Raw genomic sequence first — 71,722 nt, 5'->3', positions numbered from 1 at the left:
GAAAGGGCTTTCTATCAAGGAGTAATTGGGTATCAAAAAAGCATCCCAGTTCAGTCCAAATCAAGTCCATAAGTCTGATACTGTACCAGTTGGTAAATATCTCTTCACCCTCAGGCAGCTACGTGCACTGATGCAGAGTGCAGGAAGATCGCAGGTCAGTGGGTGCAGAGCCTTGTGGATCCGATCGTAGTGGAAGCATCTCCAGGGCTCTGGCAAGTCTCAGCACAGGTCTCAGCAAGTCTCTGTGTGGCTTGTCAACAGGAAGGTGAAGGCAGAAGTGTGTGGCCCACCTCCAGGGAGAAAGACAGGAAGTTCCCAGAATCCTCATGAGAAGGCCACACCCACAAGGGGGCATCATCAGGCTGTGACCTGATTTTTGTTTTTCCCCCAAGCTGTGACCTTTTTGAATGTCTAAACTCCACCCCTCCATTTATTTAATAAGTTGACATGAAATTATGTAACTACCACAGGCTGCTAACCTGGAGGTCAACAGTTAGAAACTACCAGCCACTCTGTGGGAGAAAGATGGAGCTTTCTACTCCCCTCTAGAGCTATAGTCTTGGAAACCCACAGAGGCAGTTCTACCCTGCCCTGTGGGGCTGTCATGAGTCAGAATGGACTCGAAGGCAGTGAGTTGGGTTGTTTGCTTCGGGAGCTGTAAAGCTAAGATGTGTGAGAGCAGCATGCCAGCCTTCGCCGACAGATGGACGGGTGGTGCTCGGGAGGTGTCGGCCAGGATTGAATCTGGGTCTTCTTGAGAGTGAAGTATTTATCACTGAACCCACACATCTTGCCTTTGATGGTCATGAGGCTTTCTACTCCCATAAAGAGCTATCGTCTTGGAAACCCACAGGGGGAGTTCTACCCTGGGCCACAGAGTCACTATGAGTCGGCGTTGGCTTGATGACAGTGAGTTTGGTGTTTGGAGAGGACTGGCAAATTGAAATTTCCCTTCAGGTTTGGCAACATGGAAGCCAGTAAGAGCCTTGATATCATCAGAGTCCATGCAGTGATGTACAGAATCCAGAATCAAGTGTCCCTGTAGAACAGCGGCTATCAACCTGTGGGGTCACGACCCCTTTGAGGGTCAAAGAACCCTTTAACAGGCATTGCGTGATTCATCACAGTAGCAAAATGACAGTGATGAAGTCGCAATGAAAATAATTTTATGGTTGGGGGTCACCACAACATGAGGCACTGTCTTAAAGTTTCGCGGCATTAGGAAGGTTGAGAACCACTGCAGTAGAATATCCTCCATGCAAATACATGATCAAGGCATGGCTAATTAACAAAACATGGTCGAAAGAGCCCTAGACTGAAAGCCAGGAGATCTGCACTCAGATGCAGCTCCGTCACAAACCAGCTGTGCAAGTTGGGCAGATACTCACTTAACCTCGTGGGGCTGAACAGTTCCCTCAGCTAGCAAGAAACTGTGCCTGCCTGACACCCATGGTGCCTGTAGCTATAAAACCCTCAGAATTCCCAGGAGAAACCCACAAGAGCAGTTCTGTCCTACAGCGACCCTATGAGTTGGAATCAATGCAATGCAGTGGGTTTTTTATTTTGGAATCTATCCAGAAACATTTCACCAACCATTTGGTTCTCTAAAGGAGAAAGATCTTTACAGGTTGGCTGTTGGTGAGTTACCCGCTGGGCTGCCAATGCCAAGGTCAGCTGTTCTAGATCACCAGTGATTCCTGGGGAGAAAAAGTAGGCTTTCTACTCCTGGCCTGGGAAACCCTCCGGGGCCATTTTTCCCTGTCCTGTGGGCTTGCTAGGAGTTGCAGTCCTCTCCGTGCCAGTGACTTGAATGACTTCTACCACTTCTACTCCTGTCGTGTCTGTCTTCGTTTACTGATACACGCTCTGGGTCCCAAGGAAATCTACCCCAAAAATGTTTCATAGACTTTTTGGTTCTCTAAAGGGAAAAAGATCTTTACTGATCCACTGGTGATGTGGTGGGTTACATGTTGAATTGCTAGCTGCAAGGTCAGCAGTTCAAAACCACCAGTTGCTCCCCAGGAGAAAAATGAGGCTTTCTACTTCTGTGAGGAGTTACCATCTGAGAAATCCACAAGGGTGGTTTCACCCTCTCCTACAGGGTAAGTTTGAGTCGGAGTCGACTGTAGCGTTTGAGCTTTTCTCATCCCCAGTAGAGTCTTTCCTGAAGAGTAGTGGCTGTCCACGGACTTTACTTCACACCAGCGCCCCCAGGAGGTGCAAATATTCACATCCTCTGCTCCCCACTGGAGGTCCAAGTCCACCCGCAAGTGCCTTGGAAGAAAGGCAAAAAGAGCATTTGCTAGCGAGAAGCCCAATGGGGCACCGCTCTAGTCTGATGCTCCTGAGCAGCCATGAGCAGGTGCCCACCTGTGCCGACAGGTACTTCGACCTTCACCTCATGGGCTTGTCCACTGAGAACTCAGCACTGGCCAGGGAGCCGCCTGAGCACAGAACTTCCGTGACCACTGAGGTGGCCAACCCCCTCATCTGCCGCCCCCAGAAGCAGGACGGAGAGGTTAGCCCTTCCCCAGGAGAGCATACGGTCTGTGTCAGCACTAACAATGAGACGTTATTTCCCTGAGTCAGCTTTTAAAATAATGTTGACTTTTATGGTCGATACATTATAGATCACCATATTTATGTCAGAATCTATTGGCATGAAAATAAATCAGTGGAAATATGAATACGCGAGCCTGGCATTTAAACGAATCTCCTTGCACCTCCACGTGTCCCCGTCAGATTTCACGGGCTTCCAGAGACATCACCTCTGAGATGTTTTACCGAACATGACATCAAGGACTGGCCCCGTTCTCCACTAGGCCTGTGTTTAATCTGCCTCGCAGATAATGAGGCGCAGAAGTATCCGCTTTGTTCTTCTACCACAAACATACTGGACTGCATTCCATCGTGAAGAGGGCTCTCAGTTCGAAGCTAAGGTTTGTGTGAACAACATATCTCAGCGCCAAAGCTGGCTGGTACGCTGCTAATAAAGGAGCGCTCTGTATGGGAGATGCGCCTCAAATATCGTACCTGCTGTCCGTATTGGCTGGGACGCCATTTAGACCCAGGAAAACCATCTGTTACAAGTATGTGTTTTGGAAAGCAAGTTCATTGTGTCGACATCATTAGAGAACAATGGTGTTTGGCTAAAATGCAAAGAACATGCCTTCTCCCAAGCGTGGCTTCTCCTGGATGCTCTCCTATGCTTATAGGAGCACACGGGCACCAGCTGCTCACAGCGCCCCCCCTTCCCCCCCACCCCGGGGAACTGTCCTAGTCCAGCCCTGCGGAAAGCACAGCCCGGATTGTCTAACCCTGGAGGGTGGGCCTGCTCCAGCTCTGGGGGCCCCATCCCATCAGCCCCTAGCCCTTCTGAGGCCAAGACGTGTGCTCAGCCACAGCACGTGAGTCCTAGCTGTGGCCGTCCTGCCCAGCCAGGAGTAATGGGGAGGACGTGGACCAGTCAGAGCCTCTTAGGAACATGGCTTTGGTCCCTCGGGCAGGGTTTGCATCTGCCACCATAGAAGAAGCCAGTGTGGACTAAGAGCGGGCAGAGTGGGAAGAAGAAAGGAGGAAGCCAGCTGTAACTGACTCGTGAGGAACAACCCATGGCCATCAGGCGAATTCTAACTCACGGAGACCCCAGGTGTCGGCACACCGTGGGGTCTGTGTCGATCATCACAGCTTCCGCTCCTTTCGTTCTGCTGGGGGAACTCAAGCCTCCAGCATGTTGTCTGGCAGGTGAGGATGTGAGCCGTCCCAGAGGCTCTGCAGAAAGATCAGCAATAAAGCAACAGCCATGTGTAGAACGGAAACGTTTGTGGGTCATGTCAGAGAAACCAATCACCAGGTGGTCTTTAGTCCCTCCTCTACTCCACTGTATTAATCACAAAGGCATACCATTCACCTACTCTCTACTGTAGCCACCTCTTCTTTCCACTGTCACCCTTGTCACTCAACGCGAAGCCTCCACCAGGTGTGGCCTAAAAGGGCACAAGAGCCTCCTCTCAGCGCACAACCACCTACTCTCCGAGCAGCAAACAAGATGTCTTTCAAAATGCTAATTTGATCATGCTTCGCAGTGTTTCTCACACGCACACACACACACACACACTATGTGCATGCGTGTGAGAGTGAGAGGGGGCAGGGGAGGGAGGGAGGGAGGAACTCACACAAACTTTAAACCCTTTGCTGGGTCAAAAATCAGTCAAACCAACAAGGACGATCTTTCTGATGAATCCAGGGTAGAGAAAAGTTCTGAAAACAGACATTACCCACAAAAGAAAAGTGGATCATTTGAATGACTTTCAAGTTAGGAACTTATTTTTTAAAAAAACAAATAGGACAAGAAGCATCAAGCTGGGAAAGATATTGAACATTCACAAATGAGAAGATTTTAATCCAGAAGATGTACAAACTTCTAGAAATCAATATCAATATGACAGACAACACACAACAAAAGGAGAGCCAGGAGAGGCTGTAAGAGTCACTTCCCACAGAAGGACCTGGGCCGTGTGCAGCAGAAGCCCCTTGCCCTCCATGAGCTGAGGGGTGGGTTTCACATCTCAATCGGCAAAGCTCTGTCCAGGCAGAGAGGAGCTGGTGGACAATGTCTCCCTGTTTCCGGCCCCAGAAAGACTTTGCTCCAAGGCAATGGATTCCACTTCTCAAAAGACCGGTGGGGGGGGGGGGGGTTGACAATTCAGTTGCCCTCGGTGAGGGGCTGGCTCAGTAACACATCCTCAAGTCCTCATCCTGGTGCTCCCTTCTTTGGGGGAACACTGCCCTTGCCCCCCACTCCTGCTCCCGGGCTTGCTCGCAAGTCTTTCGCTGAGCTCTGCTCTCAGCATAACTGCTAACTCCATTCTCCCTGCTCCCTAACTCACTGGGTGGCCAGCATCACTGAATTCTCCCTCCCCCCTCCCTCCTTCCCACCCCACAACATGGGTCCCCACAAATGGCTCTGATGAAGGACATCACCTCTGTGCGTTCGCTCTCTAGGAAGTATTTTAGGACCCAGCAGTGAAGGGGCTTTGCTGCCTGAGCCTGTGATAGGATCCAGGGAGGGGTCCTGCTGTGATAGCCTTTAGTCCAGTGGTTCTCAACCTGTGGGTCACGACCCCTTTGGGGGTGGAAGGACCCTTTCACAGGGGTCACCCCATTCATCACAGTAGCAAAATTACAGTTAGGAAGTAGCAACAAAAATAATTTTGGGCTTGGGGGGTCACCACCACATGAGGAACTGTATGAAAGGGTCACAGCATGAGGAAGGTTGAGAACCACTGCTTTAGTCCCATGTTGTCCTGGGCAAATCTGCCATTATCCCAGAGCTTCAGGCTCTGCCACAGAACGCCCTCCTTCCCCAAAGCAAACCAGTGGGCTACATCTCCACACATTGTGCAGGGGAAACGGTTGTGATGCATTTTTTTAAAATATTTGTCTGAAGATAAATAGAAGGTAAATCATATTTAAAAGATATGCTCCCTTCAGGGTCGTGAACCCAAAGGCAATGAGGGGCTGCCACAATCTAGCTACAGTTACTAGCATTGCATCATTAGTTAGAATGAGACATTTTCAGTGAAAAGTCAGATTGGGGTGTCACACATTTGTACAGATGGATGAAGAAGCGCAGAGTAGCGATTTTGTTTCCCAAACAGAGCAACATCAGGTTGGCGGCTGCCAGCGTCTCTCTGTTAGGGCAATATATCGTCAGTGCAGGGCTTCCCAATCACTCCCGTGTTTACGCCCATTCAAAGCTGCCAATTATGTCAGATGCTTGTCAACAGAAAACAAAAATGTGCAAGCTGCTCTATAAATTAATTATTGAAATTAAGTATTCACTGTCTCTAGACTGCCTTCTAAATTATGTAAAGGATCCCAATTTGCTTTCATCACAGAAAAACAAGACTTCGTGAGGGGAGAGTGGGGTTAGCATTTCAATCGGTGGGAGAGAGGAACTGGTGGACCAACGCCTCCCTGTTGCTGCCCCAGGAAGACTGTCCTCAGATGCAATGATGTTCGGAACAATTTGGAACATTTTGCCACAATTCAAACATGGAAAGGGATCCAGGTACACAGCAGACATAGGCCTAGACTCCGAGTCTTCACGTAGCGACCGACTACCACCTCACCCAACAGTTTGCATTGACGACAATGTCGAAAACATTCTAAGGAAGTGCCTCCAATAACCCAGGACCCATATTGGGTGGCCCTCTGAAGATCACCCTAAAAGATATGCTAGAGAGCCCAGGGCCACCCAGCTTACTTGAAGGATGGCCAACTAAACAGCACATCTCCCCTTCGTCCCTAATGTCTCTGCAGCCAGGGAGGCACAGTCGGTGAGGTTATGGACAGGCAGGGGGAGACCAGGAGAGGGCCTGAAGGTGCCACACAGACTGAGGAGGGAGACAGAGAGAGACAGCAAGGAAGGGGGATTGTGCAGAGCCGGGGGTCAGATGGCAACACCTAACCGCCATCAGCCCTAGCTGCTCCTGCACGCTCTATGGCTGTAGGGAAGCATGGGGGGGAGGGGGCACTGTGTCACACACATCCCACACTCTGGTTGTAGGGAAGCATGATGGTGGGGGGGGAGGGCACTGTGTCACACACATCCCGAGAGGCTGGGGGCCCAGTGGGCAGTGAATAGGGGACACCTGTAAGACCGCATGTGACCTCATTTACATAATACCAATTTCACATAACCACCTGTGAAGCCTAATCATGCCCATGAGTGAGGAGAAGTGGGTGTACTATAAAAATATCATACACAATCATTTAAAAGCTAAGGTCAGTGCCTTTTATCATAAGACTCAAAGATATAACTATTTTGCCTCTGCTGCTTTCTCCCCCTTGCAAACCTAGTGATTTCAAGGATCATCTGCTCTTTTACAAAGTTCCTGGAAAATGCTCGCTCTCTCTCTCTCTCTCTCTCTCTCTCTCTCTCTCTCTCTCTCTCTCTCTCTCTCTCTCTCTCTCTCTCTCTCTCACACACACACACACACACACACACACACACGGGTAGTGGCAGGGTTTGAAGAGTAAGAAAATAGTCCCTAGAATTATTGCAATGTGCTGCACCTTCTTTATAAACCAAGGTCGGCCCACCCCACACCATGACAGACACAACATCCCCTCATCTTCTCTACACTTCTGTCTCTTCTGCAGAATGAACCCAGTAACGGGCAGCTCTCACCTGACCCTTAACTCCATTTCACTGCAGAAAGGCCACATAGCAACTATGGACAGCAGGCCGGCAGGGAATGGGAGAGTTGTAGGAGTGTCCTCCTTGAATTGCATCTCACCCACAGCTGCTCCGTGTGGACACAGCCCAAATCTCAATCTGCTCCACGTGGGGCTAGAGAACAATTGGAACCTGTCTGTCGGTCTTCATCGCCACCCAGTGGTCAGTTGGCCAAATAACATCAAATTATCTAGTTGAGTTGAAACGCCTTTTTTTAAAAATTGTGATTTAGGTGAAGGTTTACAGGACAGATGATCAATTTTACAATCAACAATTCATATAGATTTTCTTTAAACTCATCCATTGCAATATCTTAAATGTATGACTACTTTCTCCCTGTGTTTCCATTCCTCGGTGTTTCCTAACTCTGTCCGGGGATAAATGCTCCCTTTTGATCTGAAATGGTTGATTATTCCAGTAGTGGGGCAAGATCAGTTCTACACCTGCAGGGGTAACTGAGGCCCATGGTCCTTGGGGTACCATCAGCCTCTACCTCTTGTGATTTTGAGTTCTGGTTCACATTTTTTCTCCCACTTTATCCTGGGCCTTCTAACATGATCACTTTCCGAGTGGCGAGTAGTGTGGCCGGGCACCCTCTAGTCCTTCTGGTCTCAGGGTCATGGAGTCTGGTGTTCGCACGGTCCGTTAGCCCACTAGTCTAATTGCCTCCGCGTGTCTGTAGATTCCCATTACTTTTCTTTCCTCTAGATGGGGAGAGACCAACATGTTTGTTACTTCAATGGCTGTTCATGCGCAATTAAGGTCCCAGTCGGTATTCACCAAAGTAGATGTGGAACATTGTCTTTGTGAACTATATGATGCCAATTGTCCCCAGATGATGGCCCGAGCCCTTAGGCCTGGCCATTCATTCCCTCAAGGTATGTGGTTACATCCAAGAAATGTTCATAACTTTGTCCCTTTTAAGCTCCATCACATTCATGGCTGTACCTGCAGCAAAGGTAAATACACATCTACAATATCCTCCGTCAAATCTATGTCCTGGTGGGCATTCTCCCTCACCCATTCATCCCTTGTGCCTATCCAAACACCTAGTCATAGATTACTGATGTTGCTGGGTTGTCTAGATACCAGTATTTGCCTCTGCTGCTTTCTCCCCTTGCAAACCTCCCAGTGCCTTCCCCACCTCCACTGCGGTTTCTTCCTGTCCGCCCTCTTTGTTCATTTTGCCCGTGTCTGCCCTCTAGCCCATAACTTCCTCTTCCTCCTCTCCCCCACCCCCTGCCCTTGGCAACTTTCAGAGCGTTTCCTGTACGGTGAAATGGTCTCGCACAGGATCTGTCCTTTTGTGATTGATGAATGTCCTTCAGCAAAATGTCCCTGGACTCCTGCATGTTAGGAGGTGCTTTGAGGTGACTCAGCATGGAGCAGTGAGGGTCCGTCCCACTGTGTGTCTGTGCCAAATTTAGTTTTCCCGTCGTCCCAGCTGGCCCTTTGGGAAGTTTGCATCCTTTTGCTAATGCACTGTCAGTGGTGCTGTGATGCACCTGGTGTGCATCTACCTATTCGTGTGGCAGCTCGAGCATCCTCGCTGTGTATACCAACTAGAGGGAGGGCTGGATCATCTGACAGGTCTAGCACCAGCGCTTTGAGGAAGCAGCCTGTCACTCTCTCGGTAGCGGCACCGTTGTCCCAGCCTCGGCACCCTCGCCACTACCTGTTGTTTCTGGGTTTGTTCCTCACTTGGTTCTACTGCTGGCACATAGTGACGTTTCACAGTGACCGCGAGCACGTCTTCATGTTTCTTGGCCGCCTCCATATCTTCTGTGCTGAAGTGCTTATTCCTGCCCCTGCCTGTTTGTTGCTTGTTAGGTTATTTGTCTTTTTCTTGTTGGGGTGTTAGGGTTTTCCATAAATTTTAGAGATCAGTCTGATATGTCATTGCCAAACGTTTTCCCTATCCGTGGGTTCTCTTTTTATTCGTTTGGCAAAACTTTCGTCGAAAGACAAAGAAATTATCGTGTTTAATATTTAGGAGGGCCTTATTATCTAGTTTGCCTTCTGTTTTTAGAACATCTTTTGATAAAAGTAACCCAAAGGAAATCATTGCCTAACTTTAAATTGCTAGGATGCCTGATCTTTGAACTAGGAATCCTATTCAATTCCAACACACAAATCATACACTAATTCCAACTCCAAGCTTGCTGGGTTTTGTTTCCATCCCTCTCTATAATATATGAGGCTCACAGACTACTTCTTTATGAGCTAGGCAGTTCCAGGTGCTATTTTTTGTTACCAGTGGACTGTGTTCCCCAAGTGTAAATTTACTGAAGCATAAGGAACATTCCATTTAAAATTAGTATATGCAATGTCTTCTTTATATAATCTTACTTAATGTGATCTAATTTAAAATAAAAGCCTCCCTGGTGGCATAAACAGTTCTGTTTGGGTTGCTAACTATAAGGTCAGCAGTTCAAACCCTCCAGCTGCTCCCTGGGAAAAGAATGAGGCTCTCTGCTCCTATAAAGATTCACAGCCTCAAAAACCCTATCCAGCTGAGTCAGAATCGACCTGGTGGCAAAAGGTTAGGTATTTTTTGTTTGCTTGGAATTTAAAGTAAAAATTTAAGCATGTAATTTTACCTCACACACTACTAAAGAGAGGGAAGAAATTGAGGGATATATTCCAAATAAAATCATATTTTTTCAATTCCTTATAAAAAGTAAATATAATATTTGGCTAAACCTCGTTTTAAGAAACATAATTGGAAATGTGAAAATAATGGTGCTATAATGTGTGGAAAACAAGTTTTTCCACTAAAATATTAATTCAGAGATTGTTCCTCTTACTTTGCTTTCCAAGACACGGTCAGTCCAGCAACTATTACCAAACTTCACTGTCTCCACGCCCCCACCTGCCACTCCGGTGCGTCTTCTCCCCCTCCTCAAGTCCGCTCCCCGCGCCCAGTCCACGCGTGTGCACACCCATTCTCCAACACTCACAGCCTGTCTCCTCTTTCTGAGAAACAGATCCAATTAGTAAAATAACGTGGAAGTGTACCTGAAGGCCCCATTTAAACAAACCTGCCAAAATATCAAATAATGGTGTTGTGATAAGAAAGCCAACTCTCTAATTCATCTTTGAAAATGTGTGTATTAACTTGCCATTTTTTCAGAATAAGTTTTGGAGGCGGATTGCTAAAGCCATTTGTGAATTGAACTGAATGATTTCATTTGCTTAAGAAAGGTCTCCAGATTCAAGTAAAGTATTAGAAGCAATCAAATGTTTTAAATCTGTTAACAATAACAATAGTGGTATTTCCTAATGGAAATAAGCAATGCCTGCTCCTTTGGTCCTAAAATCTTTCTTAAAGGAGACACTACTTCCTTGCTCAAGAGTCCTGGTAGCATAATGGGTTACACCTAGGACTGTTAACCACAAGGTCAGTAGTTCAAATCCACCAGTCACTCCACAGAAGAACCACAGAGCTTTCTACTCCCATCGCGTTACAGTCTCCAAAACCCACAGGGGCAGTTCTACCCTGTCCTGGAGGTTGCCTGTGAGTTGAAATTGGCTCGATGGTAGTGAGTGAGTGATTTCCTTAATCAACAACTACTTCTCTATATTGAAAAAGCAATATCATTTAGTGGTTGTTCAAACTGTAACTTTTTCCTTCTCAGAACTCTTGATATATGTATCTTATAAATGCTTATTTGGGGGGGTGGGGGGATAACAACAGAGCTTCTTTTTCATCCTAATAATGTCATGTTCTTGGGTGGTAATATGTATTTCAACCATTACAATTATGAAGGCTTCCTTATCCCATCTGGAAAATGCCCCCCCTTCCACTCCATGGTACTAAGAGTTCACCCCCAGTCCCAGGACCTCTGGCTGAACATGCCCAGATTCTCCAATACAGAGTGGGAAGAACAGAGCGCCTGGTCCCCTCATGCCTTCCCCAAGGACCATGTCCTCAACTGAGTTTTTAAAAGAAAAAACTTGCAACTCCGATCGTGTAGGCCTTGCTGAAGGTTAATGGAGCCAAAGAGAGAACATTGCTTTATATAGTGCACATCTTTCTTCCTTAGACTCTCACCCATCATGGAGCTGTCCCCCAAATTCTTTCAACTCTAAAACTGCCTCTCTCTCTCTCACTTGCCTCTCTCTTCTCTGGCCTTCTCCTTTATTCTGTGGACAGCACCATTGTGGTTCCTGTTAGGTGTCCACGATTTGGTTCCATTCAGTTCCAGTTCTTAGCAGCCCTGGAAAATAGAACAAAACAAGGCCATCCTCACAATGTCCGCTTAGTTTGAGCCCCTGGCTGCAGTCAATAGCTCATTTCACTGAGGGTCTTGTTTTGTCATTGGCCTTCTACTTCAGTAAGCATGATATCCTTCTCCAGGTACCGGTCAACTCCTGATAGCACGTCCAGCGTATAGGAGATGATATCTCCCCGCCCTCCCCCGGTCCACCTTGTTTCTAAAGAACGGTCTGGCTATACTGCCTCCAAGGTAAAGGGGTTTGTTCTTCTGCAAATCCATGTGCATATTCAATGTTCTTTGCCAACCACAATGCAGAGGCATCGGTTCTCCTTAGGTCTTTGTCCCACTGCCACAAGCAATTTCTCCAGGGAAAGACTTTCCCCGTGTTACAGCAGAGGAACCATGGCTCGGTGAGACGAGGTAGCTTGCTTCGGGCTGTCTTAGTGGTCCCTGGTTACCAGTTGCCTCCATGTCAATGCTGATTCATTGGGACCCCGTGTGTGCCAGAGTGAACATGTGCTCCAAAAGGATTTCCAATGGCTGCCTCTGCGGGGGCCTTGACCAGGCCTTTCTTCCGAGGTGCCTCTGGGTGGACTTGACCGGCCCACATTTCTACTCGCTGCAGAGTGCACGGACCACTTGCATCACCCAAGACTCCTACCGGGGATTTGAGAATCCGTCACTACATCCAAGCAGCCCTGGGAGACCCTACCTGAGATTGGGGGCACTCCCGACATCATGAGCCGTAAAGGATTACCTCTGACTCGTGAATTCCCTCATCGGGACATGGGAGCGCTCACGCTGCATGTGCAAGGTTGGCTGGAGGATTCAATCAAGTCATGAATGCAGAAACACTGCAGGCTGAACCCCAACAACCAAACCCACTGTCATTGTGTCCATTCTGACTCATGGTAACTCTACAGCACAGGGTAGGACGGCCCGGTGGGCTTCTGAGACTGGAACTCCATGGGAGTAGAAAGCCTCATCTTTCTCCTGCATGCTGGGCCAAAGCCAGTGCGACATCAAGGCTGGTTTCCCGCCTTGGCTTCTCTCTGAGAGCCCACACTGAGCTGGGAAGGTAGCAAAGCCTTGACTAAGCCCCGGCATAAAAGATTGCCTGGAACAAAAGAAAACTCTCTTTCCTCACCCAGCCAGACAGCAGCTTTGCTTGGCTGGTCAGGCAGATGCTAAGGAAACGAGCCCCCGGCAGGCTGAGGCACAGAAAGCCCATGCCCTTAGGACGCCAGTCCTCACTCTGGTCCTCACCCTCCTCCGAGCTCAGGAGCTCAGGGACACCTCAGCTCCTCCCTTTGGCTTGTGCCCGGCCCCTTGTCCAGTAGACCCAGGGCTCCCACCTCAGGCCTCTGTCAGGCCCCTCCCTTTCAAGCACCCCTCTGTCAGGCCCCTCCCTTTCAAGCCTCGGTGGGTGCTGATCTGCCCTCACCCGCACACCCTGACAGGCATCTGCTGGCTCCCAGAGGCCCAGTCCATGCCACTTCTCCTGTCTTCCGCAGATTACCAACCTTGCTTTGTACCACATCCCTGCCTTGCTTAAAACACATGCTTTATTGTGTTATCTGTGATGGGCCTCCACTCTCAGACCCCATCCCATTGGGGGATAGTCCCTGACCCAAAATGTCCCTTTCTCCTAGGGAGGCTGGTTTGTCCTTCCCTCAACTCACTCAGCTGCCACCTATCCTAAGGGATCTTCACTCAGCTCCCTGATAGGACTGGTTGCCTGCTATTGGCTTTCAGTGTTTCATGGATTCTTGTTAATAGTCTGAGATCCTGGAGAGTGACGGCTATTTGTTTGTTTGTTTGTTTGTTTCCCTCTCTGTGTGCCTAGCGCCTGGCTCAATAGATCTTAGTAAATATTTGTCAGTTAACAGAGTGAGTGAATTCTCTGTTCCTTTTGTTGTGATTAAAGCTTTCTGTATTACAGAGTCTACAGTCGTTATTCAATTTAATACAAAATTACCTATCTTAAACTTTTCTCTCCTCCCCCAAATTCACTTGCCTTTCTGGATTTTTTGTTATTAAATGCCTTTATTGGGAGCTCTTACCTCTCATCACAACCCATACCTTCCTCCAGTGTGGCAAGCACATTTGCACGTCGGCTGTCATCATCATTTTCAAAGCATTCTCTTCCTACTTGAGCCCCTGATATCAGCTCCCATTTCTTCCCCACCCTCCCCTGCAAGTCCTTCATGTTAGGTCAATTCCCACACAGGGCCCAGGACAGAATAAAACATATCCCGGAGGTCCGTTGTCGACTGGCAGATGGGCCCACTGACATCCCTACTGACGCGGGTTCCGGGCACATCATGCCTAACCACTCGGTCCCAGCTCTCAGATCTGCTTTGTCTGCCCGCCTGGGATGAAGAGGGAAGCTGCACCTGGCTTCGTGGCTCAGATTTGTTTTCTTGGATGTTCGGGATGCTGAAATGGTTAATAAGCAAATCAGTCTCCACATTCAAATATGCAGTTAATAAATCCTGAAAGAGATACAAATCAAAATCTTCCAGCAAAGCCTGTAGGCAAAACCTGCGCTTTCCCTAATCCTCCCGAAAGCCCAAAGATCAGTTTCCTTTCCACCATGGTCTGTGTGGCTAAAGCCACAGCGCGGGCAGCCTTGGCCCCAGAACACACCAGCTACCGGGGGCTGCGGAAGCCCCCATTGGAAATCTCCTGACTGGGCAAAGGGTTCCGGCAAAGGGCGGAGGCGTGAAGCTGCAGATGCTGTGTGCCCTGCTTAAGTGGCAGGTCTCCAGGGCTGTGTGAAGGTGACTTAAAGCAGGGAGCAATTGAACCCCCTGGTAAGTCTCCAAGCCCTGCCTCTGAAGACCGCGGTGCTAACAGAAAGCATGGGGGAAGGGAAACCGTGGCTTGAGGTCAGTTTGAGATATGAAAATAATAGCAATGTACAAGCTATCAAGGAGTTATGGAGGGGGAAGGGGGAGTTAGTAACAAGGGCTCACTAGAAAGTAAATGTCTAGAAAAGAATGACGGCAACATATGTACAAATTGCCTGATGCAGACGCATGGATTGTGAGCAGTTGTAAGAGTTTAAAAAAAAACCTGCAGTGCTCCTGAATGTACCCCTCTTTTCCTGGGGCTCTCTCTCAAACCTGGTGGTTGGTCAGACTTGGGCACAGAGGCACTCTGTGGAAGGCCAGCACCCTGCTAAGATCTCATGGCAGTCTGTCTGTTTTGTTTCTTCCCAGGAACCAGGAACCGGGGCAGGAGAGTGGGGGTCCTGGAGGGAGAGAGGCAGAGCCTGGAGATGAACACCTCCCAGGAGGAAGGTCTCTGCTTCTCCGAGGCCTACAAGCAGGTCTATCTCCCTCTGACCTACAGCGTCATCTTCGTGCTGGCGCTCCCCCTGAACACCACTGTCTTGTGGCTCTCTTGGCGCCAAAGCAAGCGCTGGAGCTGTGCCACCATCTACCTGGTGAACCTCATGGTGGCCGACCTGCTCTATGTCTTCACCCTGCCCTTCCTCATCGTCACCTACTCCCTGGGTGACTGGTGGCCCTTCGGGGGGCTGCTCTGCCGGCTGGTGCGCTTCCTGTTCTACACCAACCTGTATGGCAGCATCCTGCTGCTGACCTGCATCTCGGTGCACCGCTTCCTGGGCGTGTGCCACCCGCTGCGCTCGCTGCCCTACCGGACCCGGCAGCACGCCCTGCTGGGCGCGGCCACCACGTGGGCGCTGGTGGTCGTGCAGCTGCTGCCCACCCTGGTCTTCTCCCACACGGACTACGTGGACGGCCAGATAGTCTGCTACGACATGACCAGCCCGGCTTATTTCGATAGCTTTTTTGTGTATGGGATGGTGCTGACGGTGTCCGGTTTTGTCCTTCCGTCCGTGGTCATCCTGCTCTGCTACTGGAGGATGTTCAGGAGCCTCAGCAAGCCCCAGGAGACCCTGTCGAGGACGGGCAGCGGGGCCCGGGCCAAGTCCGTCCGCACCATCTTGCTGGTGTGCACCCTCTTCACGCTCTGCTTCGTGCCCTTCCACGTGGCTCGCTCCATCTACCTGGTCGTGCGGTTCCTGCCCTCGCAGGACTGCCGGCTCCTGATGAGCGCCAGCCTGGCCTACAAGCTGTGGAGGCCCCTGGTGAGCGCCAACAGCTGCGTCAACCCGGTCCTGTACTTCTTGTACCGCGGGACCAACCGAGGCAGGCTTTTCCAGGAGCTCAGAAATAACAAGGTGGGTGAGCCCCGGGTGGGAGCCACAGGGGCCACGGCCATGGCCGGGCGGCTCTGGGTGGTGCCCCCTTGAAGCTGGAGAGAGCGCGGAGCAAAGACACTGACCATGACCCCTAAGTGCCCAGCCCTGTTCTCGGGGAGAGCGTCTCACGACCTCCGGAAGCGCCCTGCTGTGTAGGCTTCTTCATTGATGGGCAGCGATTTTCCACCAAGAATGTGGAGACAGACATTGGCCGACACAAAGGGACACTATGATAGAGGAGCTGGCCTGTAGTGCTGGTCATGAGGGTCTCAGTTGAAAATTCACCTCCGAGGCTATGTGGGCCCACCCCAGCTAATGTCCTCTCTGCCCAGAACACAGGCACCTTCTACAGGCCTTGCCTCTGGGCTTCCTTCTCCCGTGTTGGATCTGGAGTTGGTGGTTTATGCACAGCTGCCCATGAGGATAGGTCCTCCTCTTTCTTACTGCTCCGGCTTCATCGCAACCTCCCCGCAGCTCTGGGCACGTCAACCATGAAAGCGTGATCGAGACCTGGCTGGGTAAGGGCACTCCACACGCACTCACAGCACCTTAAGGCAAAGGAAGCGCCCTGAAGTTGGCAACGTCCCCAGTTGGCAAATGCCCAATTCGGGATTGGGTGGAGGCTTCAAACCCAGCAGACTTAGAAGTACCCTGCCTATGGCCCCATCTACCTGTCAGTCAAGGGCGAGCCCTGGTCCTCTTTGGCAGCACCAGCCTGTCTCGTGTTGACTCAGTTGCTGTTTTCTGCACACCGTAGGGTGCACGGCATGGGCTCTCTGTCCATCCCTCTCCAGCAGTGTTCTTGCTAGAAAAACTCTTACTAGATCAACTGGGAGGCCTTGAATAGACAGACCGTGTGAACTGCAAATCGCCTTGCTTTCACTTGAATATGGTGTCTCATTTTATGGTGGAAAAGTCTTTCTAGTATCTTAAGCCATAATTATATGTATATCCTCCTTTAAAATGTTATTCTTTTTATCTCCCTTTTGGCCCACTGTACAGTTGTTATAATTTTTAATATGTTCTGCTTTCTTTTCAATTGAAGTTTGACTCTGTTTTATTTTGTTATTGTGGTTAGTTCTTTGTTTCTTGTTTTTGTATGATTTCGGGTATTTGAAATCCGGGATGGGTGAATCTATAGAGACAGTAAACCTAGATTGGTGATTCCTTGGGGGTATGGTAGGGCAGGTCGGGAGACATAGGGAGCTGACAGCAAGGAGTACAAGAAGGAAGGGAGAAAATGTTCTGAAATTGATTGTGGTGATGATTGTACAACTCTTCTTGATACGTTTGAACTGTTGCATTAATAATGTGTGTATCATGTGCCATTAAAACTGTTTTTTAATTATTTAAGATCCAAACGCAGTAAAATAAGCCCACTGTCATCGAGTTGAACCAAACTCATAGCTACCCCACAGTGCAGAGTGGAACCGGCCCACATGGTTTCCCAGGCTGTTTTCTTTAAGGAAACAGACTGCCACCGCTCTCCTAGAGAGCAACTGCTGGGTTCGAACCACCAATCTCTTGGTTAGGTAAGTGCTTTAACCACTGAATTACTAGGACTCCTTAAAATCCAAGGTAACCCAAAAAGGAAATCTTGTTTTTTAAAAAAAGCTCTCCTATTTAAATAATGATCTCCAGAATTAAATTGAAAGTCTCAAGGCAGAGAGGTCAGCTCGGGAGATTGTTATTGTTTGTTGATATTGTTGGGTGCCGTAGAGTCAGTCGTGACTCCTAGGAACCCTACCCTGTGCCATCCTCACAACTGTTCCTGTGCTTGAGCCTATGGTTCCAGCTACTGTATCAATCCATTCCATTGAAGGCCTGTCTCTTTCTAGCTGCCCTTAGCTTTACCAAGCATGATGTCCTTCTCCAGGGACTGGCCTCTCCTGACAACATGTCCAAAATCAGTCAGAGAAGTCTCACCATCCTTGCCTCTAAGAGGGCTACTCTGGCTTCTTCCAAGACAGGTTTGTTTGTCCTTTTGGCAGTCCATGATACTTTTACATATTCTTCACCAGCACCACAATTCTGACGCCTCGGCTCTTCCTCTGTCTTTCTTACTCCATGTCCAGCTTTTACATACATAAGAGATTGTGCAGACGTTATGGAGACTGTTTATAGGATTCCTAAGGGATAATCTTGACAGATCTTGTCAGAAGACCCAGGACAGACTCTCTCTCTCTCTCTCTCACTCTCTCTCTCTCTCACTCACTCACTCACTCACTCTCACTCACTCACTCACCCTCTCACCCACTCACTCACTCACTCACTCTCTCACTCACTCACCCTCTCACCCACTTACTCACTCACTCACTCACTCACACACTCTCATTCACTCACTCATCCTCTCACCCACTCACTCACTCACTCTTTCACTCACCCTCTCATTCACTCACTCTTTCACCCACTTACTCACTCACTCTCTAACTCACTCACTCACTCACTCTCATTCACTCACTCACCCTCTCACCCACTCACTCTCTTACTCACTCACTCACTCTGATTCACTCAGAAAAAAAAATAATGATCTCCAAAGAGCTCTCAGATCTAAGCATAGATTATTTAATAATTCATTGTAATCCACCTTACGTTATGAAGAGAAGGATAAACCTTTTTATATAAAAACAAATTGTAGCCCCCATTACTATCCCACTCTAATTACATGAAATGTCTGCGGAACCATGTCTGTCTGAATTATAAGATTCTATTCCAAAAGTGCAGTTGATTGCTTTCCAGGATACACAATAATTAGAACCAGACTTCGTGTTATGCAGCGGAATGCCTTAAGATAATTGGTTTAATGAATAGGAAAGAATGTTTTCTAATTAGCAGGTCAGCTGTGTCTCCATAAACACAGTAGCTGAGAGACCTTCCGCCCTTTTGTCCTTTGAATGTTCTCTCTCAGCTCTGGTCCTTAGATTAGTCATTGTTGTCCCTTTCTTTGCCTAACCCCAAGGAAGTTTCAGCCAACTGACAGCTCCAATTAACATCCCTGGCAAGTTACTGAAGTTTAACCTCAAGGAAGAACTGGCACACCAGGCCCCAGTGAGAGCTTCCAGCCCTCCTAGTCTTACTAAGGCACTAACCGCCAACACAGCAGTTCTCAACCTTCCTAACGCCACAACCCTTTCATACAGTTCATGTATGGGGCCCTCCCAACCATAGAATTATTTTAGTTGCTACTTCATAACTGTCATTTTGCTACTATTATGAAAGGGTCCTTCGACCCCCAAAGGGATCGAGACCCACAGATTGAGAACATCTGCTCTAATACTTCCCAGCTAGTCAGCCTTGAGGTCGAACAATCTACTCCAGAATCTTTAAGACACTTCTTCTTGAAAGTCATCCTATGTACACTGGTACAGATAGGAACTGGAAACACAGGGAATCCAGGGCAGATGATGCCTTCAGGACCAGTGTTGAGAGTGGCGATACCGGGAGGGTGGAGGGAAGGTATGGGGGAATGGGGAACCGATTATAAGGACCTTCATATAACCTCCTCCCTGGGGGATGGACAACAGAAAAGTGGGTGAAGGGAGACATCGAACAGTGTAAGACATGACAAAATACTAACAATTTATAAATTAGCAAGGGTTCATGGGGGGGAGGGGAAAATGAGCTGCTACCAAGGGCTCAAGTAGAAAGCAAGTGTTGAGAATGATGATGGCAACAAATGTACAAATCTTATTGACACACAATGGATATATGTATGGATCGTGGTAAGAGTTGTACAAGCCCCCAATAAAATGAGTTTTAAAATAAATAAACAAAAGGGAAGTCATCCTATACATCCAAAGCGCCTAAAGGAGCCCTGGTGGCATAGTGGGTTACACACTGGACTGCAAAGCACAAGAGCAGCAGTTTGAATCCACCAATGACTCCCAGGGAGAAAGATGAGGCTCTGCTACAGAATAAATAATTACAGTCTCTGAAACTCACAGGGGCAGTTCCACTCTGTCCTATTGGGTCACTGAGTCGGAATTAACTCAAGGGTGGTGCGTTTGATCAGGTTTAGTTTGACACTGTTGACTAAAGTTTTCTAGCCTTTAGGCTTTGGTAGCCTATATGCTTGCAATTATTTCTTGGATCCATGTAAGGCTAATTTTCCTTCAGCAGAGTCTTTTGATCTACTTACCAGCAAAATATGTTCATCCATTTTAAACTTACTTCTGGAAAATGTGGACTTTATAAACTTTTATTTAGTTGACATTATACCCTGGGTTCCAAGGAGAGTTATCTCAAAACAGACATAAACTAGATTCTTCCCTTTGGGGGGAAATGGGCCCATTGTAAGGGATGCACCATCCAGAATATGTCACAGCATATTCCCCCACTTCATTTTTATTTTTTAATAAATCATTTTATTGGGGCTCTTACAGCTCTTATAATAATCCATACATCAATTGTATCAAGAACGTTTGTGCATGTTTCCATCAACATTTTCTTTCTACTTGAGCTCTTGGTATCAGTTCCTATTTTTCCCCTCCCTCCCCTACCCTCCCACTCTCCTGAACCCTTGATAATTTATAAATTGTTTTTATTTTTATGTTACACTATCTGCTGTCTCCCTTCACCCATGTTTCTGTTGCTTGTCCCCCTGGGGTGTGGGGGTGTACATCGATCATTGCAATCAGTTCCCCCTTTCTCCCCCTACCTTCCCAATACCCTCATATTGCTACTCCCATTTTTGTTCCTGAAGGGGTTATCTGTCCTAGATTCTTTCCATGCGTCTGTAGCAGTGTACATGCTCCAGTCTAGCCAGATTTGTAAGACAGAACTTGGGTCATGATAGTGGCGGGAAGGAAGCATTAAAGAACTAGAGGAATGTTGTGTGTTTCATCAGAGCTATCTTGCACCCTGGCTGGCATGTCCCTTCCTTATGACCCTCTGTGAGGGGATGTCCAATTGCTTACTGATGGGCTGAGTTCTTCACTCTGACCACCCTCGTTCCCATCAAAATGGCTGTTTGTTTTGGGTTTTCTGAAACCTGATTCCATCGACACTCTGTGATCACACAGGCAGGTGTGCTTCTTACATGTGGGTTTTGTTGCTTCCCTGCTAGATGGCCGCATGTTTAACTTCAAACCTTTAAGACCCAAGACACCATCAGCTTTCTTCGCCACATTAGCTTATACATACATCCATTTTGTCTTCAGCAGTCGCGTCAGAAAGATGAGCATCACAGAATGCCAGGTTATTAGAATACAGTGTTTGTCTGCTACCGAATACTTAACCTATAAATATATGTACATACACCTATATTCCTAACATTATATATTAATATAGTTACATATGTACATACCTGTATGTATGCCTCTATGTCTTTTGCCTCCTGGTTCTTTTCTCTATTTCCATTTACTTTTGTCCCACTATCATGTTCCACCTCCATTTGGCTCTCTGCACTTCCTCTTGGCTACAATACACTTGATCAAACCCTACCAGGCACTCAATGCCCTCCTCACCACTGGTTTTAGGTCTCTTGTTGTTCCCTTGTCCTTGTCCCTTGGTTTGCTGCCCCCCTTTCCACCCCTCCCCCTGTTCCCCTGTTCCATTGTTTTTTCCTCAGGATTGTTTATCCTGCCTATTTTATATAGCTAGACATGAAAAAGAAGGGGGAAATAGCCTCTGACTAGTTCCAGGTCTGTCTGCTGACCCTTATGAATGTTTTCCTATCTTGTCTGATGCAGTACCAAGCCCTGCCCCCCAGCTCAAAATCTATTTTCAGAATTCCTCGGGGACTTTGTTGCCTTGTTCCCCTTGCTGCTCTGTTGCGCTCCCTTCATGTTACGCCATGGGGGAATGGCGGGGGATGGGACATGGGTTAATCAGACCAAGTACAATTCCTGCACTGTCTCTGGTGCTGCCCCCCTTAGTGCTGTGGGTCAGTAAGGATATGCCATCCCCACTTCCTTTAATGGCTAATGAAAGTGAGGGTACAAAAAGAAGAAAAAGTTCTTCCTGAATTTGTCTGTTCAACCCCACCACCTGGTGAGCTGGCACCCTTGGGTGTGTGATCCTCCAGTCTCGCACAGCTCCCATAACCAGCCAGTCTGTTCGGACAGATCAGCACAGGAGCTCAACAAATACTGATTCTAATGTTAAGAATACTGCCATCATACGCATTTCTCCCGCTAGGAAAGCATCCAGCAATTCACTCTGCTTCAGTGCATCCAGTGGTGTCACCTGGAAAGGTTCTTTCTGGTCACAATTTTTTCATCAAAGCGGTTTTACTCAAACCTCATTTTTTCTGGTGGCCAATTTAAGAGAAAATCATGAGGCTGTGAAATTTTGTTTCCTGCTCAGGAAAAATGCCACAGAAACTGTTGTGATGTTGAACACAGCTTAAAAGGATGGCGCTATGGGAAAAACTCAAGTGTACGAATGGTTTTCTCATTTCAAAAAAGGTGAAATGTCAGTTGATGACAAACCTCATGCCGATGCCCATCAACTTCCGGAACAGATGAAAATACCGACAAAAGTGTGCACTTGTGCTTGTCTCAAAGACTGATGACAGACCACTGAAGAGATGGGGAGTTATCTGGACTATCTCGGAGCTCTCGGTTCAGTGAATTTTAAGGGAAGATTTGGGAATGAGAAGGGTTGCTGAAAAATTTGCGCCTTGGGTTCTGACTGAGCAGGGAAAAAAGCCTCAAGTGGAAACTGGCTGTGATTTCAAAGAACAGCTCCGAAGCTACCCAGACTTTTTCCCAAGGTCATTACTGGTGAGACACATGGTGCTATTCTTACGACCCCAAAAGCAAACAGCAATCAAGCCTGTGGAAGATGCCATCATCAAGTGAAATCAGAGATCAAGATGATACTCATTTGTTCTTTTGACGTGAAGGGGATAGTGCATTCAGAGTTCATTCCACCAGGTCAGACTGTTAATCAAGCTTTCTAGAGGTTCTGAAAAGATTGCATAACAGGGTGTGACAAAAAAAAAGGCCTGATTTGTGGCAGACAGGGGACTGGTTTTGCCACCACGACAATGTAACTGCTCACACAGACATCTCAATGTCCCAGTTTGGGGCAAAAAAGAACATACCTCTCTTGGCCCACACACCTTCCTCACCTGACCTCTTTGCGTGTGACTTCTTTTTGCTTCCATGAATGCAGAGGGACATGAAAGGACAGTGATTTTACGACTTAGAAGAGATGAAGAAAAAACAAGGTGGATGCTATCAGCCATCCAAACAGATGAGTTTCAAAAATGTTTCCAAGAATGGAATCACAGATTTGACAAATGTATTAAGTGTAATGGAGAGTACTATGAAAGTGATAGGTTTTGTTTAAAATAATTTAAATACATAGCTTTGAAAAAAGTCTGGTTTGGGTTGGGGGTACCCCCTTGTAGACCCATCTCAGTCCAGTCCTAGCTGCCCTTCTGCCTAATTTCAGGGGGATTTCCACTTACCACGCCTTTACCATGGGACCACCGCTTACCTCAACCTTCTCCCCAAACCTCCTCCAAATGCCTACGCACTCATCTCCAAGACCTCTAATCTCACCCTCAGTAGCTGACTCTCCCTGGGCTTGTCACTCTGGAGTTGATGGTCGACGCCTCGATCGAGTCAGGTCTGCTTTGGCACCACCACCCGACTCGAGGTTTTCATCTGTGGAAAAGGCATGCCAGCAACTTCTGAACAGTGGCACACTCGTGTCAGCAATGATGATGTTGGGCCTGAGGAGTAGGATTTAGATCTAGAAGAGAGGGAAGACTGGTGCCATGATCCAAGCACATGAACCGTGGGATGAACTAAGGTGGCATGATTGAACCAAAAAGATTCGAAAGATGACAGAAAAGGAAGGCACACAGTGTTATTTAGAGATGAGTGCTAAGCTCAATGTCTCTTAGAAGTCTCTACGACTCTAAGCTTGAATATTCAAAAGAAGAACAGGACAGTCCCCAAGGTGGGTGGGAACGGAAAGGCAGCAGGAAGGTGAGAGTGCATGAGATGTGGGAGGGAGGGAGGGAGGGAGCAGAGGAGGTGCACACTGTGGGGAAGTATCCAGACTTAGATACGTTCCTGTGAACTGCTCCTGAGACCTCAAGTTAGAAATACAGGATGGAGTTACAAAAAGGGCTTCCGCTCTCTTTAGTTATTTGTGTCGGCAAATACTCAAAACTGTAGACGAAACTGATGTATCAGCGCCCATGCAGGGAATTACTTGTATATGGTCCTTCTAACCACGGCTTTACAATACCTGCAAAATGATCAGGTGGGGTTGTATAAATAAGGTGCATAACCCATCAAGCAATTAGACAGTTTTGCTAATGCAAATAAGATGCATGAAACCCTTATAGGGGATTGGTCAATTTTGCCATCCCACTAGGCTTAACGGGAGCCAATCCCAGAGGTTTGACTACCATCAAGAAGAGCTGAGAGCAGAGTCTTTGGGGCCCAGGGTCCTTGCACTAAGAACCTCCTAGACCCAGAAGTTGTAACACTGAAGATGGCACAAAACAGGAGTATAGGCCCAGCAGGCTGGGCTCACCAGCCCACCAACTGGCAAGAGCAGAGCACCATCAGGCAGGGGCTTCCTGGCAGAATGGGCTGCCTTTGGGCACTTATTGGTGGAGCTAGAGAGCTTAATAACACTTGCCAGAGCAGGACAGGGGCTGGGGACTGAGGAAGAGTCCTGCTTGTGGGCATAGCTAAGAAGCTGTTGTGAGAAACTGTATCCCGAGTTGTTTCTCTTCGCACCATGTTGATCCTCATCCTGAACTGTAGCCTGTTACATTCCTAATGAACCCCATGACTGTGAGTGTGGTCTGTGAGTTCTGTGTAGCAAATGAATTCTCGAAAGAGGAGAGAAACAGAGAGGGCCCTGGAAGGGCCAGCTGGTGTCACCATTGATTCCCTGAGGTAGAAGTGCATCTGACCTCCACCTCATAAGGGTCATCAACCCTGGGGTGATGCTGCTGATGGGGCATGGCTCACATCCTCGTGAAGTTGAAGGCTCTCAGGTGCCATACCTGTTTGATGCTGAGGGAGAAGAGAAAGGGTTTGAGGGCTTAGGAGGTACAGGAACTATTAAAAGTCCAACCAGGAACCACAGGGGCTAGCGTGGGTGCTGGATAATAGTGTCAGAAAATCAAATGAGGAAACAGTTTCAAGAGAGTCAAGTATGTCACATGTGACAGGCTCAGTCAACTAACTTCGTCACCTCCTCCAAGAAGCCTCTTCTGCTCACCCACCTGCAGCCCTCTCTTTCCTATGAACTTTCGTCCTTGGTTCGTAAGGGGCATATCGCCCTCTACACATGACAGGCAGACAAAGCACCTCCTGCAGCCTCCAGGCAAGGCTTGAGCACATGGGTCCTCACGAAAGCTTTGTGGAATCGATGCATTTGCAGCAAGTGATTCTCCTGTGTGTGCTTTCCTGAACTTACTGCCAAATCCAATTTATGAATGTGTGCCTATAAAACCAAATCACACGGTGTTTGGGGTTTAGCTGTTCTAATACTCACAAAACTCCACTACAGAGCCATTCCAGGACAGGCAACACCTGCAAGTAGTCTCACTTTTTCTGTTAGCTGATATGTCAAAAACAATAGAGAGGAAACCTTTCACAAAAGCATTTGCGATCAAGCATGAGCTAAATTTATAAAGTTGTGCATCCTTGTTATGTTTTGTTTTCCTGGAATTTCTTCAGCGTTTGGATTTTCCTGCTTCCTTCCTTGCCTTCTGTTCTTAATCCAACAGCTTCAAAGGTAACGGCTTCAAGAAGAATTCCATGAGAAGAAGTAGAATGTTGGTTCCTGCAGCAGCCTACAGCGGGGTACTTTCACCGTGGCTAAATGAAAGAGGGGCGGGGGCCCAAAAAGTGTCACTTCAGGAACTTTACACAACCGCAGGCTCTGAGAATGTTCTACTCCACACGCAGAAAAACGCATGAACAAAGGGATCCTGATGAAGCATTAACCCAACGGCTAAAAGAGCAGCCATTGAAGACTCCAAATGCTCTCTTCTTTCACAGCCTAGTTGCTTGCAAGGGTAGGTGACACTTTTTACCGTGACTTGTACCTTGCATGAGCACTCCAAATCACGGCAACTTGGTTTGTGCCAGCCCTTCGTCGGTCATCCATTCCACGAGGCTAGCTTTCAGCAGTGGAAAGTTACTGAGCGGCAGTTATTGAGCTAAATGGACACTCACCCCCAAGCCTGACAGCCTGTTGAGCATCTGTCAAGGTCACCTGCTCCCTTCTTACATGCCTTTATCTTTGCTTCCAGTGTGTGCATTCCCTCCTCCTTCGCCTCCCCCTTTTTCCGCCTTGTAGCTCTGGGAGTGCCTGGGGCCCCTCACCTGGGTACTGTTCTCATTCTCTCTTCCTGGGGATTCACGCCAACTCCTTGATGGCTCCCAAACGTCTCTGCAGAAAGTCCTCGCTCACATTTCAAATAACCTGTTTCTGTCTGTACAACCCTTACTGCAGTCGCTCCGGTGCGAGAAGCCCCATGCGGGCCAAGAGAAGTCGTTTTCTCCACTCCTGTGCCCATCTAGTTAAAGGGCACCTCCAGAAATCGGTGCATTGTCCTTAACCCTGGCCTCTCCCTGCACCTCACATTCAGTAGATGAGCATCGTCCTTCAGTCCGACCTCCAGAGCACACCTAGAACCTGTCCTCTCTCAGGCAGTCTTCACCGCCATTGCTGGAGTTCAAATGCCCATCACGTCTCCCCAGCTTTGGTGCTCTGCTCATTAAGCAGGCTCCGACCTTCAGATTTGTTCTCCCCAACCCCTGTATACTACCTTCCACGATAAAAACCAAGACATCAAACTCACTGCCACCGAGTGGGTGCCAACTCACAGAGACCCTACAGGCCAAGGTAGAACTGCCCTGTGAGTTTCCGAGACTGTAACTCTTTGCAGGAGTAGAAAACCTCCTCTTTCTCCCATGGAGTTGCTGGTGGTTTTGCTGGCCTTGCGGTTAACAACCCAACTCATCACCACTAAATTACCAGGGTTTCCATGATAGTCTTTGTAAGATGCAGATCCCATCTTGACAATTCCCAGCAAAAATTATTTTTTCCAAAGCTCTCAATTCCAACTCTATATTTACCCCTCCCCTCCATGTTCATTAACCAGCAGACTGGCTCTGGGGTTCCTCTTCCTCCTCACCCCATCTCCCCTCTCCCAGGGTCCATCGTCCCACTCATTCTCTGCGATGCATCTCAAAGGACAGCTCTTCTAAGGATCCCAGAAGCATCCTGGGTTTCCTGACCTGCACTGAGCCTCTGGCCACTGCTCCATGATAGAGCTCTTCCCACAGGATCACCATCACTGAGTCACAGCTTACTCTGCCCATTTCTCCCAGTCCCTGAGAATGGAGACCCATGTTTCCACATCTACGGTTTGCAAGCTCTAGTAAAGGAGCTTCAATCCAATGAAGCCACAAATGACTGATGGTCCGGAAGCCTGCATTCTGATACAGCATGCCTTGGTATCCTTGGAATCATAGGATGCAATCAAGGACAAGACACATCCAGGATCAGTGATGTTGAGAGGCAAAAAATTTACGAAGGCATATTCATTGAAATACATCATACAAACTTCACAGATGTATTCACCAGATTATAAAGGCATTTTTTAAAGCTAAGTATAGCAAAATAACCCATAGCTTTAAAAAAATCTCAAGTATTCCCACATGAAGGGAGCATACATATTACTTTGAAAGGCAATTATGTTACATTAGCCTATCTTTCCACTCAAATATTAAGGAACTGGTTGCTAATGCACCAGCGCCAGCAGGCTGACACCACATAAGTCACTTAACTGGGCAGGCAATGGGTGGAGGAAGCTTCGCAAACAGAAGCTGTCTGCTGTCTTCAGTAATGCTGCTGCCATGACCCTACAGTGCCCACTGAGCCCTGGGGCATCTGAGCTCTACCTTCAGAGGAGAGGGGACATATGCTTTGTCCTGAAACTTCCCAAGGGGAGAGAGGCTCTTTGAAAGGTTTCCAACTATCTGCCTAAATAAGGTAAGACACCCAAGTTCTCTGCCACTGAGCCGACATCGACTACAGCAACAGGGCAGAGTACAACTGCTCCTTATCGTCCCGAGACCACAAATCCTGCCAGGAGCAGCCGGCCTCATTGTGGAGTGGCTGGTGCTTTGCTCACTGTGCCACCAAGGCATAAGATACAGAATCCCCAAATAATAGCAAGCTTTTCTTTGAAAATGGAACACACTCACTATTCAGAGGGGGCAGACAGGAAGCCTTGGGGTGGGGTGAGGGGCTCTGCTGGGCAGAGCTTTCACGGAACACATTTTTGCATTTCCCCCCCTGCTAGGTGAGTATCCAGCAATAAGCACTGAGTTAGTGCATCTGGCGGCATCGCCTGAGAAGGTTCTCCCTGGTCAGTTAATTTTTTCATCAAAGCAGTTTTGCTCTAACCTCCCTTTTTCGTGATGGCCGATTTAAGAGAACAGCATACAGCTGTGAAATGTTATTTCCTGCTCAGGAAAAATGGCACAAAAGCTATGGTGATGTTGAACACAGCGTACAAGGACAGCACTAAGGGAAAACTCAAGTGTACAAATGGCTTTCTCGTTTCAATAAAGGTGAAATGTCAACTGATGACAAACCTTGTTCTAGACATCTGTAAATTTCCCAAATAGATGAAAATGTTGACTCTTTCCACCAGGTTAGCTTTCTGGTAGAGGAAACCAGCCTCTAACAACTGAGGGGTCTGTAGGTACAATAGTACAGTTATAATATATAAAGGGTAGAATAAAGTCATAGAAGGTAAGAGAGACTAGAATAAAGGAGTCAGACACATTTTATAGTAGCATGCTCACCTCAGCCCCTTTTGGTGGTCCACATGGAGGTGGCGGGAGAGCAAGTCTTTACTGTCTTGGGATATTTATAGGTAGCCATAAGACATGCATATTCAGTAGTTACATACGTCACAAGGTAGGTGGTAACCACAATAAACTCCTGAGCTCACAGGTGAGAAAATCCAAGACCTGCATTGGGGGAGTCATGAGAGGGGCTGGGTGCCATGGCGAGATGAGATGGCCAGAGAATGTCTGCTTCTACGGGGATTTAGACTCAACCACATGCTCACTTTAAGGCAGCGTAGCTGTTGGGGGAGAATCTGCGGGAATATTTAATGCAGGATAATGTACTTGGACTTTATAACTTAACAAAGTGGTGGCTTTCCTACTGTGGAATACAAGCTTTCCAGATTCCCTGTTATAAGGTAGGGAATGTAGTCCTCCTCACATCTCCCTTCGTGTTAGTTTCCCACAGCTTTCTATGCAGAGGGTCTGAAAAGATTGCACAACAGTGTACGACAAAAAAGGCCTGATTTGTGGAAGACGGGGGACTGGTTTTGCTACCATGTGCACACAGCCATTTCAGTGTACTCATTTTTAGCAAAAAACAGCATGCCTCTTTCCCCACACACCTTACTAACCTGACCTCTCTCCATGCGACTTTTTGTTTCTATAAATGAAGAGGGACATGAAAGGACAGTGATTTGACAAAATAGAAGAAGTGAAATTAAAAAAACGAGGAGGTTCTGTCAGCCATCCAAAGAGCTGAGTTTCAAAAACATTTCCAAGAATGGAATTGCAGATATGACAAATGTATTAAGTGTGAAGGAGAAGGCGGTAATTGCTAATTTTTTTAATACATAGCTTTGGGGGTGGGGGGTACCCTCTCATATACTAATTCCCAGGAGCATCCTGCTTCCTTTATTCCAAGTCCTTACCTTGCTTGTCAGAGTGCTCAAGGGCATGTGACCTCCATCTTGGAGGGCTGTGCTGACTCCGAGACCACATGCCCAACCATTCAGCTACGTGCAAGGTATAGATAGATGTATAGGTAGACACATTTTAAGTCACTCATCAATGAATACATTTTACATAATTAATCATAGTCTGCTGTGTCTTTTTTTGACCCATGATCAGAAATTTTTTAAAAAATTTTTATAAGAAATCATGTTATTGGGGCTCATACAACTCTTAGCACAATCCATATATACATCGTGTCTATCACATTTGTTGCCATCATTTCCAAAACATTTTCTACTTGAGCCCTTGTTATCAGCTCATTTTTCCCTTCTCTCCCTCCCTCCCTCCCTCATGAACTCTTAATTTATAATTACTGTTTTATGTCTTGCACTAACCGATGTTCCTTTATCCACTTATCTGTTGTCCATCGCCCTGGGAGGGGGTTATATATAGGTCATTGTGATCAGTTCCTTTCTCCCCCCACCTTCTCCTTCCCTTCCTGGTATGGCTACTGTCAATATTGGTCCCAAGGAGTTTATCTGTCCTGTATTCCCTGTGCTTCTAGCTCTTATCTGTATCCATGTGCATACTCCGGTCTAGTCAGATTTGTAAGATAGAATTAGATGCATGATAGTTGTCGGGGAGGAAGCATTAAAGAACCAGAGGAAAGTTGTCTGTTTCATTGATGCTATATTTCACCCTGACTGGCCTGTCTCTTCCCCATGACCATTCTGTAATTGCCTACAGATTGTCTTTGTCTCTACTCCGCTCTCCCCCCACCCATTCACATTGATATGATTGTTTGTTCTGGGTCTTTGATGCCTGATACCTGATTCCATCGACACCTCATGAGCACACAGGCTGGTGTGCTTCTTCCATGTGGGCTTTGTTGATTCTCAGCTAGATGGCCGCTTGTTTACCTTCAAGCCTTTAAGGTCCCAGATACTTTATCTTTTGATAGCCGGGCACCGTCAGCTTTCTTCACATTTGCTTATGCACCCACTTTGTCTTCAGCGATCATGTCAGGAAGGTGAGTCTACTGTTTCTTAAAATGTTTCGAGTACTAGAAGGAACTTTACTGGTGGTCTGTTTTGTTAGTAAAGGCAATGGAAGCATGGAAAGCTACCATTTGATCAAACATGGGAGATGTGAGCCAACGGTGATCTCTTCGCAAAGTGAACGAGGGTAAACTTTTATATAAAGTACACATGAATAGCAAAGAGAATGTTCCACATGTCTGCTGATTTCCATTACAGAATTGGTTGGCAATCAAACCTGTGGGATAAAACAAGCTTGGTAGCTGCCTAGATGTGGGTGGAAGACATCCGCCAAGAAGACAAGTCCATGAAGGCATGCCGCACACACATATATGCAAAGGCATTTGCCCAGCTGTAGTAAGTTTGCTTGGCTATGAGGCCTGCACGTCAGGGACTTCTCAGTGTTTGGTACTGTCCCCAAGCTCTTTTGCTGGGGCTCCTCCTACAGAAACTGGCCTCCCAGAAGCAAACTTCTGTTCAGGGTCTGCCTGTGAGATACTTAAGGTTTATTGTGTCAACCTGTCCGATAAACATATATGGGATTAATTGGGAGAGATAAATGGCTCGGTGACCCTTGCCCTTCTGGTTCTCTCTGGTCTCTTGTTCTCTGATGGTCAGACCAGTATGCAGCTGCCTTAGCTAGTTCTTTGTCTCAGCTGGCAAGGCTCACTTCCTGTGAGACATCCCTGAGGAGAAGCCACATGTACTTACCCTGATGTAGCCCTGGGTGCTGGAGCAGCCACATGGAGACCCCTGCCAGAGTTGAGATGCTTACACCGCCACTGGATTTAAAGACTTTCTACCCACTGGCCTGTGATCCTCCTGCATTCAGTGTCATTGTGTTTTGTGAGTTTGAGGAGGACTTTGTAGATCGGTGTTGGACATATGGGCTAAGTCGGACTTATAGGCTTGGACTGGACTGGGTTGGGATGCTTTCTGAATGTACACTTACCCTATATATAAAACTCTCGAGTTTCTGTGGATTTGTTTTTCTAGTTTACTCACACTAACAAAGCATGCTACTCCTTACTGGACACTTACCACCACCCAATGGCAGAGTCGAGGGGTAGTAGACTGAAGCAGAAGTATTCCAGAAATCATTGATGGCTTCTGTATAATTGGGAATAGTTCTTTACTATTACTGAATACTCAAATCAGAAACCCCACTCTCATTGCCATCCTGTGGGTTCCAACTCACAGTGACTTGATGGAACAGAACTGCCTCTGTAGGTTTCCAAGAGTGTAATCTTCATAGAGACAGACAGCCTCCTCTTTCTCTCCAAGAGTGGCTGCTAAGTTCAAATTTTAAAACACAAACAACCCCATTGCCACTGCGTGCATTCCAAACTCTACTGACTCAATGAAATGAGTGGAAGTGCTCCATCAACTGAGAGGCAGAGGGGAAAGATGGAAGGCTGCCTTGTAAAAGGAATGCACTTTCATTCTGCCCCCACAACCTAAGCATACGACATGATGCCACTGATTTTCAATAATGTCATGTATGTTCTCTTAATACTTACTGTCTATTGTACCTACCTGTCCATAGAGGGCAAACGCATATACAAAATCTCTGCCTTTAGTAAAAGCTACTCCATCATCTCCCACTGACTATTGCCATTAGGCAAATTCCCCTTATTCCAATTTAGTTTTTCTTGAGAGATAATCGTCTACAGGAATAAAAAGATCAGTGTTTTACTATTTCTTTTTAAAAAGAGCAGTAGACATCAGCTCTTCTTTTTATTCATTTCATTTTTATTTATCCATGGAGATATACAATTAACCATCATCATTGGAAGGATACGTTCCCATTATTAATTAAATTGTAAGGGGGAAAAAAAATCAGGGCAGGAAGTTTGTTCCACACATTATGTCCCAGAAGGGAGACCGGGTCCCAGGACAGAAAGGCAAGGAAGCTCCAAAGAGTCCCTGCCCGGCAGCCTCCAGTCAGGAAAGAGGCCGAACACAACCTGCTCTTTGTGAGTTGAAAGACAGCTCCCCGAGTGAAAATGCCTTTTACAAAGAGAGGTAATAGGGAATGATGAGCCTCAACGGCACAGTTTAGTAGTTTCATTCTGTATAAAACAACCCTTCTTAGCCCTCCCTCCAAGCTTTCTGTTTTTCTTTAAGACTTTTTAAAAGCCATCCTCTAAGACACGCCTAGTGAAAAGCACTTCAAGGCAATGTCTTCTCCGTTATCTAGTCCTGAGTGGTGTCCGCCCGATGCTCCTGAGCACTTTTCTACACTAGAACAGAGCTCGTCACCCACACTCATCCTCACAAATAAACCTGGGAAAGGCTATATTCAAATTACAAAGACAGTAACCTTCCAGTACATGATTTTCCTTAATGACCAAATTCTAAATTAAGAAACTATGGAGGTTTTCAGGCCAATTTTGGGGAGGGGGGAGTGGTGCAGCCACAGCTCAAGGCACAGTCAGTCATTCAGACTTCTCATCTGCAAAACACAAGGCAATCAATTATCATCCCAAGGAGAAATCGCCATGCTTCACACAATGAAACCCTGCATTACCAACCACGTGGTAACAAACACTGAAAGCTACGTATTCTGCTGAGCTTATTTTTTGGACTTTTCTTTCTGATCAGAAAACACAGGATCAACTGCGGAAAATTTGGAAGACAGAAATGAAGCAGATAAATAAGCATTTATAGCTCTGGCAGTCAAAAGTAACTGTTACATAAGGGGCGCTTCAAAGGGTTCAAGGAAAAGCCCATAGTCTGCTGATCCGCCTTGTTCCACACTTTGAAGCCCCCATATTTCGTGGGTTTGTCTTTTTATTACAAGCACTCCCAAGTTCCGAACATCTGGTGTGTGGGCGACTACGACTTGCCCTTCCATGCAGGGCTTCAAGCAGGTTGGCATGGCTACCAGAGCAGAGGCAGGGTCAGACTGAAACGTTTATACTGTGGTGATCTGCCATGGTGATAGGGGGTGACCTGAGGAGTCCATTCTTTAAGATGGGCACATAATGTAGTTAGGAGAACTATAGTCTTTGTTTAGACGTGACTCAGCTAGAAATCCTCCACAGGATTTCTAAGCCCCTCTGTCTTGTCTCCATGAATACCCTGTGACAGTGTCCAGGCCTCCTCCCTCCCCTCACTAAGGGCCGACAGCGGCAAGCGAGGCCTGTCTCCTCGAGATTTAGCATCCCTAAGTCATGGAAGCTCTGTAACACAAGATCTTTGTTAAAGCAAAACTTTGTTTTCCTCGTTTACCATTCTAAGATGTGTGTCTGTCTGAAAGAAGTTTTGCTCAGCCTGTGTCTATCTATATATGCTGTGAGAACAAAGGGATAACGGGGAGACCAGCATGTGGAAATAAGACTTAGAGCAGTGGTTCTCAACCTGGGGGTCTCGACCCCTTGGAGGGTCGAACGATACTTTCACAAGGGTCGTCACCTAAAACCATATCTCCGATGGTCTTAGAAACCGAGGCAGCCCTCCTCTATCCGTCTTCAGCGGGTCCACCCACATGCAGATACGCCCACATGCGGGGTCACTAACATGAGGAACTATATTAAAGGGTTGAGGGATGAGGAAGGTTGAGAACCATTGACTTAGTCTTTCCAATCCACCTGGTTTCTGTGATCCAGCTACGGTGACTGGCAATGCGGGCCCTCTTGGTACCCACCTACAATGATGGTATAGTTGAGACAGAAAAAGTGCGGGTCAAACAAGGAATGGAGGCTCAGAAGAGGCATGGGTTTAGAGCCTAATGAGCCTGAATTACTGACGGACTCGGGAGAGCCATGTATATTCAGATGTGTGGCTGGCTGTCATCTTTGACCTGGCGTCACCTTCTTCGCAAATCCGCTCTAAGGTTAAGTAAATCTGTCCTGACTTTACAATGATTGGACCAACCTGGACTTACAAAGTCTCCATCCCAATCGCCTTCCCTCACTGCACATGCCATTCTTCAGTCCCTGAAGGAACTCGGAGCCTCTCCCTGCACTAAACCCTCCCACTAGCATCAAGTCAATTCTGACTCATGGCGACCCTGTAAGCAGATGAGAACTGCTCCCTAGGGTTTCTGAGGCGAGAAGTCTCTGAGGAAGCAGACTCTATTGCTCAGGTGGAGTGCAATCAGCACACAGCCCACTGTGCCCGCGAGGCTCCTTCCTCCTTGTGCTACACACAGCACAGCTAAACAGGACCTGCAGGCGCCTGTTCTCGAGTGAAGCTCAATGCTGGAAACTCTCATGATAAAAGTCAAAGAATTAGCATGCGCCACAAACAGAATTATAAACAAAATTCCCAAAAGATTAACCAAAGATGAAGCGTGTACTTTATCTAAGCCTTCTTAAAATGCCCCATGGGTTTCAGAGACTGTAACTCTTTTCGGGAGTAGAAAAACCTTGCCTTTCTCCTGAGGAATGACCGGTGGTTTCAAACTGCTGACCTTGTGGTTCACAGCTGAAAGTGTAACCACTATACCACCAGGGCTCCTTGTTAACAATACACACAGTAGAAATTGAACAGAAATGCAATAACAAACAGTACAGCAAAATTGGGGGAGGTAGTTAAATCTGAATAAATTAATAGTATTTCTACATTCAAGAAAGAAGTCCTATACAGCAGAGTAGTTTAGGGTGTCCCAGCTAGAAACTATTTGAGAGCAGAGGGAAATTATCAAAAGACTTTCCTCCAATAATGGATAAGTACTATAGATTTTTCTCTCTGGGGGCAATTAAAACCCCAATTCTTTTAGGTCTTGATACTCTCCTTCTTTTACCTTTTTAATTAATTCATTTTCTGAAACAATAGTTTTGTTATAATATCCCAGAGATATGTGCTAACTCTTAAAACTCAAGAAAAAAATCCAAACCCATTACCTTGGAATAAAATGCTAATATGTGAGGTTTTTACAACAAGCACAACTTTCTCTTTTTTAAGACTTACTCGGTATGGGAAAGCTTGATTTCTTCCCTCTGTTTTGCAGAATAATTGAGGTTACCACCTAAAACACAATGAACATGGAGTCTTTTCACACTCACAAATACACACACAAACACTTTAATCTTTTGTTTATTGTCAACTCTGACTTGTAGCAACCCGAGAGGACAAAGCAGAACTGTATCAATGGAGCACAAATCAAAGCTCACTGCCATCGGCTCAATTCTGACTCATAGTGGCCCTGTGGAGCAGTAAGGCAGAGGTGCCCCTGTGGGTCTGCAAGACTGCCACCTTGATGGGAGTAGAAAGCCTCCTCTTTCTCCTGTGGGATGCTTAGTGGTTTTGAATTGCTGGCTTGTGGTTAGCAGCCCAAAGCATAACCACTAGACCGCCAGGGCTGTTATCACTGGAGCTACTACGCTGACGCCATTGATGGGTTCTGTGGTAGTTAGATAATTTTATGTCAACTAGACTCCTCTGGCTAAGGGTGGAGTCAAACCTGTCAATCAGGTCATAGTCTGATGCTGTGTCCTTGGGGGTGTGGCCTTCTCATAAAAAGGACCATAGGAACCTCCTTGTCTCTTTCTCTCCCTTCACCTTCCTGCTTGCTGGGTGGCTACTCTGAGAGTTGCTGGTGTTTTGCTATGTTTCCACCAACCTTGGATCCACACCACTCTGCATCCACTGGCCTGCAATCTTCCTGTGTTCTGTATCATTGTATGGGTCTGTGTGCATCTGAAAAGGGACTTGTTGGACTAGGCTGGGATACCATCTTCATTTACTACTATGTCTAGATACACACGTCTTCCTTACACATAGATGAGTACCATGGGTTTATTTCTCGAGTCAACCCAGCCTAACAGGGGTTCTCCCAGCTGGCAGTCAAGTACTGAACCAATGCGCTTTCAGGGCTCCTTACACAGTGGCATAGATAGATGTGCCTTATTTTAAGTAACATAAACACTACAAAAGATGAAAAAGAACTACTTTATCTACTGGAAATCTTCCTAAAGGGAAAACACTACCCCTTCATTTTGTCTACTTTATTTTTGAAGTTTGGACATATATTTTGCCCAGTTTTGTTAACTAGAGTACTGAATTAATACTTAATAAAAATCAAATATCGTGAAATTATTTAGCCAACATGCGTCTTATATTCTGCTAAGTGTGTGATGGAAGTGTACCCTTCCATGGGTAGCAGTTAGTGTTCAACTACTGGCTGAAAGGTTGGCAGTTCACAGCCCCCCAGAGGCACTTGGCAAGACAGGTTTGGCCACCTGCTTCTGAAAGGTCACGACTTTGAAAAGCCCAGGAGCAGCTCTAGCGCACACATGACTGAGAACTGGCTTGAAGGCAACTACCAAATATACAGCATACTTTCAGAGCAGGAAGGAAAAACTGAAAACGCTAACCAAAATCATATGCAGAGCAAAGAAGAAAGCACTAATGCCTATAGTTTATATTAGTAAAAGCCAAAAATCTGTTATTTCTAACTGTAAATGAACAGTTTCAAACTTAAAAAAAAACTAATATAAACCTACATGCTTATTTGTAAAAAATAAAATAATGTCAGAGAGGCTTTTGATTCATTCAATGATAGAAAAAGTGCCGTATTTTTTCAGATCATTAAAAATATCATTAAAAATATTGAATTACAAAATATAAATAAAATATTGAATTACAAAACTTGTATTGAACTGGTCAGAAGGTACGTGAGAATAATATTAGAAGACAGTCCACTATACATAATCATATGCTACAGACCTAAATGTGCTTCCATTTCTATGCATAAATGTCATCAGCTCATGAGCTGCAGATCTGGTCGCCAAAGAAATGTACACACAGCCCCTAGCATGATCCACTAGGTGGGAGAAGAAAGCCGCCGCGTTCACACTTACCCTGGGCACGGTTCACCAAATAGAGCAAGACCACAGATAAAAGTGACACTAGGGATGAAAGGCAAAAAAGAACACAGGGCCTTTTACAAACATACGTAGCTCTCCTCAAGGACGCCTATGTAATCAAAATCACAAAATAACGCTTTGATACACTCAAGCTTTTACTAATTGGCATTGACAGTAAAAACACTATTCGCATTCTATTTTCAAAAAGCAGTGGAATCAAGTGGCAAGCCGTAATATCTACAGGTTATTTGGAACTGGGGGTAACAGTGTCAGAAACAGGCACCTGAGGTCCCTACAGGACAGGGAGCAGACCCCACCAGGAGCCACGCCTGCAAAGCCCCACCCTTTGTAAGGGCTGCTCCTTCTCAGCACTGCCGCTGAGCAATCCCTGGGCTGTCTGCTATTTACAGACAGGCAAGTAAAAGTCGCCCTGTCGAGCTTCAGGTTTAGCGTGCCATGTCCACCTTTAAGTTAAGTAACTGGGCATTAGAACACGGTCCTTCACCTCCCAGAACCCAGTGCCAGGAAAGACCTCAGAAAGTCAGGTGTTTGGCTTTTTCCTTCAATTTCCTTTCAACTGATATGGCATCAACAAGTTTTCAAATGGCATGGTGTCTGACTAGAGACCCAAATATATACTGCACTGAACTGTGAAACAGAAATAAATCACATTGCAGTATTTTTATACTAGACAACCCCCCACAAAAATTTCTATGACCTAATGTTTAGAATTCTTATATAATTTGCTTTTTAAAAACAAACTGTGTCTTCAAAATATGATGGGCTATTTTAAAAATTATGATTTCAAGATTAGAAAGTAATCTCTACAAATAAAAATTCACTTTAATAAAACATCACTGTGGTATATAGTATATTAAAATACATGCTACTGATATGTAATCCACTGCTTGATAAATGAGCACTTTTTTCAAATGATCAAAATTTGTGTGTATGGTAAAACGTCTTTTTGGAATTTTTAATTTTTTTTTATGCTGTTTCAACAGTTTCCTAGTGCTTCTTATTTTTAACCATGGGCCATAACAAGTAAATATTAAATAAAAGAATTAAAACGAAAAGAAATTTTAGGATGCTTATTTGTGGTAGTTACATAACCTGGTGTCAATTTGAGAGGATTACGAATGAAGGGATAGAATTTAGTCTGTCAACTGGTTCATAGCCAATGAAGCCTCTGTGTGGGCTTGGCCTTTTCCTGAAAATTCTAGGAAATCCTGTATTCCTTCTTAGAAAGCAGGAGACACTATTCCTGTCTCTCAGCTCACTCCTGGGGAGACAGTGCGCTGACAAGATACATGGAACTACACTAGTGCCCTGAGCTGGAGAAGTCACATGGAAACCAGAGAAGCCATGCAGCTGAGATGCTTACAACACCACTGGATCCAAAGACTTTCTACCCACTGGCCTGTGGTCGTCCTGCATTCGGCGTCATTGCATGTGTTTCATGAGTCTGAAGAGGACTTTATAGATTGGTATCGGACATAGGGGAATTATTGGATTTATGGGCTGGGTTGGGATGCTTTCTTAACGTACAATTACCCTTTATATAAAACTCTCTCATATACCTATGAGTGTGTCTATGACTTTGTTTCTCTAGTCTCCCGGACTAACACAGGCTTGGAGGTAATAAGCAAACGGTAGTCTGCCTACTGACAGTAGGTCAGTACTTGTGGTAAAGCTGTCTTCTGCGTCTTCACCAGACATGAGTATTCACACGTAAATTACACCGATGCCTACACATTCCCAGTAAGGTCAAACTCAGAACTCCTGAAAGAGCGCCACTTTAAAGGGAAAAGGGGCTTTAAACGACATGGAAAACAGACTCGGAAGCAGATTCCCTTGTTACCTTTAAAGCTAGGAATCTCCTGAATATTGTCTCTGAATCTTCAGAGAACTAGCAAGTCTCTAGTTGTACAACCAAACCCATAGATAAGAATTAGGCAACTTCGAGAGCTCGGTCTTAAGATTTGGTTTAAAAAGGTGAAAAACCGAACAATAACAACAAGAACCTATAAAAGCAGATGAGAACATATTCACGGCACATTAAGTGAAAATAAATGCTGCCACATGGCATACTTACTGGAAACACAGGCAATGAAGAAAACTTCTAAAAATAAATATCCCCGAGTATCCAATATCATGCCCGCAATAATGGAAACGATCGCCAACCCCAAATTCTGGATGGACTGCATGCTGCAATGGAAGACATAAAAACGGGAAAGTTTTACTCTCAAAAGCCTTCGCACACAGGCTTGACTATAAGTATCCGTATCTGTAACCACATACTGCTCGTACCTTTCTTATGTATTACCACTAACAACTCGCACTGTAACCTCATTGTCTAGGTCATGTTTATGGAACCAGCTCTATGTGAGCTCTTCAGAGGCAGGGCCATGTCTTATCTTTGTGTTTCCAGGTATGAGGCCAGTTCCTGACACAAAAGAGATGTTCAGCTGATGCATGAAGCTTTAAGAAGAAAATCCACAAATTCAGTGAAAGAATCTTCCCAAATCATGCAATGTAGCACAGTTCCCAGGACTGACATTCCCCTCCCCCTCAAATGTTGCCATGCAAATGACAAAGTTACGCATGCAGGAATGTGTGTATGCATTAAGTATATATAAATTTGTGAAATCAAACCCAGGTTTTAGGTAAATGATCAGAGATCCAAACTACTACAGAAGTGCTACAACTGACCTAATGGAACTCAGATTAAAAAAAAAAAAGATAGATAGTAGGAATAATTAGAACAAAACTGAAAATCTGGAACTTTGTTAAAAGTTTTAGCTAACAGAGAGACAAGAAAGCTGAACACATGTGGAAAGGCAAATGGGACGACATTCAGAGTATAGAGACTGGTTTGAATGAGGATTTTCCACGTTTACATATGCTATAGATCTCCATGAATATAGTACAGGATGCATGGGCACTTATGAACACTTCTTGGCCATAACAAAACACCCTGAGGGAATGAGTGGCTGGGATTCGGGGAAGGTACAGCAAGGTCAATTGGCACAGCAGCGTCCATAAGAACATGCTCTGTATCGGTGGGGAGACAGTGGAAGGGAGCATAACAGATCAGCAATTGGAGTAAAGCTGATCCACAGAGCCCCTGAGGAGTCCCAAGAATGGACTTCAGGCTAGGAGGGGCAGCCCCCGATCTCCCCAGGCCCAGGGGGCTGGCACTCATGGGGGCCGGCAAACAGACCTGGACCTAGGCAGGGTTTTCTTTTCTTTTTCTTCTTTTTCTCTCTCCTTTTCTATGTTCAACCGGATGTTTTCTTATTGTTCACAATAGGACATTGCTGGTTTCTCTACTTACCGTATATACTCAAATGTAAGCTGATCCAAATATCAGCTGAGGCACCTAATTTTACCACCAAAACTGCGTTAAAAAATGTGCTGAAAACCTCTGCTTACACACAAACATATACGGTATATGGGACAGACATGGGAGGGAACCTCAGGGAGAACGGATTGGGACCAATGGCCCTGGAAGGTCTAGGAGGAAGGAGGTGGGGAGAAGGGTGTGGTGAGTGGACAGCGTCATGGACAGGGGGACAACTAGGGAAGTGGAACCAGCAAGGTAGAGATGCTGTGAGTATTAGAGCAACACCAAACTAGCGGAGAGGTGGAAGAAGCACTGAGAGGTGGAAGAAGGGGGAAAGTGATGGCAAGGCAGGAGGAGGCACAAAGAAACAGAGGCAAGCTCCAGGAAGCAAAGGTACAGATAGGGAGATTAACAGAGGTGTGCACATATGTAAATACATAACAATAGTGGTATTGGCCCATGTACATATATTTATAAGTACATATATGTACATATAAGGCAATACACTGAAACTGCAGATGGTTCTTGGGCCTTGACTCATACCTCCCCTCAATACAAGAACACATTGTTCCAACAAATTGGCATTCTGTGATGCTCACACACAAAACATCCTACCTACATAATTGCTGAAGGCAAAATGGTGCATAAGCAGATGTGGCGAAGGGAGAGGATGGTGCCGGGCTATTAAAAGATATGGTGTCTGGGGTCTTAAAGGCTTGAAGTTAAACCAGTGGCCATCCAACAGTGAAGCAACAAGCCCACATGGAAGAAGCACACCAGCCGGTGCAATCGTGAGGTGTCGAGACTGGGCAATGGGCATCAGTAGGCAACCGGCATCAGAAGATTCTTAACAAACCGTGAGCAAACAAACAAAAATGCATTGGTGAGAATGGAGGGGGCTTGAAGCAGAGACCCGAAGTCCATCTGTGGCCAAAGGAACACCCCCACCCCCAGAGGGGTCGCAAGGAGGGGATGAGTCAATCAGAGTGCAGTAGAGCACCAATGGATCACGCAATTTACCTCTGACCTTTGAGGCCCCCTCACCCCCTGCTATCATGACCCCAATGCCGCCTCCCACTCTAGACTAGGCAGGAGCATGTACATAGGGATAGGCTAGAGATAAAACTCATGATACACGGAACCCAGGAATGGGAATAGCGATACCAAAAGGGCAGGGAAAGCAGGGAGAGGTGAGGAGGGAAGGGGGTATTGATCACAATGTATGGCATATAACCACATACCCCATCCAGGGGGAAGAATAACAGAAACCAGAAGGGAAGGGAGACAGCGGTCGGTGTGAGATTTGAAATAATTAACAATCTATCAAGGGGCCACAAGGGTTGGGGGTGGGGGGAGGGGAAAAAAGAGGAGCTGATTCCAAGGGCTCGATGAAAAGTAAATGCCTAGGAAAGACCGTTGGAACATATGTACTAATATGTCGGATACAACTGATGTATGGATTGTAACAAGAGTTCTAAGAGTCCCAATAAAATGATCTTAAAAAAAAAGAATATGTCTGTATCTTACTTTGATGAGTAGCAACAAAAGTGTTAAAAGCTTGTGAGAAGCTTTAAAGTTGAGTCAATGGCCAACCATATTGCCTGCTGACACTGGGAACTCTATTATGTGCCAACCCTGGGCGCTATCATAACCTAACATCTGACCTGCAGATTCTTCTGTGCATTCACCAGCTACAGTCTTCCTGCTTCTTCCTCTTACCTTGCCTCCTGCTTCCTGGTGCATTAGCCCTGGCAACTGCATGAGCTGGAGAGGCTTCTGACTTAACATCTGATTGGGCTTTCCTACTCGCAGCTGTGTAGGCCACCCTTCTAATATAAAGTTCTTTGTTAAACAGACACACACACAAACCAAGCTTAGGAGTGACGTCTGTGAAGGTGGCGGCAAAAGCGATAAAGCCCCTGCCCATCCCCAAACTGAAACCAAAGCAAAGGTTTGAAGGCCAGTAGGGCCATGAAGGCCCTACTGAAAAGTATCCACAGCTACAAATAACAGAAGCCCACACATCACCCACCTCCCAGCAGCCAAAAACACTGAAGCTAAGCGGGCAGCCCAAACAGCCTCAGAAGAGCACCCCAAGAGAAACATGCTAGACTACTATGTCTTCAAGTTCCCCTGACCACTGAGTCAGTCATGAAGAAGACTGAAGACTGCAACACACTTGTGTTCATTGTGGATGCAAGGCCAACTGTGAAAAGGCTCTGATACTGAAGAAGCCAGGGCCTGATGGAGAGGAGGCATGTGTTCGACTGGCTCCTGATGATGATGCTTTAGATATTGCCAACAAAACTGGCATCATCTAAACGAGCGGTTCTCAACCTGTGGGCTAAACGACCCTTTCACAAGGGTCGCCCGATTCACAACAGTAGCAAAATTACAGTTATGAAGTAGCAACGAAAATAATTTTATGGTTGGGGGGGTCACCATGAGGAACTATATTAAAGGGTCGCGGCATTAGAAAGGTTGAGAACCACTGATCTAAACTGAGTTCAGCTGGCTAATTCTAAACATAAACTTTTTCAATAGAAAAAACAAACTTGTCCGTGGTCATCTACAGGGCAGTTATTGGTCTGTCACCATCCAGGACAAAAAAGAGTGAAGAAATCAAAATGACACATGACCAAAAAAATCAGTCCAAAGCAAAATAATAATTTGTAAATTATCAAGGGTTCATGAGGCAAAGGGGAGCAGGAAGGGAGGGGAAAAATGAGGAGCTGATTCCTGGGGCTTGGGGGAGAGCGAATGTTTTAAGAATGATGAGGGCAATGAATGTACACAACTGATGTATGTAAGGTTGGGATAAGAGTTGTATGAGCCCCTAATAAAACAATTAAAAAGAAAAATCAGTCCAAAGTACTACTGGACCTCAGTCTACATGCCCCTAAGATCAGAAGAACTAAAGGGTACCACTGTCAACTGCTCTGAAAAGGACCACAATAGAAGATCCTGGATAGAATGGGAGAGAAATTAGGGCAAAACCCAAGCCCTTCTTCCTAAAAGACCAGACTCGCCAGTCTGACCGTTTAAGCCCCCAGGTCTACAGCCCTCACTCACCCTGCAGGTCTAGAATGGAACTGACTCCTGTAACTCAGCTTGCGGCCAAGCAATAGACAGGTCCACAGAGGGAACAATAACACCTGAAGTAAGTACCCTTTGGAACAAGCAAACACACAAGAGCTCAGAGAGCAGAAAGGGATCAGAACGGTCAAATGGAAATGGTGACCACAAGGAAGAAGTGGAAAGCGTGCTCTGACATCATGGAGATTGTCATCAATGTCCCAAAACAAGTATGTGGGAATTACTGAATGGAAAAACCAAAGGGCTCTGGACACCTTCACCCACATCATAACAAAAAGTTAAAATGTTTATCTGACAAAACACGGCTGAAGTGGAATATGAGCCCCAATCCGATAAAGCCACAGGGACATGGCAAGGCAGTGCTGGTGCTCTCCAGGTGTCAACTGGAACCAGAGACAGGAAGGGCCATGTCTGTGATGGTGATAGACAGCTGCCATTGTTAGATGAGTTTATGACAAGTGAACGGTCCTGGTTAGGGGGAAGTCAAAATTGTCAATCAGGTCACAGACTGATGGTGCTTCCTTGAGGATGAGGCCTTCTCATCAAGAAGACCCTAAGAACCTCCTTCTCTCTCTCCCACTTCACCTTCCTGCTTGCTGCCAGGGTCCCGCAGGTTTCCACCAACCTTGGATCCACACGTCCCTGAACCCAGTGGCCTGTGATCTTCCTGCATTCGGCATCAATGCACGTGTCTGCATGGGCCTGAAGAGGGACTTATGCACTAATATTGGGCTGATGGGCTTGAATAGGACAGAACTGAGGCACTTCTTGATATACAGTTACTTCTGGATATAAGGCTCTTTCTTAAACATATGAGTGGCATTGGATTTGTTTCTCTAGTCAACTCGGCCTAGCACAACAGCCTCTGAATTTTCTTTCTTAATTAGTTTTTAGAAGACTGGTGATTTAAGAGATGTGTTTTAAATGGTATTTTCCAAATGACACTTCTGAAAAATAAAAAATGTTTCATTTATAAAAAACAATACTTCGGGCTTCCGGCCGGCGGAGGCAGCGCGGAGGTGACGGTCAGGGAGGCCGCGGAGGCCGCACGGCCATGGGCGGCCCGGGAGCGGCGTGCTGCGGGCGGTGCGTGGAGCCGGGGTGGGCGCCTTCCCCCGCGCGCCGCGCACCGCGTTTCCTCCAGCCTTCCCCACGAGGCCTGCCCCTCGCCCCTCTGCCCGGCCCCCGTTTCCCCGCGTGGGCCCTCTCTCTTAACGCTGGTGTTATTTCCCTCCTTCCGAACCACCGTCTCCTCCCGGATCCCTGCCTGCCCGCCTGCCTGCGCTCAGCAGCTGAGCCAGAGGCGGGGATTCTCCTCCTGGCTGGCCTGATGGTTCTCTAAAGCCCCGGCCAAGGCTGTGGTGGCCCAGAAAACACCCATCAAGGTGGAGCTGGTGGCTGGTACCACATACAGGTGGTGTGTGTGTGTGTGGTCGCAGCACAAAGCAGCCCTTCTGCGATGGCTCCCACCTCTTCCAACTCACTGGCTTATCCCCACTCAAGTTCAAGGTCCAGGAGACTCGCACAGTAGCCCTCTGTACCTGCAAGGCCACCAAGCACCCCCCATACTGTGATGGCACCCACAGGAGCTAGCGGATACAGAAGGCAGAATACAGAAGGCAGATGTGGGCTCCCCGCTCTGAAGGATGGGGTGCTGCCCAGCCCCAGGGGCCTTGGTTGCAGGCTTCTGAGAGGTACCCCCTTTTGTAAAGAAGAAAACTGAGCTCAGAACCTAAGGGATCACCCAGGGGTCTGGGTACACCTGGACCCAGAACGTGGGCTCTCCAATCTGGCGGGTGGGGGGGAACCAGAAGCAGGCCCCTGGGCTCAGCACCTATTGCTGGTGATGATGGCATTAAAAAAACATGCCCATCCAAAAAAAAAAAACAATACTTCAACTGTAAGGGAACTTAGATATAGTGACAGGACAGTTTCTAAAGTTAGACTAGCTGACAGAGTTAAATGTCCTGTAGGTAATTTCCTGTAACATAATGTCTTCATCTTTTGCCCATTAAAAATAAGGTGGTGGTGGGGGGGTACCAGATGAAAGAATTTTCCTTTTATACTGATGGAATAGGGTTCTGATCATCTTAGTTCTTGGGAAATAGATGCCTAATTCAGAGAGAACAAAGGAAGCCTGTTATCTGCTGGAGGAGTGTGGCCTCGAGCTGAGGTCAGTAGACCCTGCTCCTCCGTCCCCACACAGTCAGAACAAAACACCCTTCTCATCGCTCCTTTCCCAGTCTGCACTCACGCCCTTCCATTCCTACCTGGAGAAGGAGGACAGATAGATGCCTGTGGGGGAGGTCAGATGCTCAGACATCCTCCCTGGAGGCAGACTGCTGTCTCCCCACTCCACCAGGGTGGGCCTGCTCCCTGCTGCTGCAGACATTGGATCACTTCTCCCTGAAGCTTGCCACCATTAGCTTGGTTCCTGTAGGTGGGGTTTACACCCTACTGATAATGGTTCCTATGGAGATCCAGAGAACAGGTCAAAGTTAAGCTGTCATCCTGACTCTAGGATCCTCCCACTTTGTCACATGTATACCCCCAATCCCTCCTCTTCCTATTGCGTGTATATCCCTAGACCACCCCTCTCGTTGCTGTATAACCTATAGTGCAACCCCTTCCTGTGACGTCTACCTGGGCTTGTACGCCCCCAAAAGGTAATAGAGATCTCCCTTCCTCTCTCGCCCCCTCCTCCTCTCGTTCCCTCTTGCCTCTCTTCCCCCTCTTTTTCCATCCTTGCTCCCTTGTTCCCTTGCCCTCCTTCCCTTCCCCCTCTCTCCACATGGACCACCAAGCGGGGCAGAGGTGAGCAATGCTACCATGTAATGTGTCTGATTGCATTGTTGTAATGTCTCTTCTATCACTCGTTCTCGATGACTTTAAAATCTATCTATATATAATATATATAGATATATTATATATATATCTCAACCGTACAATTGTGCTCACTGAATCTGTGGGTAGTGGTGGGGGGCTGGTCCCCCCAACTCATACTACAAATTGAGCCCATGATGTGGCAATGAGTTATACCCAATGTAACAATTGCATGGCCCCACCAAAATAGAGTAAAACATAAAATTGTGTTTACTGAGGATCCAGTGTGGGGATTGGCAGATAAGTAGTGGAAATAGTGAATGAGTATTTTAAAGAGGGCAATGGGGCAAGGTAAAAGTAAACCTAAAACTTATGGTACTATGCTCATCTACTTACTGAAAAGACAGGGTATAAAAGTAACGAAGAAAAAGAGGCAATGTTTTCTGAAAGTAGTAAAAAGGTATAATCCATGGTCCCCGGAGGAAGGAACTTTCAATCTAGAGACCTGGGAGGAGGTCACTGTAAACTTAAAGAAAGCCCACAGAGATGGGGAGAGTATTCCCATGGAGATATGGTGGGTTCAAGTGAAGGTGGCCTTAGTACTTCTGCAGGAGGAAGAGAATGAGGATTATCAGTCTTGTGGGAGCTATTCAAATTTAGAAAAGCAAGCTAAAGTGTCTGAGAATGAGTATGAATTAGGCGATGAAACTTTTAAGAAAAACTAAAAAAGCAGGGATTGATTTGTTAAGCAAGGCCTCAGATTCTAAGCAAACCTCGGGCCCAAAGCCTATATGCCCTCTCCGAAGGTATAAAGGGAATTCCAAGATCCAAAGCGAGGCTGTTGAACAATCCCAGGAAGCCCCCTTGCTTTCAAAGGCAGGGGAAGCAAAGAAAGAAGACCAGCAGAGTAGTGAGGAACGTCTAAGATGGCCAAACTTACATCAGGTGAGAAGCAGTCAGAATGGGTTTCAGGCAGATGAGAAGATTTTAGGCAGAATGTCTTATCCTGTTAGTTGTTAGCAGACAGGCTTACGGGAAACACCCAGGAGGAATTGATAGTGCCTTTCCCTTGAAGCTGCTGAGAGATCTTACGCAGGCAGCAAAGGATTATGGCCCAGACTCACATGTTGTAATTAGCATGAAAAGGGCTCTAGCAGAGTCGGAGAGCTGGACACCTACAGACTGGAGAACTGTAGTGAGAAGTTGTCTTAACTCTTCAGAATGCCTGCAATGTCAATTGCTATGGAAGGAAGCAGCCCTTGCACGAGCACGCAAGAATACTGAGGATGGCATAGACATAGGGATTCATCAATTGCTAGGGGATGAGAATTATATTACAGTTGAGTCTCAGCTACAGTTTACTGAACAGACAATAGGACAGATACGTGAAGTTTGCTTAAGTGCCTGGGAAAAGATAATTCCATCAGAAGAGAGAAAGCCGAGTTACATGGCTATAAGACAACGGAATGATGAGCCTTACACAGACTTTGTGTCCCAACTGGAAGATGCTATTTCAAAATTGTGAAAAATGTCCAGGCAGTAAGAGACCTAGTGCATAAGCTATCTTATGATTTCTCCAATAAACACTGTGAAATTGCCTGTGTCCCTCCAGGGAAAAGGGCACACTGCTAGATTATCTCGGGATATGCAGGAATGTAGAGGCAGGAATACAAAGCCAACCTCATGGCAGTGGCCTTGGCAAATTACACCAAACCAAGATGTTTCAGTTCTGGGAAGACAGGTCATGTTCAAAGAGTGCAGGCAGAGGAGGCTGCAGCCTATGTCAGAGCATGGGCCAGGACCATCGAGATCGGGTTTAAAAGACCCTGAAGCTTGCCCATGCTGTAGGAAGGGAATTCACTGGGCGAGTCAATGTGGCTCAAAATTCAACAGTGAAGGGTTGCCATTGGTAAAGGCTTCCCGGCGGAAAAATAGTGGAAGGAGCTTGATACAGACCCTGCCCAGCAGAGCATGGAAGGGCAAGGTGTCTGCCTGCCACAGCAAAGAAGATCTTAGACAGAGACTGCAGGTATCACCCAGCTTCACAGCAGGGGACCAGACCTACCCAACAGGCGAAAACCCAGTCCCTGTTCTCACTGCAGTTGGCTTGACTGACCAAGAGATGGCTCAGAAGCCCTCACAGTTTAATTCTGAAAAGCAGGAACCTCTTATTGAAAGAATAATACAGTTTCTATAAGGAGGATTTAATCTAAGAACTCAAGAAATTAAAATTGATACTGGAGTTGATCAGAGTTGTGAGGAAAAGTCAAAAGCTGTGATTAAATCAGAAATTATTAAGAGTGGTAATTGAGGTCCGCTACCAAAAGGAACTACAGGATGTTTATTAGGAAAATCCAACATAAATTCTCAAGGTGTTGCTGGAGTTATTGGCAAGGATTGTGAAGAAATTAAGGCAGTGATGAAATCTGATATACCGTGGTTTATTAAGGAAGATCACTTAAACCATTTTCCCTTCCTGGCATTCCTAGAGTAAAACTCAGGACAGAGTACTTAAGAAGTCTGACCGCTCTTTGAATCAAGGGGTCTTCTGGAGTGCTGTTGTGGGGAGACAACAGCGCCACTACATGGAATTAGAAATTGAGGGTAAAGGTTTTTAAACTTTGGATGTGGGGTCATTGCCTTAGGGCATTCCGGAGGGCCTAAGACCCTCCCATTGACTTTCCCTAAAGCCAGCATGGAGGGAATAAGAGAAGTTAACCAAGACAGAATATTCCAAGAAGGTACAATCAGAAAGTGTAAAGAGCCTATAACCTTATTGGTAAACTTAGAGAAAAATGTCCATTTGGTAAGTTACTTAAAGACAGCTGAACAAATTAAGAATTTTTTCAATCTTTCAAAGTATGATAAGAAGTTCTCCCAATTAGTTAGCTCTCTTAATTTTCTGAGGCTGGGAGCCAGTATTTACATAACAATATATCTCAACCGTACAATTGTGCTTACTGAACCCGTGGGTAATGGTGGGGGGCTAGTCCCCCCAACTCATACTACAGATGCCTGCCTGGCCTCTCCATCAATCCTTTCTGCAACAAACTAATCAAGTTATTCCTGATTGAGAACAATTCCTAACTCCCTCTCTGGCCCTGCTTGGCCTCTCTGTGCAGCTCCCTGTGTCTCTCCAGCTGCCACAGGTTACCGCACCAAGCCTCCAGCCCCCAAGGGGGTCTGTTCTTTCCACGCATGCTTGCCCACCTCCTCTTACGTCACCTCTCACCCCTCCTACCTTTCCAATTGTGGCTGGCCCAGCTGTGGTGTTTTCCCTGGCCCAGGCAGGCAGCCACATCCTCCTTGTTCTCTCCCACCTCTCTAACAACCTAGGCCATGACTGTGTCCTCTCCCAGACTTGCCTCAGCACTCTCCTGCTGAATGACAGAAGGGGCTACTGCAACACCAACCTTTGAGCTTTGGGGGCCAGGAACCGAGCTCAGCTTCTCATGGAGAAGCTCTCAGAGGAGCAGGCAATGGCACTGTGGCATCAGCAGACACCCCTTCCAACTGCGGTCTATGGGTGCACCCTACTCTCTTGCTAGAGGCTTGCTGTTGTTGCTACTGCTTGGAGCCCTGGGGCTCATTCCAAGTCATAGTGGCCTATGCACAACAGAAGCTGTCCAGTCCTGGCGGCCCTCAGAATCATCCTTTCTGCCGAGTCCCTTCCTGCAACCACTCTATCAGCTCCTCTTGGGAAGAGTCTTCTGGAGGTGCTTTTATTTACTGACCTAGTGCTGAGCATTATGTTCTTTTCTGGGCACTAGTCTCTCAATAACATGCCCAAAGCATTCTGCATATACTTCTGCAGAGACAAATCTGCTTGTTCTTCTGGAAGCCCAGGGTACTTTAAATATTCTTTACCAGTTCCGTAATTCAAATGCATCCATTTTTCTTGAGTCCACCTTATTCAATGTCCATGCATAAGAGGTGACTGAAAGTATCGTGGCCTGGGTCAGTCATACATTAGTCCTCAAAGCAACAGCCTTGCTCTTTAGACTTTAAACAAGTGTCAGGCAGGAGATTAGCCCCACACAATATGGGGCTTGACTTCTTGACCACTACCTCCATGAGCACCGACGGTGGCTCCACGCCAAGACAAAAATCCGTGCCATGTCACTCTTCTGTCCATGTATCCCCATGTTGTCTACTGGTCCCATTGTGAGGATTTTGATTTTCTTTACATTGGGTTGCGTTCCATATGAAAGGCTGAAGTCCTTCAGCATGCTTAAAACCCTTTTATTGCCACAACAGTGTCTTTCAGAGATTGATTTCTCCAGTCAGGTCCAGATGCAGAGCAGTCCCAGATCTGAAGATGGCTCCCTTCTGGAGACCAGAAGTTATAACCAACAATTCAATGGACCAGAAGAAAAGTATCATATGATCCACTGTGCAAATACTTACAAGCCATACGCCGTCCCCAGCTGATGTTCGGGGACTACATAAGCCACCATTGGCCACAATGCACAGGCAAGCAATGAATAGGAGACTCCCAGAAGACACTAGGGACGAAGAAAGAAGGGAGACAGGGGTTAAAAAGCGTTGTGTTCACCAAAAGGTGATTTTCGTTTGCTACAGACTAGAAAGAGTGGCATGAGAGCTTATATTTAAATATTTGTGCCAATTTGTTCACAATGAGTCTGAAAGTCATATTCAAAATAAACAACTACATCCTGGCCTTCTCTATATGCTAGTGACAAGATGCACACACTGCCTTGACCATTTTCATTGGTCGTTATATTACATGTATATTTAACTGGCTCAGATTTGGGATGTAGTCAAGGGTCAAGCAAGATAATAAATCTACTTTACAGAAAGTAATTACCTATGTTTCAGGAAAGCTGATCTTTATTAGGAACTGCAAAATCAAGCAACCAAGATAATATGCCAGCAACCCATGATCCTATATCTAAATCATTAATAGAAAACAGAGAGCCAGACAGAGTCAATAACAGACATCATTGTTTGTCAAATGTCACTTAATGCTGACTAACAAAAATTTCTTAAAACCTTTATGATTTAAATTAAAATAGCATATCAAACCTATCAAATTGACGAGAATTTAAACATTGCCAATCCGGGCTAGGACACTATGAAGCAGATACAGCTGTACATAATTGATGAGTCTAAAATCATACAGTTATTAGATGGTGTAGCAGTGCTACTTCCAGTAATTTATCCTACAGAAATTCTCACCAAAAGCTCAAATATTTGAGTTCAAAGATAAGTCCCTATTAACAGGTAGAAAACGGTGTACTTCAGCCTGGTGGTCTTGAACATGACAATGTAAGCAACACAATTCATTACTGACGTTTTTTGATCGACGAAACGCTGAAAACTAAGAGTGCAAAACTCAGGCATATTCGGTCTTTTTCTTCTTTTTTGGTACTTATCATGTACTTGTTTCTTTTAAATTAAGAGTGAAAGGGGGCAGCAATAAACATTTTGACTTTTATAAGACAGTTTTTTTTTATAATATGATGTCAGCTTTGACATAAACCTACATAAGCCAAATGAAGTCAAAGACATTCTATGAGTTCACCACTGAAATGCCTATTATTAAAGAGCTATTTTATAGAATTTAACATCAATTTGGCATCAGAAGCACTGCCATCAGTTTGCTGAGTGTGCCTCCTGACAGGGCATCCTTGCTGAAGCCCGGATCCCTGCCTAGGACGGGAGTGTGCGCATTACCATGGCAATCCAGGGGTTCCACAGCGTAAAGGCCAGCATCATGTGGGAAACGAGAGTGGCCGCCACTGCACACAGGACCCAGATGATGTTCCTTCCTGTTCTGTCCACCAGCAAGCCAAACACTGGCGACAGGGGGGCAGATATGACATACACCACACTGTAGAGAACAGATGAGAGCCGATGAAATGTAGCGCAGACAGTTCGATGTTCAGAAAGGCTCTACAAACTACATTTCAGCTCACTCAACAACTTTAGAAAAAGGTCCTCCTTTCCAATGATTAAAATAAGTATAAAATATGAAGAGTGCTGCCAGATTTCTTTTGTTTTCCTCCAATATAAAAAAATAGTCACTCGGGATTCGAGTCCCCAAACAGTCTGCATTCCAATCCCATCATACCCTTGTTGCCTCTTTAACCTTTGGTTATAACTAAAGACCCCACTATGCATGCACCAAACACATATAAAATCATGGAAATACCTGTTAACTGCACTTGCTGCCTGGGAGGAAAATTTGAATTTCTCCATAAAGAAAACTCTACAATTGAGAACAAAGAGCAAGACATAAGTATGTGAGAGAGAACTACTTTATGTTCATATTTTTTAAGGCAAAACTTAACAAAACGAATTGCAGGGTATTTTGGCTTTTTCTTTTAAGTCATTTTATTGGGTGCTCATCAGCTCTTATCACAATCCATACATACATCATCATTTTCAAAACATTTTCTTTTTACTTGAGCCCTTGTATCAGCTCCTCACTTTTTCCTTCCCTTTCTCACCCTCCCTCTCATGAACTCTTGATAATTTATCGGTTGTTTTTCATGTCTTACACTGACCGATGTTAATTCCGGGTTTAACCTTTTCTTGCTTACTATTAGGTTTCCATCTGCTTTGATACTTATTTTCAACAAACCACTAAAGCTTGAGCGTTCATGTAAATATTTTTCTAAGTGAATAGGACAAACTGGTACCTATTATTTTTTCTTTCTACTCCACAAATCATACACACAAATTTTCAGAAACGCAATGTGTTACTACAGAGAACTAAGACTTCTTTTCTTTCCGTCCAGTTCTGCATCGAACTCAAAACTCACACTCACTGCCTTCAAGTCAACGCCGACTCAGAGGAAGCCTAGACAACAGGGCAGAACTCCCCTGTGAGTTCCGGAGACCGTGACTCTACTCAAGTAGGAAGCCCATCTTTCTCCTGAGGGGCTGCTGGTCTCAAACTGCTCACCTTGCAGTTAGCATAGGTTATTTTCTACATAACCAGTAGGGTGTTTGACTCGAATTATTTACAAACTTATAAACTAGATTTAAACACTGCTGATGGAAGGACACTCTCCCACACACACCACGTAAGCAGCTGGCAGTGATCACGAAGAAAGAGCAAAAGGGCAAAGGGAAGAGGAAGCTTTGCAGCCTGAGTCTGAGCGGGCAGATGCGCAGTGCTAGCAGCACCTGGAGCAGGGCCTCCACACCCAGCCCCGCCAGCATAGGTCCCCATCACAGCACGGGTCCCCACCGCAGGGCCTGAGGCTCTGTCTCTATTCTGCATGAGGCTCCCTCTCAAAGAGAACAAGGAAGCAACAAAAAGACTGGTCCGAAATAGACAAACCGATATCGCGACTCAAACCCCAGGAGGCATTTCTGCTAAAGCTCAATGAAAGCAGCACCACCCCAGCACGCAACCTCAAGTTGGGAAACGAGGTGTATTTCAGGATGGAAAACAGTCCGTGTACAGAGAAACCGTACACAGAAAGGCACGGTAGACTGCTAAAACACAGTGCCCGTAATACTGCAGTTACAGGATGGAGCTCGCCTTTTAACTAAGTCAACGAAAATGAAGGCAAAAGAATACTTACTTCCCGAGTCCAATAAAAGGAAACACCGCCACATAATAGCAGACACAGATGATGAAGATGAGCCACAGGGGGAAGGAGAAGTCCTTCACATCAGTTAGCTTAATAACTTCACCTGCCAGGAGAAAAGGGAGAGACTGCATGATTTTGCATACATCATTGGACATACTAAAGAAGCTTTTATCTAGTTATGCAGTTTAATCATGTGATTAACTTTTAAAGTGCTTTTCTCTGTAATTGAAGTCATTAAAACATAGTAATGAGACAACTGGAAAAAAAAACCCTAGCTCCCGCACTTCAGCAACACAAAGACTAATAAGTTAATTAAGAAGTGGGCAGAGGCTCTGAATAGACACCCCTTCATGAAGAGATGTTCAGTGGCATTTGTCATTAGGGAAACACAAGCAAACCCACAAAGAATGGTGCTGCCTATATTTTTAGCACAGTAAAAATAAAAGGCAAATAAAAATTTTACACAAAAAGACAAGAATCTCACAATGAGATGCCACTTCGCAGACACTAGGATGGCCCCATCAGGAAGTAGGCCATGCTCGTGAGGGGCTGGAGGAGCCGGGGCCCTGTGCATTGCCAGTGGGGGTGAAAATGGTTCTTCAGAAAATGGAACAAAAGTATAATCTGCAATTTCACCCCTCAAACGACCTCCCAAACGAACTGAAAAGGGGAACTCAACTAGCTACCCGAACAGCAACGTTCACGACAGCACTACTATGAACAAGAGTCAACTGTGGGAACTGTGCGTGTCCATCAGCAGATGGACGCGCACACACAACACGGTGCATCCACCCAGCGGAGTTCTATCCATCCAAAAGAGACCACGGGTGAACCCTGAGAACATCATGCTGAGTGAAAGAAGTCAGGCCCCAAAAGGCAAATATTCTAAAATTCTCCTGAGATAAAATATCTAGAATTGGAATGCGTGTCACACAATCTACATTCAAACACGGATAGAATGGCAAATGTTTTACTGTATATATATTTACCACAGTAAAAACTTATAATAGCAATGTACTGCCAAAAGTAGAATCTAAGATCTGTATCTACTCCTCCCTGGAAAAGTAATCACTTGACAAATACATAACTCTGAATGATAGTATTACTGCCACCTGGCTTTAAGGGGGAGAACTAACCTCCAAAACTCAGACAACTAGAAATAGAGTTTGTAAATAAAAGTTGTTTAAAAGGTAAACTGTCCCCACGAGGGACATGAATTAGAGACTCACCTCATTGTAAATCACGTCAAAGAGGCTCGAATTCTCCAGTGCACCTTATTTGGTTTTTGTCTCTGTTAATTTTTGTGGAAATTTCAACCTACCTGTTTTTCCTTGTTCTTTATGAAGGATCCTTTCCGCTCTCCGATCCAAGTAAGCAAGGGCCAAGGCACACAAGAGTGAAAGAATGCACGTTACCCCTCCTATCATGTAAGAGAGAGAGATTTGAGAGTCAGACTGAATGGCGGGAAAACAGCGGGGGGGAAAGGGGCGTATCTAAAGAGAACTGCCCACCACCCATTGCGGCCTCAGGGCTTTCCCACCTCAGAACAAGGTCAGCACACCAAGGGTGGGCATTTTTGCTATCAGGAGCGTTCTGGTGGGTGGTTAAGCACTTAGGTGCTAACCAACAGGTCCGCAGTTTGAAACCACTAGCCGCACCTGGGGAGAAAGACAAGCATCCTGCTGCCATCCGAATGACAGCCTTGGAAAGCTACCGGGGTAGAGTTCTACTCTGTCCTACATGGGAGTTAGGATTAGCATCAACTTGACAAAGTGGTTTATTACTAGAGGAAGGTTTCTTTGGTTATTACTAGAGAAAGGTTGAAGAATAAAGGGGAAAGGCTAGAACAACCTTGTCTAGTCCTGTAAGTCAGAACGCAGACTGAGAAAAGCTGCCAACGGTCTGAAAAAATAATTTTGGTCAATAGCCTTTTAAGCACCAATTATCGATGGATGCCTGGGGGAAAGATTTATAAAGCAAACTGCCTTTTCTGCTTCACCTGCCTTCTGCTTTAATCCAAAGTCTGTCACCTCTGTCCTCCCCCAAAGGACCCCACCCTGCAGGCCACAGGTCCCTGGGGCTCTCGTTCCTTTTGAGTAGTCAGCATTACTCACTAAGGCTACCTCTATCAGCCCAGGAAATCACAACTCAGAGTGAACACATTACCCTCCTCAAGAATTTTTAAAGGAAGGCTATAAATGAATCTCCAAAAGGTGGATCAGTCTAATAGGGTCCGGCTGAAAAAACGCATTGACATGAGCGTCAGTAGTCCTGGACTCAGGCTTTGGAACTAATCAGCTGAACCATCTTGGAAAAAGAACTTAACCTTTTTGGACTTCAACTTCTCCATCTGTAAGATAAGAAAACCCAGGGTTTTATTTCTAGCTTTAAACTTCTAAAGTTCTCCATTACGTGAGGAATTGAACACAATCAGCAGCATTTGAGAGTTAAGAGGATTTTAAGCCAGGTACGGGATTCGAGAGGAAGGAAGTCAAAAGGAGTCATCTTCGGGGACAAGGTTGTCTCTTTAGGATTACTTCTCTGCTGTCTTCCTCCTGCCCGGCTGTATCAGGGGGTGTTAAGGAATAAATCCTGGCTGGAGCGTTTCCTACCATCACTACACATCTTTCTAGGGCACTGCCAGCCCACATGGGGCTGCTAGACAAGTTGACAGCTCAGAGAAAAAGCCCAGGTGGTGAGTCCAGAGAGCCTCACATTTCTCAGACCCTCTGACAACTAGCGCAAGGGAGCCTTAGCGCGGAGAACTCGGAACTGGAGGTTCCTGTGCAGTGTCTGGTCACTTACCCTCGATTTTACAGGAGAAACCTGCACCTCATTCACTCCTTTGGCCAAGATCACAGACCCAGTGACAGCCAGCACTAAGCCCAGGCTCCTGATTCCCAATAGTGGATATTCATTCATAGCCTATCCGTGATGACCTTCATAAACCCTAGCCCTATACTCCCACGGATTAAAGTTGCACCAAAGGAAACAATTCTCACTTCTGCTAACGTGCATTTATAAATTCCCAAATGGTTTCCAAAGATTTCATTAGCTCCCTCACAGCAATGCTGAAGTAGACAGGCTGAATGTACCATACAAAACTCACTGCAGCGAGTCAATGTCAGCACATAGCAACTCTAGAGGACAGGGGAGAACTGGCCCTGTGAGTTTCTGAGACTAACTGCTTACAGGAGTGGAAAGCCCATCTTTCTCCCAGAGTCGCTGGTAGTTTCGAACTGCTAACCTTGCCACAGGCAGAATAAATGCCTTCCTTTTAAGAGAGTGGATATTAAACTATGGAGTGGGTGGTTGATTTACTATTTCTAGTTAAGTCAAGAGCCCAGGTCAAGTAGTGGCTTAGGCGCTGACCTGCTAACCAAAAGGTCAGCACTTGGAGCCCCCAGGCCCTCCGAGGAAGAAAGAAGACTTTTTAACTCCTTTAGTGGTCTGAGATCGATGGGGGCATTCTCTCCACTCAGCCACAACGCTCCTGGTGACACGCTTGCAAAGGGAGGTGACCTGGGCTGCATGACATACTAACCAATCAGGAGGGTGACGCCAAGGACTGTGTAGCCCGCAGAGCCCAGTGCGGCTTCCATGGTAGAATACAGCCATCCCATGAGGTTTATGTTGACCGTGCTTCCCTAAAAGGCAAGGACAGAGGCAACAGCACGCTTCCTTATTTACACTTCTGCTTCGCTCAGAAGAAAAAGGAGCTGAGGTCACAGAAAAATATGTATAATAGAGTCGGCTTTCAAACATAGATTTCAAAAGGCTTTTCAGGGAATGTAGGGAAAAACTGGCAAACTAAGATAAAACCACAAATGAGGTCGCCATACAAAAACTCTGATTTACAAAAAACATCCCACCAGAAAGTTCACTACCATGGAGTCTATTCCAACTCATTCAGAGCCTGTCAGACTGGGTAGAACTGCCCTGCAAGACTGGACGTCTCTACGGAAGTAGAAAGCCTAATCTTTCCCCAGCAAAGCGGCTGATGGTTTCCCACTGCTCCTGTGGCAGCTAAGAGCCCAATGAGTAGCCACTGGTCTCCAAGTCTCCTGTACAGAAACATTAGCACACAAAACAGCATGGGACTGGAACCTCACAGAGCCATGGCAAAAATGAAATACAAAGCGCTGCAAAATTCACAGGTACCCAAGACATAAACATAACATTGCTCAGAATTCCCTAGTAGTGAGACCTGAAAGAAATTCTTCCTCTCCTAAAGAGTCTCATATCAATTGTAGCTGACAGCATCCTCGCTCACTGTTCATCCGGCAACTGTGGAGCCCGGCCAGGGCTGCAGGTGCTGGGAGATAATACAGAGCAGGACCTCAGCTCTTGTAGCTTGTACACGGTACTAGCATATAATGATAAGTGTCTTAACAAGTAAGAAATGAAAAAATAATAATTTATCATTTAACGAGGGTTTGAGGGAGGGGAGAGAGGAGCTGATACCAAGGACTCAAGTAAAAAGAAAATGTTTTGAAAATGATGATGGCAACATCTGAATAAATGTGCTTGACACAACTGATGTATGGATTGTTATAAGAGCTGTGAGAGCTCCCAAAAAACGATTTATAAAAATAAAAACTTAAAAAGTAAGAAACGAATCCGGGAAGGAGAACAAGGTCCCCTCGTATCGCACACAGATGAAGAGGTTGGCTCGGGGGGGAGTGGAGAAACTGGCCTCAACAAGCCCAAGAAACCCAAACAAATCTTCTAACCTACCGTTCCAGTGTTAGCAACTTAGCCCACGGAAACATCATGAACGCAGACAGCTTTACCAGTGAAGTATCTTTCTACAGTGCTTCTCACAAAAGTGAAATTAAGCACACACACAAAAACACAGTATTGCCATGAAAAAAAATCAAACTTTCAACAAACAATGAATAGCTTCAATGCTTCTAACATTCTGTAGGGAGGAGGAAAGCAAATATAAAACGATTATACTAGGACTTCAACAGGTGTTCCTCCAAAGAAGGTGCATGGGTGGCTGACAGGCCTAAGAGAAGGGGCTCAACCGCATTAGGTTGGGAACCGTGAATAAGGCAACAGTGAGACGCACTGCACACCCACTGGGATGAGCACTGTCAGAAAAATGGGAAGCGAGACCGCAAGAATCCGGAGAAACTGGGCCCTTGAAGACACAAAAGCACAACCATGTGATGCTCCCACATAGATGAAAGGTCTAGAATAGCCAAGGGCTTAGGGGGCTGGCGACAGCAGAATGCAGAGTTCTTGTGGAAGGGGTACAAACTCTCTGCCAAGGGTGAGGAAAAACATTTGGCATACTGGTGACGGTTGGGCCAGATGGTGAATGTCATTAATGTGGCTCAATTTCCTCTGAGCAGTCGCTGCAGGCCTAGGTTCTGCTACATAAATTTACCCCGGCAAAAATTTTGTACCAATTATAGTTGTACACATTTTTGTGCCCTTTATTAGGTTTGAAAGACTTTTTGATAAGAATGTGTTAACTGAGGAAATGGTGTATTAAGCTTTAAAATCTGAGAGTTGGGTAGTAGGTAACTTGGTCTTCACCCTTGTATTCATTTTCTATGGTGGCTGGTTTTTAAAAACCTAGTAGCTTAAGAAAACCACAAATTCATTGTCATTGTCAGAAGCCTGCCCAGCCTCACTGAGCCTGATATCAAAGTGTCAGAAAGTCTTAGGGAAGAGTCTGTATCCTTGTCTCCTCCAGCTTCTAAAGTCGGCCTGAATCCCAAGCCTTGGCACACCTTCCTCTATCATCAATGTCAAGAATGTCAATAATCTAGCATTAAAAAAAAACAACAACTATTTTTTAATGGCAAGGATTAAAGGAAGAAAATAAGCAAAAACTCTACTCATGGGAATTTATACAGAGACTTGGGACTGCCAGACACCTTACAGGATACACTTCATAAAAGCTCACCAAGCAGAGCCAGTCTGGAATACCACGACCACCTCTTGGTTCCAAATGCCAGGAGGAGCCGTGGCTAAAGGAAGTGAGCCCAGAGGAGCTGGAAACTGTCCCGTGGCTGAAACTGTTACAGGAAATGAGCTCGTCTGACAGAAATGTAAGGCGCTATCTTCAGATAAGTAAAGCGCCATCCCAAGAGGAGCAGGCAAAACTGAGAGCAAACGAGAAAAGCTGTATCAAGGGAGATTTCAGCTCAGGACAAGAGTAAGCTACGGAAAGTGAGAGCAAAACAAAAAGCACCTGGGCTGCCCCATCAGAGTGAGCTCCACCCCTTCACAGACGTGCCAACAGACTGGATGATCACGTGTGAAAACGTGGGCAGCAGCGAGGCCAAACATGGTGTGAACTTAGGCTAGAGAACCTGCTGTGTCCTGGCCAAAGCACAGCTTCTCTGGACTAACAAACAATAGGTTTCTCCTTTTAGACTCCTTGCTAACTAAAAGAAGGTTGGAATTGCCTCGAAGTAAGGTAAATGCTGCACTACAGTCTAGAGAAATAATTTTTTTTAATGAACCTAATTTCTAAAAATACTTCATTTGTCCATCACACGCCCCCCACACATACACACTCCATCCTGGAATCCTTAAGAGTCAACCATTTGCTTCCTAGGCCGCTTCATTTCGTCTGTCAGGATACTTACAAGTCTAGCCATGCTAAGCTGAAGTCCAAACACCAGGTTTAGTTCTTTGCCTTTAAACCAACTCACAGCATAGGTATTCTGGGCAACTGCTAAGGACTCCCCACCAGTTCTAAAAATGAGAAAAAATAGAATATCATAGCTTTTAAATAAACACCATGGCTTAAAAGAAAAAGCTTTTTAAAATATGTACTACAGTATACCATAGAACAACAGAAACCCCCCTTTTCGTCCCTGGCTGTCTGAGCGTTCTGTGCCATCATGAATGACACGGTAACCATCCGGACCAGGAAGTTCATGACCAACTGACTACTTCAGCGAAAACAAATGGTCATTGATGTCCTTCACCTTGGAAAAGCAACAGTGCCTAAGACAGAAATTCATGAAAAACTAGCCAAAATGTATAAGACCACACCAGATGTCATTTTTGTATTTGGATTTAGAACCCATTTTGGTGGTGGCAAGACAACTGGCTTCGGCATGATTTACGATTCTTTGGATGATGCAAAGAAAAATGAACCTAAACACAGACTTGCAAGACACGGTCTGTATGAGAAGAAAAAGACCTCCAGGAAGCAGCGCAAGGAGCGCAAGGGCAGAATGAAGAGAGTCAGGGGCTGCACAGGCCAGCGTGGGTGCTGGCTAAACACAGAATAAAGCACCTACAGCGACTTGATCTGCACTGGCTATGTGGATTTTTCACCAGAGAATTAATAAACTATAAAATCTTTTTAAAAAAAAAAGAACAATAGAAACCATGGGGGAGACAGTGGTCAGTGTAAGATATGAAAATAATAACAACTTATAATTTACCAAAGGGTCATGAGGATGGGGGTGGGGGGGGGAAGGAGCTCATACCAAGGGCTCAAGAGAAAGTAACTGTTTAGAAAACAATGGCAACATATGTACAATGATACAATTGATGCATGGATTGTTATAAAAGCTGTAAGAGCCCCCAATACAATTACCTTTTAATGAAAATAATAAAATAGCATAGTTAGGCAACACACCCCTTGCCATCAAGTCAGCTCCGATCACAGTGGCCCTGGAGGACGGATCAGCAGTACTCCAAGGCTGAATGTCTGTCTGTACAGAAGACAGACTGCCACAGCTTTCCCTTGGGAAGCGGCTGCTAGCACAATGTTCAGTTCGTAGCAGAGTATTTTAACCACTGCACCACCAGCGATTCCACAGGCAACGCAATAGGTTTAAAACATGGTCCCCCCACCCATTTTTGGCAGTCCTCCTATCAAGAAGTGGGTTCTATGTCCCCTCCGTTTGAAACGAGATGGACCTATGATGGCTTCAACTAGAAGAATATGGTGAGAGTTTCCATAGGTCATAGAAGGCCATATGACACCTGCACCTCTGCTCACCAACACTTACATAGACTCCCTGCGAGACGTTTCTGTTGACAAGACACATGGAACTATGCTAGAGACCTGGAGCTGGAAGAGCCATGTGGAGACCTCTGCCAGCGCTGAGATGCTTACACCACTGGATCCACAAGACTTCCCATCCACCCACTGGCCTGTGATCTTCCTGCTTTCGGCGTCATTGCATGTGTTTCATGAGTCTGAAGAGGACTTTATAGATTGATATTGGACATATGAGCTAATATCAAACTTATGGGCTTAATCTTGACTGGGCTGGGATGTTTTCTCAATATTCAATTGCTCTTGTATATTAAGCTTTTTTTAACTAATAAATCTTTTCATTGGGGCTCCTACAACTCTTATCACAATCCATACATACATCAGTTGAGCAAAGCAACCTTATACATTCATTGCCCTCATCATTCTCAAAATTCACCTTCCACTGGGTTCCAGGAATCAGCTCGGTTTCCTTTATTTTCCCCTTCCCCTCCCTCCCCGCTCCCCCCTGCTCCCTTAATAGTTTATAAATATTATTTTATCTTATCTTACATTGCCCAGCATCTCCCCTCACCCACCTTCCCATCACCCATCTCCCAGAGAGGAGTTTACACATAGATCTCCAAGATCAGTTCTCCCTTTCTACACCCCCTTCCCTCCCGTTGTCGCCACTCCCACCGCTGGTATTGAGGGGTTCATCCGTCCTAGATTCCGTGTTTCCAGATCCCTACTGCACCGCTGTACATCCTCTGGTCTAACCAGGTCCACAGGTAGAATTGGGGTCATGATCACTGGGAGGGGAGGAAGCGTTCAAGAACTAGAGGAAGGTTTTGAGTTTCATTGTTGCTACACTGAACCCTGAGGGACTCATCTCCTTCCCACTACCCCTCTGCAAGGGATCTCCAGATATCTACAGATGGGCATTGGGTCCCCATCACGCACTCCCCCTCATTCACGGTGATGTGATCCCCACCCCCCGTCTTTGTTGTTTGAGACCTGGTTTCCTCTGCCCATCACGATTACCCATGTTGGTGTGCTGCTTCCGTGTGGGCTTTGTTGCTTCTGGGCTAGATGGCCGCTTGTTTGCTTTCAAGCCTTTAAGTCCCCAGACGCTATATCTCTCAGTAGCCGGGCACCATCCGCCTTCTTCACCACACTTGCTTATGTACACCTTCGTCTTCAGCATTTATGTGAGGAAGGTGATCACACAATGATTGTTTTTGTTCCTTGGTGTCTGCTACATGGTCCATTCAACACCTTGTATTCGCTTAGGCTGTGTGCGTCTTCTCTGTGGGCTTTCTTGCTTCTGAGCTAGATGGCCGCTTGTTTGCCTTCAAGCCTTTAAGACCCCAGATGCTATATCTTTTTGATAGCCGGGCCCCATCAGCTTTCTTCACCACGTTTGCTTACACACACGGCTGTCATCAGTGATCATGTCGGGAAGGTGGGTGTCCTGCAATGACCGTTTAGCTGGGCGAGGTGGTTAAGCTCTTTCTCTCTTTTCTTTCTTTTTAAGCTCTTTCTTATACACATATGAGTGTCTATGAATTTGTTTCTCTAGTCTACCCGGACTAACACATTGTGGTTGAGCCACTGTGTAAGAGGTCCAACCAGGCCATGAGAGTCTGGCATGCTATGACAGCCAAGCCCATGCTTAAGTGCTCCACTTAGCTGTCCTCACCTTCCAATCATCCAGGCCTGGGCCCCAGAATCTGAGTCAAGAAGCCTTCAGGTAATTCCAGCACCCCTGCCTACAATGAGTCCTTCCATCTGAGGCCCACCCAGACATCACAGCTCACAAACAGGCATTCTGGGTGCACCCTGTCCAAATGGCAGACGTACAAAGCCCATGAGCCTAACATACTGTCATTTTATACAAAGATTTGGGGTGATTTGATATGCCCTAATAGGAAGTGTCATGACAATCCCAGGTGCTCCAAAGGGTCTTCAAGGCCATGACCCTGCCGAGGCATATCACTGAGCCTTTCGGCCAATGGGTCTCTGGGTTTAAAGCATCAACTTCACTGAGGTGCCCATGGATTCCCAAGCTTCAGAACTTGAAAACTGATGCTCCACACATTTTTAAATGAGGTTTAAATCATAGTCTTCAATATAACACCACAAGCAAAAATGGCTTGGAATAATACTACCTTTCTAGAGATTTATTTAATATTCAAACTCTACACAGATTAATTATACCCCCTCAAAAGCTTTGCCTTTTTTCCCCTACTTCAATTTTTGCTTATTCCAAAGGAAAATCAAGATAAGCAACTAAGAAATATGAAAATTTGGGACTTACATAGATGTGACTAGATAGAAAGGATTTTAAGCAATTCTCCAGAAGAAACCGGAGCATTTTTTAATCCTTAAAATATTAATAGAGTAACTGTAATACAATAGAATGTTAGCATAAGTAAAATTATGTACAACTTACCCAAATATAAACCTTCCAAATTCCATCAACCAAAAAGCATTGAATATTCCACCCAGTGCAAAAACAACCTAAAATGCAGAATTCTGTTATCAATGAAAACGTAAATTCAAGTTCTTAAAAAGACACAATAATAAGTAATGCATGATGAATCACAACCTCTACATTGACTTTAATATTCCTCCTTAGGGAGCCTATGAAATTGAAATGTTTAAAACAGAACTATGCACTGGACCCCGTGACCATTTGGGGACCCTCCTTAGTTATGTGCGGTATGCATTAACATTATCTTGCTGGCAGAATTAGGCAGAACTCAAAAGCACAGACACACGGAACACTGTGTTCTTCCTTACCTGTCCAATGCACACAAAGCAGCTAAAAATAATGGTGCCCCATCTGTCAGAGACAAAGACACAGAGAGAGACAGGTATGAATGAAGAACACATGCCTGTTAATTAACAAGTACTATAATAATATGCAGGAGAGAGAAAAGGCTGTCTACTTTCTAAAGAGTTCCAGTCTTGCAGGGGCAGTTTGACTCCGTCCCATAGGGTCTCTATGAGTCAGCACAGACTGGAAGGCAGTGAGCTAGGGTAGGTTCTAGTCATGTTCACTTTGATTTTTTTTTTCTGTCCTCTGCACTCCCTTCAGGGAAAAGACAATGGAAGTGCTGATCTGCTTCGATGGCAGCAACTTCCCTAGGCTGGTTACTGATCTGCGGAAGTGAAAACGTACTGTGGAACTCTAGGCTCCACAGTAATGCAATGATAAAGTCACCTGTTACGTTTTCTTAAACAAGATTTAGTAAATAACACTTAAGAAGTTCCCAGGAGCAAAGCTGTAAGACATGGAAATTCCTAATAATGTTCTTGTTAATAATTTTAGATTGAGAATGACAATTCTACATTAAGTTCTTTTAAGTGGCTAAGATACCACAAGGTTATTTTATGATTCTTGATAATGAAAAACTATTATAAACGAACAAACCATCAAATTACAAATATGCTTACTCTAACATTCTACAACCCATATCTGCCTAATGTTGCTCCCATAAACATTGTTCCCCAAAGTGAAAGGTTCCGCTGGGGGCTGGGGTGGTGTAGAACTACCCAGGAAGGGGCTGCAAAAGCCAGTACCTACACTTTATCCAGGATTATGAGCTATGGGGAAAATGTTTCATTGCCAAAGGGAGCGCTGAGTAATTTTTTTTTCCCTCAAAAGGGAACAGTACGCCAAATACATTTGGGTACCTATATCTTTAAATAGTAAAATGCGTGCATTATAAAAGTTCTTAAATATCCGAGTAATTCATATTGTGGAGCTAAAATCTTTGTGAGAAGGGCATTTCACCTTCGACTGGAAGTTCTTCAGCACTGGAAAACTCCCTGCATTCCCCGGCAATGTATGTCAGCCTGACCTAGCAATGTCTTCACCAAACCAAGTGGACCCCGTCCCCCCAAAGTTTCCCACTATTTCTACACCTGAGACCAAGAAACAAAGAAAATGAATTCTTCCTTCATACTCTAACTTTTCAAAACACATTCAAATTAGTCTCCAAGTCTAAACATTTGAAATTTCTTCAACCCTTATCAACCGGCCTGGTCTAAAGACCCTTGGGCTCTGTCTTCTCAAACTATTCTTGGTTTAGATCTCTTTTAAAGTCTCCATTAACAGCTCACACACAAAATGGTAAGGTTGAAAAGTGAGAAAACTTACATTATCCCTTCCTCAGCATCTAATAGGACACCAAAAGTTCAACGCCCAAAGAAAGGCAAAAAGAGAAAAATCTCACGTACACCAGGGAGGGACACACTGTCTAAGTGCCAGGTTCTTTGATTCATCGTTCATTTATTTCCCACAGCTACCTGGCAAGGTAGGAACTGTTCTCTGAATTTTACGCATGAGATTACTGAAGCTCAGAAAGCCACAGCAATGAGATTCAGACCCTAGTCTGTCTGATCCCAAGTGTGGGCATAATCTACCTCAAGACTGACGAGTTATGCTATTCCATCTACATCACTTACTAGTTCTGGCTGTAAGTATACTACCTTTGGGAAATGTCCATCAAGTTTCAAAAACCAATTCCAGAGAGATATGCAAGATCATGGAGGTAAAACAAAAACAATACAGAGTAGTATAGACAATATACAAACGTATGTAGTTCTTTCTAGACATAGCCTTGATTTTTTCCCCTATTTACCTATTAATCAGTTTTAACCCACAAGTGACAGTTTATTAATGCTTACCGTATTCCAAATACTCGGTCTATCAAAAAGCCACCAAAGAAACACAAAACTACATTGGGCCAAGAATACCAGGCATACAGCAACATGAATTTCGTGGTATTCACCTGCATATCCTATATGGAAAGAAAACAAAACTACTGTTTCAAACACTGATGTTTAGAAACTAACAAATCAAAGCATGACAATCTAAACTAGGAAATGGCTACATTCATTCGTTCTGGGTAGAGCAGGGTCTTCTTAGCCATTTGGAAGTCACAGTCTGCTTTGAGGAACTCATGAAACTACCCTAGAAAATGCAGTCAGACAGGAATCCATGTGACAGGTCAGGAGCTTCATGGTCCCAGGGTCAGATGCTCCGCTACACATTCACTACTAGATCTGTCTCCACCACCTATGTTCTTCGTATCCTTAACCCCCTCTACTGCCTGTCCTGGAGACTCCTCCCTTCGGAAAAGGATATTCATGTTCTGTCCTCGTGCCCTCCTCCCTCCTTTTCCCTTTCTCCTTCATTCCAGGATGCAAAGGGCCAAACACACTTCCCCTTGTCCAAAGATTGGAGGGGGGATAGACAAGGAAAAAAAGACTATTTAAAAATCTATTAAAATATAAATATATTGCTATAATGTAAAACCACAATACTACTCCTGACTTAGGCAACCTTCTATAATCAGTATCTATATTTTAAAAACAATGTATTTTAAGAAATTAAAAAGCCGCCCAATCAAATCATTCTTCATTCTGAGAGCCTGGAAATAGGAGAATGAGGTGCAACCAATTCTCCGTCAGGCAATGGGACAGAGAAACGCAGCCACAACTCTGCTCGGACCGCTAAGCAGTGCTGTGGAGGGAAATGGCACAAAAAGCTACATGGGCTACTAATAAATTCTTGTGACCACTCCCTCCACCTCAAAGAAAGCTACTTGTCGCTCACTAATTAGGTGGTAATAGATAGTAAAGTGGATTCTGGGAACATGTCAGACTCGGCAGCCTGGGAACTGCTGACACCTCAATGACTCTGCGTACCGTAGAGCAAACAAGAGAAATGCAAGTGAAATGTGAACTTACCCGTTGAATCTGAGTCTGAAGGGCAGCAGGATTGTCATAGCAAAAATAGCTACCTAGAAAAGAACAGGTCTGATTAATAACACTGCACACACACACACACACACACACAGAGGTTCATGTTTTAATTATGACTCAAATAGTGAGTTTTCATGTCTAGACTGGGGGCTCACACAGTGCAAACTTCTCTGGACCATTTCCACACCCATCAATATGTCTAAGTTGTAGACAAACATTAGAGACAACATGCTGAATCATTATCAAATTCTTAGTGTGCGGATACAGCAAATACTGAGAACCTGACTTATGTTCCTAATTAACAATGAATTGCTTTCCCATTTTACTTCTCCCATGCTTCACATATCTATTATTGTTTAGCATCTTCAACATGCCACTATATTTTCTTTATTTGAAGATACCAAAAACACATGCTAAAGATATTATCAACTTCCTCATAGTTTCCTGGTCATTTGACCGTAGTTTACTTCTTAGAGGAGAGGAACGGAGCTTAACATTTCTAATTAAGTCAAGCTTGGAAACAAGATCCCTCGTTCTACAAAAAAAGATGCCCAAGATCAAGTAATTCAGTGAATATAATACAGAAATGACCAAAATTAAACTGAGAGACTGAAAGATTGTATTAAAACCTACTGACTGTCAGGAGAGGGATATGTTTCACATCATGTATTGACATTTATTTCGAAAGCATTCTCATTGATAGTCTCTGGGAGGCTACAGGATAGTACTGTTCCCATTTGTCCACTAACTCTTTCCTGAGAGATACTATTAAGCTTCCCATCGCAAAAGTATTGGTTCAAAGAAAGGACATTTTAAGAGGCTGATCTATCCTTTTAAGAGGCTGATCTGGCTGAGACCTAGGCAGCTAACCAGAGATCAGCAAAGGCAATCTGTATGTTTGAATAGGGACAATTTTTAAAGCCGTATTGTTATTTATTCTTGTATTTTTTGTTGTGTCTAACCCTAGGAATTTAAGGCTCCAGGTTTAAAAGCTTATAAGAAACGTTTATGACATGCTTTATTAAGTCACATCATCTTAAAAATTTTAGACAAAAATAGTTAAGAAATCAAAGCGGACTGCATAGCCATTTCTATAGTCCATTTTTCCTCAGCCTGCTTGGTACACGGATTCCAGCGGCCCTGTGAAAATGCATTGTCCCCTTTCATAACAAACTAATACTGGCATCAGGGAGGCTGGATGGATCAAAAGAATTGGAATACGGTAAGCTGTCTTTCAAATTATTTCAAGAAATTGCTTTCGGAGCCGTCGGATTGCCTAAGTAAAACCATCCACGCCAAACTGATCACAAATTCCATTCCCAGACCATTATCTCACGGGTGGGTCCGGAGGGGCCCAGAGCAAAAAAACAAGGGACCCTATCTGAAGCAATGAGCAAGATAGCTAGTCCCCAAAAGGGTGAGAAGCAAGAAAGATTGTCAACGATTTTTTTTTCTTTCAGACTGGGTTTTTTCTCGCGGGGTGGGGTGGGGGCGAGGTGCAGAGTGCCATTGAAGTTCCTCAATCCCTCCCGGCGCGCGCACACCCCTCTGAGAAACCTCAAGGACCGCGCGCTGCTTCTCGCTCTTCGGCTGCACAGGGCGAGTGGCCACCCGGGTTCCGAGGAGCGCCGAGGACAGAGCCTCCCTCAGCCAGTGAACCGACTCCCACCTTCCCGACACCTAAGTCGCGCTGCCCCCCCGGGGCACCCCGAGGCTCCGGGCACCCGTGGGCTCCGCGCGGGTCTCGGGGCGCTCCCCCTCGCCGGGGGGCGCTGGAACTTCCAGGAGGATGAGCCCCTCCCTGCCCGCCGGCCGCCTCACCGAAGCCCAGGAAGCACATCAGCGCCAGCACCAGAAGCCGGTGCGCCAGGCGACTGGGGTCGCAGAGGGCCGGTGACACCCCGGCGCCCACGGGGGTGGCGGGGGCCCCTCGGCCGGCCTCGTCGGGGCCGCCGGGCAGCAGCGCCCGCGCCTCCTCCTCCTCCTCCTCCATTCGGCCTGCAAAGGAGCGCCAGGCACCGACCGGCTCCCGGGAGCGGCCCGAGCCCGGGTCACGTGACGGCGCCGGACACGTGACGTCGCGTCCGTCACGCCGGGCGGCGCTCACGTGAGCGGCCGTGGGGACGCAGGGACGGGGCTGGCGGGCGGCTCCGAGGAGCCTCGGTCCACGCTCTGAGGGCGGGGCGGCGGAGACTGGTTTCCTCTCGGAGACCGTGGTGACGCGGCGGAAGCCCCTCAGCCTCCACCGTCAGCCCTCCGCGATGTACCGGCTGCTCCTGACCGTCCCGCCGACCTCCCCTTTTCACACCCGCGGGGTCGCAGGGAGCGCCGTGCGGGATCTTCAACCTGTTGAAGCTGATGCCTCCGCGACAGCCCTCTGTCCTGTAGAGTGGCTAGGATGTGTAATCAACTCCATGGCGATGGCCTTGCTGGGTCTGGGGGTCAAGGCAGGCTAGGGGATCTTGCTCCACTGCGTGTAAAACGAAGAACCAAAATAACCGAATGCATTATAGAGGAAAGCCCTCAGTGAGCGCAAGAACAAGGAGGCTGCCCTTGGAATGTCCACGTAAAGTCTTTGAAGTACAAGCTGAATGAGCTTGTTGGTGCGGGCCGCCCCCTGGGCTCCGCACCTGACCCGTCCTGGGTGGGCCTGCCCGCACTTTGAACACCAAGCCAGCCACTAACTTCCCCTGGAAGCAATACTGTTCAGCGACCCTTACCGCTCTCAGAAACCACCGACTGCGCTGCAGGAGAAAGATGAGACTGCCTGTTCCTCCAAAGATTGACAAGTTCCAAAACCCTCTAGACTACACTGGTTCCCAACCTTCCTCATTACAAGACCCTTTCAGTTCCTCATGTGGTGGTGACTCCCCCCCCCCCCAACCATAACATTATTTTCGTTGCTAGTTCATCACTGTAATCTTGCTACTGTTATGAATCAGGCGACTCCTGTGAAAGACTCCTTCGACACCCAGAGGGGTCTCGACCCACAGCTTGAGAACCGCTGCTATACAAAGTCGGAACCACTCAATGACAACAGGAATACTCACAAAGGAGCCCCTGGGTGGTAAAAACAAAACCAGCAAAAAGATCACTTTGGAACCGAGAGGGAGGCGTGTTACTCCAGAGAAATACATGAGGTCACTCGGAGTCAGACATGACATCACACAGCACCAAACAATAAGCACAAACCTTTTTGCGCCCTTTCTGATGCATCGATCCCGGTGTCGGAAATCAAGATGGAATGAGAAGGGCTCTCTGGTCTGGTAGTTGGAGAGGCAACAAAAATGTAACCTTTTAAGAACAATACGTTAATGATGTATAAGTGGATGAGGACAGCTGCAGAGATAGGCTCTGCATTCCCTAGAAACGCCTGGGAGGGCCTTTTGGGAAAGAAAGAATGGTTATATAATTTAACTATCTTTGGAAGAAGGGGGAGAGAGGGATAGCCTGGAATTGTGAGAGAGAAAATTCAAGAAAGAAATGCTAAGCTTTTTCCAGGGGATCCACACAGGGATGGAGGGAGAGTAGCAAGAATGTTGGTATAAATTAGAATGACTGGTGGCACCTAACAACACGACTGTAATCTTGGTGTTTTAAAAAATTCACTCTGAAAAACAAAAGATTTTTTTATTTAAAAAAATTCACTCTGGTAGTATATAACCTTACTCCAACGTTCTGAGTGTACTCAGCCTTCAGCAACAGATTTTTTTCAGGGAGATACAACCATCAGCGGAATAACCGTGGGATTATTAGATGTTGCAACAGTGAAGATTATAGACATCACAGGCCTAAATCGGAAAGGAAACAGTGATTCAGTTTAAAGAATCAGCAAATAGGAGGCTAAAAAGGACTAACTG

At 45.9% G+C, this 71,722-nt stretch overlaps 2 protein-coding genes and 1 pseudogene across 3 annotated transcripts; 2 read left to right on the top strand and 1 right to left on the bottom strand.

The window, feature by feature from the left end:
- Nucleotides 1–14,746: 14,746 nt before the first annotated feature.
- LOC142446097 (P2Y purinoceptor 3-like) lies at nt 14,747–15,748 on the top strand. The gene has a single exon (XM_075547874.1). The coding sequence runs from the start codon at nt 14,747–14,749 to the stop codon at nt 15,746–15,748; it is 1,002 nt and encodes a 333-aa protein (XP_075403989.1).
- A 16,462-nt stretch (nt 15,749–32,210) lies between these two features.
- On the bottom strand, nt 32,211–69,933 carry MFSD1 (major facilitator superfamily domain containing 1). Of its 2 annotated transcripts, XM_075546970.1 has the most exons (16): nt 69,684–69,932; nt 67,848–67,900; nt 66,783–66,895; nt 64,890–64,932; nt 64,540–64,607; nt 60,736–60,844; nt 57,672–57,774; nt 55,449–55,547; nt 54,119–54,230; nt 52,735–52,791; nt 52,257–52,413; nt 50,967–51,064; nt 39,390–39,502; nt 37,289–37,336; nt 35,397–35,454; nt 32,211–32,934 (listed from the first exon to the last, which is right to left on the bottom strand). In XM_075546970.1, the coding sequence occupies exons 1-16, from the start codon at nt 69,853–69,855 to the stop codon at nt 32,931–32,933; spliced, it is 1,407 nt and encodes a 468-aa protein (XP_075403085.1). In that variant the 5' UTR covers nt 69,856–69,932; the 3' UTR covers nt 32,211–32,930. The 2 variants fall into 2 exon arrangements, with proteins under 2 accessions (XP_075403085.1, XP_075403087.1); XM_075546972.1 differs by lacking the exon at nt 32,211–32,934 and having other exon boundaries at nt 35,393–35,454; nt 69,684–69,933.
- On the top strand, nt 60,963–61,378 carry LOC142445292 (small ribosomal subunit protein eS24 pseudogene; annotated as a pseudogene).
- Nucleotides 69,934–71,722: the final 1,789 nt, after the last annotated feature.

The sequence above is a fragment of the Tenrec ecaudatus genome, chromosome 4 (genome assembly GCF_050624435.1).
Source record: "Tenrec ecaudatus isolate mTenEca1 chromosome 4, mTenEca1.hap1, whole genome shotgun sequence".
NCBI lineage: Eukaryota > Metazoa > Chordata > Mammalia > Afrosoricida > Tenrecidae > Tenrec > Tenrec ecaudatus.
This window is presented reverse-complemented; position numbering and strand designations above follow the sequence as displayed.

Bases quoted from the DNA above. Each gene is read 5' to 3' on its own strand.
- LOC142446097 (XM_075547874.1), top strand. From the start codon at position 14,747: ATGAACACCTCCCAGGAGGAAGGTCTCTGCTTCTCCGAGGCCTACAAG.
- MFSD1 (XM_075546972.1), bottom strand. From the start codon at position 69,855: ATGGAGGAGGAGGAGGAGGAGGCGCGGGCGCTGCTGCCCGGCGGCCCC. The intron at 64,933-66,782 runs GTAAGCATTAAT...TGTCTCTGACAG, and splicing joins GACCGAGTATTTGGAATACG to ATGGGGCACCATTATTTTTA. The intron at 52,792-54,118 runs GTAAGTATTCTT...TCTCAATTGTAG, and splicing joins CCTTTTATTGGACTCGGGAA to AGTTTTCTTTATGGAGAAAT.